The sequence below is a fragment of the Microtus pennsylvanicus genome, chromosome 6 (assembly GCF_037038515.1).
Source record: "Microtus pennsylvanicus isolate mMicPen1 chromosome 6, mMicPen1.hap1, whole genome shotgun sequence".
NCBI lineage: Eukaryota > Metazoa > Chordata > Mammalia > Rodentia > Cricetidae > Microtus > Microtus pennsylvanicus.
Genome location: NC_134584.1, coordinates 87,431,176 through 87,503,264, shown reverse-complemented (window position 1 = coordinate 87,503,264; position 72,089 = coordinate 87,431,176). Strand labels below are relative to the sequence as shown.

At 40.9% G+C, this 72,089-nt stretch overlaps 1 protein-coding gene across 3 annotated transcripts; it reads left to right on the top strand.

Annotated features, from left to right (window-relative positions):
* The first annotated feature begins 18,284 nt into the window (after window positions 1–18,284).
* Window positions 18,285–51,708, top strand: LOC142852217 (uncharacterized). Of its 3 annotated transcripts, XM_075976761.1 has the most exons (8): window positions 18,317–18,454; window positions 22,854–22,980; window positions 25,399–25,491; window positions 27,299–27,408; window positions 27,901–28,672; window positions 38,664–38,879; window positions 39,359–41,923; window positions 49,465–51,708. In XM_075976761.1, exons 1-6 carry the CDS (start codon window positions 18,434–18,436, stop codon window positions 38,738–38,740), a joined length of 1,200 nt encoding a protein of 399 aa, XP_075832876.1. In that variant the 5' UTR covers window positions 18,317–18,433; the 3' UTR covers window positions 38,741–38,879; window positions 39,359–41,923; window positions 49,465–51,708. The 3 variants fall into 3 exon arrangements, with proteins under 3 accessions (XP_075832877.1, XP_075832876.1, XP_075832878.1); XM_075976762.1 differs by lacking the exon at window positions 38,664–38,879 and having other exon boundaries at window positions 18,285–18,454; XM_075976763.1 differs by lacking the exons at window positions 18,317–18,454; window positions 49,465–51,708 and adding an exon at window positions 21,394–21,443 and having other exon boundaries at window positions 39,359–39,463.
* The last annotated feature ends 20,381 nt before the right edge of the window (window positions 51,709–72,089 follow it).

The following is a 72,089-nucleotide window of genomic DNA, read 5'->3' as shown; positions in this document are numbered from 1 at the left end:
ATAGGATAGGGTCATTTCAGGTTCCCTATCCTCAACTGCCCAAGGAACTAACTGGGGACATCACCTTGGGCTCTGGGAGCCACTCTAGGTTCAAGTCTCTTGCCAACCCTAAGGTGGCTCCCTTAACTAAGAATTGTGCTTCTGTGCTCCCCTATCCAACCTTCCTTTATCCCAATCATCCTGTTTCCCCAAGTTTCCCCCATCCTCCCCTTCTCACTTTTCTCTCCCCATCTCCCCTTAACCCCATCCCACCCCACCCCCAAGATCCCAATTTTCTCCCCGGCAATTTTGTCTACTTTCCACTGCCTAGAGGATAACTATATGTTTTTTTGGGGGGTTCACCTTCTTATTTAGCTTCTTTAGGTTCACCAATTATAGACTCCGTGACCTTTATTTATGGCTAGAAACCAATTATGAGTGAGTACATCCCATGTTCATCTTTTTGGGTCTGGGTTACCTCACTCAGGATAGTGTTTTCTATTTCCATCCATTTGCATGCAAAATTCGAGAAATCATTGTTTTTTTACCGCAGCGTAGTACTCTAATGTGTATATATTCTACACTTTCTTCATCCATTCTTCCATTGAAGGACATCTAGGTTGTTTCCAGGTTCTGGCTATTACAAATAATACTGCTATGAACATAATTGAACAAATGCTCTTGTCATATGGTAGGGCATCTCTTGGGTATATTCCCAAGAGTGGCATTGCTGGGTCCAGGGGTAGGGTGATCCTGAATTTCCTGAGAAACCGAAACACTGATTTCCAAAGTGGTTTCACAAGATTGTATTCCCACCAGCAATGGATGAGTGTACCCCTTCCTCCACAGCCTCTCCAGCAAAGGCTATCATTGGTGTTTTTTATTTTAGCCATTCTGACAGGTGTAAGATGATATCTCAGAGTTGTTTAGATTTGCATTTCCATGATCGCTAAGGAGGTTGAGCATGACCTTAAGTGTCTTTTGGCCATTTGAACTTCTTCTGTTGAGAATTCTCTGTTCAGTTCAGTGTCCCATTTTTTAATTGGGTCAATTAGCATTTTAAAGTCTAGTTTCCTGAGTTCTCTATATATTTTGGAGATCAGAACTTTGTCAGTTGCGGGGTTGGTGAAGATCTTCTCCCAATCAGTAGGTTGCCTTTTTGTCTTAGTGACAGTGTCCTTTGCTTTACAGAAGCTTCTCAGTTTTAGTAGGTCCCATTTATTCAATGTTGCCCTTAATGTCTGTGCTGCTGGGGTTATACATAGGAAGCGATCTCCTGTGCCCATCTGTTGTAGGGTACTTCCCACTTTCTCTTCTATCAGGTTCAGTGTGTTCGGACTGATATCGAGGTCTTTAATCCATTTGGACTTGAGTTTTGTGCATGGTGATAGGTATGGGTCTATTTTCATTCTTCTACAGGTTGACATCCAGTAGTGCCAGCACCATTTGTTGATGATGCTTTCTTTCTTCCATTGTATACTTTTAGCTCCTTTATCAAAAATGAGGTGATCGTAGGTTTGTGGGTTAAAATTCGGGTCTTCTATACGATTCCATTGGTCGACTTCTCTGTTTTTACGCCAGTACCACACTGTTTCATTACTGTAGCTCTGTAATAGAATTTAATGTCAGGGATGGTAATGCCTCCAGAAGATCCTTTATTGTATAGGATTAGCTTATCCTGGAAAGACCCACATAGAAATGGTATTGATTAAATTGCTGATGGCCGTTAACTCTAGCTTTTTATTGATTAACTCTGACATCATGGTTTAATGCATTTCTGCTAATCTGTGTATTGCCATGTGGCAGTGGCATACCAGGTAATATTTCCAGTATTTTCTTATTTACTGCACAGGTAACAAATCTTTCAACTGAGTTTCTCTAAGGACCAAACTCACCCATCACTGCATGTGTCTATTCGAAAGGCTCTCTGAAAACCCTGACGTTCCTGCCTCTACCACAGAGGACAAGGGCAGCATCTCTGCTGTTAAGGTAAAATTCTCCTTTGTGAAAGTCATTTTCTTATGAATTTTGTTATAATGCAGCAGTGCTCTACCTATCACAGTTTATATGGGAATTGGGTCAGAGAAAAGTGTTTAGTATTTGTGAACCATCCTTTTTATAAGTTCCCGTGAGCAGTAAGTCCTTGCAGATAGCAGTGGCCCAATACTAGAATGAGCTGGAGAATGAGCTGGAAACACAGGGAGTGGAAGATTGAGTGTAGTTCTCATATAATAGAAGGGGCCTGGTGCTTGACCAAGGATGGTTTGCAGAAATAAATAAACTTTAGACTGATTTTAAAAATAACTTTGTAAATACACCTTAATACATTTTAAAGGGTCCAGTTATTTCTGTGGTCCAGGCATCACCCAGGTGCCTGAAGGAAAACTTCAGGATAATTGCAGGAAGGTTTTCTCTTCTTTTGGATATTACTATTTCAGGATTACATATAAGAGCATCACCTCTGTCTGCCTCTTTGCTTCTGTATTAACTACTAGCAAGAAATTGTGGAAATGTAGCTATTTGTAATCTGTTCAAATAAGCTTTCATTGTGAAGAGATTACACCATGTTTTCTATTTGATTCCACCAGGAGGACATTGACAACTCTTACTCTAGTTACACAATATTTTCCCCCAATTAGCCAACAGTTGTAGATGTTAAGATTCAATTACCATGGGCTGGAGAGTTGGCTCAGTGGTTAAGAGCATTGCCTGCTCTTCCAAAGGTCCTGAGTTCAATTCCCGGCAACCACATGGTGGCTCACAACTATCTGGAAAGAGGTCTGGTGCCCTCTTCTGGCCTGCAGACATACATACAGACAGAATATTGTATACATACTAAATAAATATTTTAAAAAAGATTCAATTACCATATAGTAACACTTTGATTTCTGGATATTTGTTCTGTATTTGACAATAATATACACTCTGATTCTTTGTGTCACGTTCACACATTTACAATATTTTAGGGTTGTAATTAGATATTAATCTATTCATAGTAAAGCGACCTCATCACCGTGAGCTGCTGGAGGTTAGGAAACCTGTTTTAACCAGGAGCCCTAGAGTAAGGGTTGGTGTGAATCAGAAGTCGAATATTAATGACTTTTGAATGTGACTCTGTGGACAAATGGGTTTCTATAAAGCACTTTCACAGAGACTATGATATGGAGGACACTAGTAACTGAGAGTTTATTTATAAATGGAAAATAATATGCATTTTGCCTCCAAACCATAGAAGACAAACACTGATGAAAGGGGGCCCATAAAATTAAAAATCATTTCATATAATATTTTGGAATTTTAAAACATAGGGAGTTCAGTTTAGTCTCAGTCATAGGGAAAGGCCAAATTTATCAGTTCATGATTTTCTCAATCTAGATAGCAAAAATATTTTTTTTAACTCTTGATGATATCATAGTAATGTGTAGATAGGTAAGTATATTAGAAGATATTTTACTTTTAAGTAATAGTTTCTAATTTTCATGTTTCAACACTCTGTGTCTGGTAAGGAATGAAGTAGTTTTGAAATTGTGCACCCCAAAACAAAAGAGTTCATTTCATAATCAAACCAGGAAAGTTAATCCTCTGTCTTTTCATTGCAGAACATATGGAAACAATTTTTATACTCTAACAAAACCTCTTCAATAAGGAAGAGGGACCAAGCAGTTATTAGGATATCGGTGATAAACCTAAGTTCTCTGGGAGAGGCAATGCCTGAATACTCTGGAAAAAAATCATGCTTCATGGTAATTCCTTCTCCTTTGAAAAGTAACATATTTGCTTGTGAGGGGAGTGATGGCTTTGTGTTTCTGTATCTGTATAGTTGCAAATGGTGTCAGAGAAGAGGAATCCAGCCTCAAACATATCCTCCACCTCCTTCATACCCTCACTCCTGGAAATAGCCATGCTAGCTAGTCACCTTCTAAGGCAGTAGTTCCAAACTTCCTTATGCTGTGATCATTTAATACACTTCCTCATTTTGTGGAGACCCTAACCAGAAAATTATTTTTGCTGCTGGTCCATAACTGTAATTTTCATAACGTAATAAATTGTAAATTTAATATCTATATTTTCAGAAGGCCTTAGATTGCCAATGTGTGGGTGCTGGAATCAAGCCCAAATCTCTGCAAGAGCAGCAAGTGTTATAAACTACTGAGCCATCTTTCCTATTCCCAGAATGAATATGTTAGATACACAAATAATTAGAGTATATCATCACTGGAAATGAATAGTCACTCTCAGGAAGTGTGCTAACTGTCTACCCCTAGGCCACGTCAGTCTACCAGTTTGATGCATTGAAATCCAGAGAACACAAAGGCAGGAAAAACAGCAATAGGAGGCTGGGCATGTTGGTGCACACCTTTAACCCCTGCGCTCCTGAAGCATAGGCTGGCTGTTCTCTGTCAGTTCAAGGATGCCTTGGTCTCTATTCATCTGATGGATGGAGGGAAGCACAGAACACGTGCGCCATAGCAGAAGTGTGGAGGTCACAGGATAATTATGGGAGTCAGTTCTCTCCTCTCACCATTGCAGTCTCAGGGATCAAATCCAAGTGTCAGTGATGCTGGCAAGTGACCATTGCCATCACACGGGACCTCTGATTTACACTTTGATGGAAGTTTTTTTGGCATTAACACACACACACACACCTACACACTTACACACCACCACCACCACCAAGCAAGAGAAAGAGGGAGACAGAGAGAGAAGGAAGATCACGTTTTCAATATTTTGTTATCATTTAGAAGATTATTTAGCCTTTGGGATATGGTATAGCAGGCAAAAGGTTGTCTGTGGTGGGTCTTACTGGTCATCACTACTTCTGGAACCAGTTCTGAGTTGTCTGCTTCCCTGTCTATCGAGTGAGAAGCAATAGACCACTGCCACAACCAAAGCCTCCCTGATTGTTTTCCCTACTAATAGTGCTGCAGGGAAAGTCAGTCAGTTACAGCAGGGAAGGTGAACAGGAGTTCCCTGTAGCCATGGGCCTTCCTTTCTTGCTTAGATAATCTCTGCTAGATATTTTCAGCAACTATAAAAGTATTAGTCTTCTTTTGTGTTTTTATTTATTTATTTTACTTCTTTTTTCTTTTATTTTTTTAAGAGAAACTTTTATTTTACATACCAATCCCAGGTCACTCTCCCTCATTTCCTCCTGCTCCCCCTACCTTGCCCCTCTTCTTCTCCACATCCATTCCTCAGAGAGGGTGAGGACTCCCATGTGGAGTCAACAAAATCTGTCATATCCCTTGAGGTGGGACCAATGCCATCTGCCCAGTATGAAGGCTGAGCAAAGTATCCCTCCATAGGAAATGGTCTCCAAACAGCCAGTTCACACACTAGGGATGAATAAATCCTGGTCTCACTGCCAGTGGCCCCAAAAAGCTGCCCAAGCCATTTGAATGTCACCCACATTCAGAGGTCCTAGTTTGGTCCTACACAGGTTTCCCAGTTGTCATTCAAGAGCCAGTGAGCTCCCAGAACCTTGGGTCAGCTGTGGGTTTCTCTAAAATCAACCACATACTTAGTATAAAACAAATCTCAACAGATAATAAAATTGAAATAACCCCATGTCTTATTACATCACTTATGGGTTAAAGTTAGAATTCAACAACACCAATTGCAGAGATCCCACAAACTCGTGGAAACTAAACAATTCTCAACAGAAATAAAGGAAGACTTCCTAGAATTCAATGAAAATGAAGGCACAAGTTACCCAATCTTTTGTGATACTTTGAAAGCAGTTCTAACAGGAAAGTTCATAGCACTAAGTGCCTACATAAAGAACCTGGAGAAATTTCACACTAGTGACTGAACAGCACACTTGAAAGCTCTAGAACAAAATATGCAAACTCACCCAGGAGGAGTAGATGGCAGGAAATAATCAAATTGAGGACTAAAATCAATAAAATAGAAACAAGGAAAATAATACAAAGAGTCAATGAGACAAGGAGTGGTTTTTTTGAGAATATCAACAAGATTAACAAACCCTTATCCAAAGTACCAAAAAGAAAGAGAGAGAATATCCAAATTAACAAAATCAGAAATGAGAAGGGGGACATACCATCAGACACTGAGGAAATTCAGAGAATCATCAGTTTGTACTTTTACAACCTACTTACATCAAATGCCAATCTCCATTACAAATGGCTAATAGCTAATTACCTTGAAGTATCTAAGTTCAACATTAGGAAACATGGGCAGATTTGACATAATTATTACACCTAATGAAACCATCAGTAACTGTAATTACTGTCAGAACCAAACTCAAATGTTCTTTTAAGTCTAATCTAATTTGGTTTCTAAATTAATATTAGCTATTAAATATGATCAAATTGAGTAATTGGTCAAGGGAGAGTCTAGTATGGAGATAGATCTCAAGAGATTTAATGAGCAGACATTCACTTACCAGACATCTTCCAAGATTTCAGTGAAAATAATTAGCATATAAATTAAAATGATTGATACAGATATAATTTCTAGACTAAAGTAGAATTTTTAGGCTGATACAGAAAGTAAGTGGTAATGTGATGAGTGTGGTGACCATGGGTGTTCCCCTTGGCATGAAGGGACCAACATCTTGGATATACAAAGGATTAGAATATAAAACACAGTATCACTAACAGAAATGAGATATTAGCAAATTCTTGAGGCAAATAAAGCAAAAGGCAGTGGTTTCTATCCTTCAAAGATGTGTCTGAAATAAAACGAGAGATCACTTTTATGATGTTAGATTTACATAAAACTATATTAACACGTGAGTTTTTCAGAATCCATTATCTGGTAATGACTATAAAATCAGTGTAATGACTATAAAAATCACAAACCTGAGCTAGATAATGATGTGGGGCAATGGTCTGTATTCTGTCAATTATATTTTAAATAAATACTGATTGACCAGTAGCCAGGCAGGAAGTAGAGGCAGGGCAAGGAGAACAGGAGAATTCTGGGAAGAGGACACTTCCGTAGTCCTGTGCCAGCCACAGAAGAAGCAAGATGTGACTGCCCAGCCAAATAAGGTATTGAGCCATGTGGCTAAGGCAGATGAGAATAATGGGCTAATATAAGTTGTAAGAGTTAATAAGAAGCCTGAGATACTGGGCCAAACAGTTTATAACTAATGTAGACATCTGTGTGGTTTCTTTGGGACTTAACAAATGCGGGAACAGTGGCAGGACAGAAAACTCATTCAACAAGATAATGTCAGTTCCCCATGCTAACAGAATATTAAATAGAAGATTCATGAAGTGGTACAGCCAGACATGCTGTATACAAGCCCCAAAGGCACAAAGATGATGGTTAGCTTAGGAGAAAGAAAAGACTCACATTGCAATGAGTTTTCTCCATTGTCTTTCTGAACTGCTAAAAACCAATCTCTATCTCTGTCTCTCTCTTCTCTCCTGCACACACACACACACATACACACACACACACACACACACACACCTTTTCATTAAAAAGATAAAACACAGACACACACACAGAGAGAGAGAGAGAGAGAGACAGACAGACACACACACACACAGACACACACACAGAGGCCAGCAAAACAGCACTTACCTTGCAATCCTAATAACCTGAATTCTATCCCAGAGAACACAACAAACAGCAAGTGTGTCACATATGTAATCCCAACATCCCTAAATCCAGATTGGAGGCTGATTGTAGAGCAGCCCTGAAACCTACAAACCAGCCAGACTGGAACACACAGAGCAACTGTCTCTCCCAATGGAAGTAGATTTCCACCTTCTGAAGGTTATCCTCTGCCACATACAGACACACACAGACACACACACACACACACACACACACTAGTATCTAGCATAGCACAAATAAACATAGAAATGTGCACACATGAGCACACACACACCAATAATAATGTGTTGTCTGAGGTTTCTGTCCTTCCCGGTTCCCACAGTCTATTAAGCCCCAAAGAAATCACACAGAGGTCTTCATTAATCATAAACTGATTGGCCCATATGCTCAGGCTTCTTATTAGCTCTTATAACTTACATTAGCCCATTGTTTTTATCTGTGTTAGCAACATGGTTCAGTTCCTTTTTCAGCAACATAGTAACATCTTGCTTCTTCTGTGCCTGGACAGGACTACAAGGGAGCTTCCCTCTTCCAAGAATTCTCCTGTTCTCATTGACCCACCTCTACTTCCTGTCTGGTTGTCCCGCCTATATTTCCTGCCTGGCTACTGGCCAATCACCATTTATTTAAAACATAATTGACAGAATATAGACAATTGTCCCACACCAAAAAATTTTAGAATGATAAGAAATTATGTATCCTAATAAATAAATAAATGGTGTCTATATGTTAATTGGTGCTCCTGTTGTATAACTAACTGTTTAAAAAAATATCTTCAGGGTATTCTCACTCATCTTCAGTGTTTCTATTTTCTATGTGGCATGTGTCCTGGAAAACTATACCTGTACCATGTGTCCCTTTTATTCCCTTTTTATAAGTGGCTTAAGCATAATTAGTAAATGAAGAAATTAGTGAAACATCGGCAAGTGAAAATGTGTCTAACCCTCAAAAATATCCTGTGCTTTGATGTGTCCAAGTTGTCATTCTCAAACTGGACATCATCTCCGTGTTACATTGTTTGATGATGTTGGATAAGCTTTGGAATGTTGAGTTTTTTATATAAGTAGCACAAAGTGTCCTCAAACCTGATACAGAAAGGTAAACCTAGACTGCTAAATTAAGAGTCTCCCTGAGGTGTCATGAATGAAAATGACCAAAATTCATTATTTGTAATTGGAATAAAAGTTGATGAGGCACGCTTCTGACAAACAGCATCAAATGCCGTTTCAAAACTGACACTTCCTAAATGTATCTCATTAAATTAGTTGGTCTTCTATGTAACCTTTCTAAGCAAACATTATAGAATTGTCTCAACTCTTTTTGGCATAATCCACTATTGAACACCCCTTCAGCACATCAAGTGAGGCCTTCCAGCTTTGTCTATGTCACTCAGACTGTGATTGGATCATGGTTATATTATTTTCTATTGCTGTAATAAAACATCATTCCCAAGGCAACTTCTAGAAGGAAGGGTTTGTTTGGAGTGGGGCCTATGGTTCCAATGGATACATACAATTCCATCACCACCATGGTTCAGGCAGGCAGGCATGGTGCCCAGGTGAGAGCTACATTTAACTTATACAAGAAACCGAGCGCTCACTGGAAATGGCACCAGTCTTCTGAAACATCAAGGCCACACAACTCCTCCAACAAAACCACACCTCCTAACCCTCCCCAAGTAGTTCCACTACCTGCAGACCAAGCATTCAAATATATGAGCCCATGAGTCTGTTCTCATTCAAGCCACCACAGAGATGCTGGAACAGACCATTACATCCATCAGCTATGTATAAGAACAGTCATGGCCAGGGAGTAAGAATTTAGAAGGCATCTCCCAGAAACCTTACTTCAGCTCCACAGCTCCCCTCTGCTGTGGGTAGTGGCACAGTTTATTCATGCATTTCAAAAGTCACCCTCACTGTTCTGTTATCCCAGGAACCTAAATGGCAATTGTGAAAGCCATGGGAAAGCATTAGTGGGGTGCAGAAGAGAGAGGTTCTTTTTTTCCCAAAGCCCCTGATTGTCGCATTCAACTAATCTGGCTGGAATGTAAAATCCCAGTCATAAAGACAGGAGAGGACACATTGTATCCTTTTCTTTTTACATCTTCCCATTATAGAGAGGATGACAATGTCAGGTAGCAAAGAGCAGTCGAAAAGAAGGCATAGAGCTGAGCAGGTCCCCTTTTAAGATTCTCAAACTCAGGGCTTTGACTCAAACAGAAAGGAAGCAGAAGTTACAGGATATCAGTGGTTAGAGTGATAAAATTACCCTGAACGAACAAATATTTGGGGACTATAACTCAAGACCCTAACATTAACAGATAAGTTCTAAAATGAATAAATATCAGGAGATTTTTTTTAATGAAAACTAACATGTCAATTTTTAAAGGTTGAAGAAAAGACGGCAGAAGGTTTCCTTCATGCACCTGAGAAGCATGGCATTGTGCCCCAGCCTACTGCTACACTGACGTGACATCATCTTCACGTGCAGGCGACAGAGGTGACACTCTTCAGCATCTGAGGAAATGACAAATCACAACACCACTCTGGATCACAGATGTTTTTTAGGTACTTACACTGGACATGCAAGGGGGAGACCACATGGTGACCCTGAGTCTGCTCCTGGTAACCACAATGGTGACACCATGAACCCTTTGCAAAATGCTGACCCTGTTCTTGAAACTTGCTTAGAAAAGAACAGAGGTGTGGTAAATTCACTATTGATCAGGAATCTGTTCTTGTTTGTGTACCAGGTGATGCTTTGGACCCTCCTGAGAATGCCACAGAGAAAACCTGTCTCAAATAACAAAAACAAAAAAAAAAGAAAAAAGAAGAAAAAAAGAGTGTTTTCAACCTCTATGTTTGCTATTTTATACAAATGATACACATTTCTTCTGGATCAGGGGGCACAGAAGAGAATATAATTTAAGATTACAGTTAAGTATTAGTTCAGTTTGTAGAAGATGGCTATGTAGGAAGACCAATCACAGTAGTGATAATTGTTACACTGTTCTCTCAGAGTGAGCTAAACAATCAGTTTGAGTACACAGTAGGGCAGCAGCATTATGTCTTAGTGACATAGAGGTATGTTATGAATTCTGGCTGTGATATACAGCAAATGTTTCAATCTCTAGAATCAAAGAAATTTCCATATTACATCACCCCGACCTCAGTCACTGGGCTCTGAACCAGGTTTACAGAACCAGCCAAGAGTTCCCTACTATGTGGTAGTCCTTAAATCAAACCACAAAGTTCATTGTTCCTAAAATAGTCAACACACTATCACACAGAGAATATCTTGCCAGGCAAGTTGTAACATGCAGGGTCTACAAATGAGTAAAATTATTTCCAACTTTCCTCATCCAGTAGCTTGCATAGAAGCATCTAGTACTGCAGAAGCTAGCCAGCATGGATACAACATGACTTCTTTTTTTTCAAATCATGCAGTTTTAATAATATACTAACAAAGGGACTATTCATAAAAATGACATATGAAGATAGAGAAGTTTTTGTCCTGTACAGAGATTTACTTGACAAAGTTGGTCAATAAATTATGGCAATATATCGAGGACTCCTTTTGACATAAATCATGGCTTCATTAGGCTCATGCTTGGATGGCGTTACTGGATATATCAGGGTTCCTTATTTATGTATTTATTATTGCTTTATAAATACCATTCAAAATTTCCACTTCCTCTCCTCCTCCTATTTCCCTCCCGCTCCCCAATTCACCCTCCACCCACCCTTCCAGTCCTAAGAGAGGACAGGGTATGCTGGCCTGTGGGAAGTCCAAGGCCCTCCCCCCTCCATCCAGGATACAACATGACTTCTAAATGTCCTACATGCCAAGTGTATAGTGTGTTCAGAACAGTCCTACATTGGTAGCAGCCTATAATATTTGACTGGAGCCCCCCTTGCTTCACAGCTCAGAGGGATCTAATCTCACAGCATTGAGACCTTTATTTAGTCAACTTAGTCTTCTGGGAGGAACGTTACCCATGCATGCAGGGCTCCTTCATTCAGTTGTTTTACTTAGGCTTCCAAGGATGCAGCTCCATTCATTAGGTTTGGTGACAAACCACGGTCCATGTGGGGAGGTCAGAGCATCATTTTCTGGATCATTTTCTTACCTTCCACCATGTGGTTTCCCAGCATCAAACTCAACATCATATGGTTGGCATCAAGCATCTTTACATGCTAAACTATTTATCCAGCCCCTCAAATGACTTAAAATGTAATATTTTTCCAAAAGAATTTTTTTCCTCCAAGCTTAGTTTTAGTTATCCCTTTCCCCACCACCGCACTTCTCCTCTACAGGATTAAACCTTTCCATTTGCAAGATTTCCTTACCCCTTTCCACAATGCATTTCTTCTGCCTTCCCACTTCCCTCCATGCCCGTTCTCCTCTTCTCCACTAATGGTCCATTTTATGCTTTCTGGCTTTCACAGGCACTCTAAACTAAAAACATTAATCTGAGAATTCAAAGCTTGGAAACACATCTAAGACAGAAGGGGCACAGAAACATTCAGTCCATACAAAGAACCAGCTTTTCTTCTGACTCCTAGGCCCTAGCTCATTGGTCCTCTAATAGTTCCTAGAATGGAACAGAGGGTCTGATGCTCCAGAGTCTTTGCTGCTGAGTAGAGGATTCAGAGTGTCTTCCTGTGTAGTCCCCAATTGTTTCTTCCTTTTATTATTTTGAGACAAGGTCTACTGATATCCAGGCTGGCCTCAAATTCCCCATGGCGCCAAGGAGAGACCTTGAGCTCTGGAGCTTTGTGCCTCTCACTCCTCTAAGTTCTGGGATGACTGGAATGGACCATCAGTTTAATTTCAAGTCTGTGAACAACAATCTCTCTTCATAATTCTCATGAAAACCCTCTCTACAAGGGAGACAGAACCATCCATATCATGGTCCTAATGGAGCCAAGTACTCACATTAATGACCAAGTAAAATGACATACCTAAATATAAAGAAGAGTTTGATTGCACCTGGACTTATCTTCGGTCATTTTCCCCATGATAGACTCTGTTCAATATAAACCATGAAATCATACATGAGGCTTCCTAACCTGGCTTCTAAGTGATGACTATGAAAGGCTCGGTTGCTTCTTGACCACCAAGAAGATGGGGCCAACCTTAAAATGAATTTGGGGCACACCCTCTATTTATCCTCTCCAAGTCACAATTTTAATTTGATGAATCTAGAACCAAACCAAGGCCTTCACGGTGTCTGAACCACAAGTGACAATACCACAATATGGGCAGCCTTTGTGCTGAAGAAGATGTGAGGCCACCCTCTTGTCTTGTGTGATTATGTAGTATATTTACTTCGAGAGATGCAAGGCAAGATGAAGTTCATTACGAGTTTGTTGGCACCAAATCCTTTAACAAAGATGAACCAACTATACCAACAAAGTTTGGTGAGCCAATGAACTAATTTCAATACCTTATCTTCACGATTTGGGGGCTACATGTACCTTTCATCCTACATGGTTAACATTCTCAAATCAGGAGAGTCAAGACCACATCAGTCTACATGTATCCTTGGAATCAGGATGTGTAGGGTGCACCCAGGAATACCCCAAGCCTACGTATTTTCTGACCTGCCATGGATTAAGAACAATAACATAATTTCAAGTGTGATATAGACTATAGACACAGCTCCAAGATGATGGGATGCATTTTAACTCAAGAGAAGGTAGTCTGATGAGTAACATAAGTGAAGGTAAATTGGGCACATGGGGACTTTGGGGGAGGGTTGAAGGGTGGAGAGAAGAGGCAGGGAGAGGAACAGAGAAAAATGTAGAGCTCAATAAAAATCATTTTTATTTTTTTTATTTTTTTAAAGACCTCAACATAAAGCCAACCATACTGAACCTCACAGAATAAAAATCATTTTTAAAAACAGAGAAAAAGAAACATTATTGGCAGTGTGGCAGCTCCATAATTACCAAGGAGTCCGGGGCAAGCTTAACTTCAAGGGCGTATGAACCACTCTCATTTAATTTGACCCAGGAGAGTCCTAACCACAGAAGATCTATGATGTAGGAGTGTCTTCTATCTATGACTTTACCCTTTTGACTACTTATCAATACCCTTTTCATTTATTTATTATAAGCATAATGGAAATTTGCATTATAATATTAGTAAATCAGTCTCATTTGGGACATATTCTAAAAATAAGATTCCTTTTATATGAAGAGAGCAAAGCTGGAAAATATTAAAAATACTTTATAATTCCATAAAATGTGCAATCAGTTCCAAAATATAAGTTGCATTGGAACACTATTATTTGAACATGGCTTCTATTTCTCTTCTTTGCTCTCTTTTTTTTTTTGATAAAATGAGATTCTTTCTGTGGATGACCACTGGACTTTCCAAACTCATACAGACTGCACCCCCTTCCAATATTATGTCATATGACCAGTCTCTGTTTTTTTAACTCCATTCCCTTTGTAGAGGCCAGGTGTAATTTCATACTTTTGATTTTATTGATAAAAATGTAAAATTTACTTTTTAAAATACACATTAATACACATAATTACACCCTGAAAGGTAAAAGTACAACCCTTTAGCATATCTGAACAAAAGGTAAAAGTACAACCCTTTAGCATACCTGAACAAATACAATCTAAACTCTTGCTCTAATGTAATAAAGAAGACCTCTGATATTCGAGAATAAGAAAGAAAGCTTCTGTGTTTCAGTGAAATTGGGGTTATAGAGGTGAAGGGACAGAGAAATGTCTAGGCTTTGAGGCGTGTGTGTGTGTGTGTGTGTGTGTGTGTGTGTGTGTGTGTGTGTGTGTGCTATTGGTTGTTAGCTTTTCATGTTTTCAAGTTAGGAAAACTGTTTATACAAAATGCTGTTATTTTGTGTCAGTCATCCTTCCCAGTTAGAAGCACCTAGCAAAATGGAATGACAGAAATTGGGGAGAATGCTTAGGTTGCTCTTTCAGGAGCTTATTGTGCTTCTACTATTTGTTTTTACAGAAGTTGATGTTGTTCAGCTACATAAAATAAGTATGATGAAAAACATCTAGAGTCACATAATGCTCAGATGTTAATTTACATACCCAGGATTTTGTTGAACATTTTATCATCACATTCTTTATTAATTATATCACAAATTACTTAAAATAATTATTTTTAGAAAACTAATCAGACAAGAGAGATATCTTGCCTTGCAAGTAGGAAGATCTGAATTTGATTTCCCAGAATCCACATTAAAAATAAATCGTATTTGGTAGTATATGTTTGCAATTCCAGTGCAAGGGAAGAAAATCTTTGGGGCTTATTTAACTGACAACATATATTAATTGCCAAGTTCCAACCAAAGAAAAAATTTATTGTATAAAAACAGGGTCAATAGCACCCATAATTTTTATCTAATTTAGTCTAGTCAAAAGGTCTTCACATAGAACCCTGGGCTGCAGATTTGTGGTATCAGGTCCCCAAATTTTGCAATCTAGAGTTTGTGAAATTTCCTAATGGAGACCAGCTACACTTACTGGCTTTCTATCAATATGCATTTTTAAAATTCCTTGTTATAATTTTCAAATATTTGTTTGTAACTAGCACTCTCTAGTCATGCAACAAGACAAAAACATAGGGAAAAGCAAAAGGACTTGAGACTTCTCAAGATCAAATTCTTGGTGAGGGCGCTTATGCTGACCCAAAGGCTCAAGCACTTTATGATGAACAAATCTTGTCCTTATGCCACAAAACAGCCTTAAATGCTTGGGACAGGATTCAAGAACTAGAAAAATGAAGTGAATCATATATCAGGGTTAAACAGGGCCATAGAAAATCTATAAGTGACTTTTACAAAGATTAATTAAGGCTGTTCAAAAAGGAATAACAGACCCAGATGCTAGGTGACTACTTATTGAATCTCTGCTTTAGAAAATGCCAATTTAGAAAACAAAAAGATACTTGGTCCTTTAAAGGTTAGATCAGGACTTATGGGTAAATGGATCCTGCACACAATGAATTTTGAGACATTTAACTATAATACTGGATCTTGGGTAGGAAAAGCAATTTCCAAAGGAATGAGGAAACGTCAAAATGCCAAATGTTTTAATTGTGGTAGAATAGGACGTCTGAGAAGGAATTGTAGACAAGGAATTCCCAGGAATAATATCTCCTCTGTAAATGGCAAGAATAGGAGGACTCAGCCTTTAGGTATATATAGAAGGTATGGCAAAAGCCGACATTAGACCAATGAATGCAGATCAACAAAAGACAGACAAGGCAACCTGATACCATTGGGAAACTCCTTGTGAGGCCTTTCACGGGCCCCCAAGTCAAAAGTGGTCCACTCATTCCCAGTCACTGTGGAGGATATGTCTCACCACACACACACACAAAAAAATACTGTTCTAGATGATGGAATAAATATGGAGGATAAATCAAAAATTCCAATGGGAAATAGGAAACATATATTCTGGCAGACTTCTATAAATAATCAAAGACCAAACTAAGAGTGCCTATAAGTGGCATTGTAATTGTGGGTTTTATAGACACAGGTGCGTATGTGAGTATCATTACTCCAGAATTTTGACATCCAAATCAGCCTCTTCAAGAGGCAGATGTTCAATTACTATGAATTGGAACCCTATCTTAAGTGCAGAGAGACAGAGTTGCATAAGGATTGAACTTTTATATGTATTTGCTAGTTTTACAATTAATATTTATTATTTTTTCATTTTATATAAAATTAGAGTATATAGATTATTATTTATATTTCCCAGTTTGTGCAATATTTGTCCATTTTTAAAAGAAATTTATTTTTTAACAATTTTAGGTTTGTAGGTAGTTCGATGACTTTTTCTTAAACCAACCTAACTGGAATTTCATCAACTCACTCAACTTCCTATATCTATATAGGTCACTGCTAAACAATTGATGTTACATTTTTAGCACGTGCTGAATTGTAGATTTCATTCAGGCTTCTTTAGTTAGTACCTCAATTTTTTGCTCTCTTCATGCATAACAGCCACAATGTCAAGGAAAGTGTTGTATTTAATCATTGGATTCCCTAGGTTTAACTTTGTTGTCTTATTTCCTTAGAATTTTCTTACTGCTTTGATGACTGTGACTATGGATTTGGGGAAGAAAGTTCATAGAGTAAAGAAGCAACATGACACATTGATAGAACATAAAGCAATTTATGTATGTTTTCCATAAATAGTCACATATTTTTCCAGGGGTAACTTTATTTGACTACAGAAAGTACTTAGATATCCATCGATCTGTGTACTTTCAAGACTCAGTAGTTTATTTCTCTTTTTCATGGAATAACACTTTTCCTTTGCTTAGTTTACTAACCAATACTGATGTGTTGAATATCTTCTTAATTTCTTATAGTTTTTGATAAAAGCTTTGTTCATAGGTAACCATGAAAGCACATATTGGCTGTCAATTCAGAAAATATTTATGAGGATTATATTCTGTGGAAACCTATCATCTTAAAGATCTGTCCACAACAATTGTCAACAAAACAGGCTTAGAAAGTTACATAACCGCTGGAAGTGGTTGATTTCTCTTATTGAACATCTCGCACCTCTGATCTTGGCTAATCTTACAACATTTATCACAGATATGTATTGGTATCTTCTTACTGTTGTGTTAGTATCACACTAGTGATAAATATTATTGCAAGTGCCCTGTAACAGGCCTCCCAGACCTTGGCTCAGCTGATGCCCTGGTGGAAGTACCATTCAGGCCTTGAAAGCACATAGGCAGCAACTCCTGCCAAAACGATAGCAAAGACCAAATCCATCAAATCTTTCTGGGAAAGTCCCAAATGCACCAACCTTGACCTTTTGCGTTTGTAGCTCTGTTTCTGGCTAATTGTTCTTGCTAACTGCTGTGTCAACCCACTGTATGACTTTTGTGTCTATAAGCCCAGCCCAGGAAAGGTTCGAGGCTGCACTGGGCTCTCAGATACACAGTGTAGTCACCATCCAATAAAGACTTCCGATTGGCTTGAGCCACTGTCTGAGTAGTCTTCCCAGCTGGACATCTCACAGCACCCCTAACCGCCTTGCCATGCTGCCTGTCCCTATGAACACTTGTTGGGATATGAATGCTAAGGGCTTGCCAACAGGGGGAAATACAACCAACCAGAGAGATGTAGGAGGCACAGGCAGAGAGCATACGAAGAGAGACTGAATGAGGACAAAGACTAGAGAAAAAAGTGCGTGGGAGTGTTACGTGAAACACATCATTCTGTATACTATTCTAAAATTTAATTTAAAAGCTTTAAAATTCTCACAGTTTATTATAACTTCGTGCTTTAGGAAATTGCTTCCATCAAGGTTCAAGTTGTCTCCTCGAAAGAGTAGAATTTTACAGAAATATTATTAAATTGGTCAGACCATTGTTGGATAAGATTCTCTCTCTCTCTCTCTCTCTCTCTCTCTCTCTCTCTCTCTCTCTCTCTCTCTCTCTCTCACACACACACACACATCTATCCATCTATCTATCATCTATCTCTCTAATATATATCATAAGCTAATGTGTACGAAGTTAAATGTAACTCTTCCACTGGGGCTAGATTCTACAAAAATTCTAGAAAAATCCAAGACAACCTGTTATTGTTCACCGCTTGGATCCAGCCACTGTCACTCTGGCTCTAGGCGTGAGGTTCTGTCCAATCAGAGACATTAGTGTGAGGCTTGTCCAATCAGGAGCAAAGACCCAGTCTGCTGGGCCCGTTATTGTCTCTGACCAGCCATCTTGGGACCTGTCGTCAGGTACTGCCCCCTATCAGGAGGCCCTTCCCAGACACTTTGTGCTGACCACCAGGCCTGGTGCCTGAGTGGTGCAGGGAGAAACGGAGTGAGGACTCGGGATGCTCGGGAAGCTGCAGATGGTGAGTGAGGCGCGTGCTGAGCGGGAGGGCAGCTGTGCCTGCGGCTGTGCAGTCGGGGTTGAACCGGCTCCGGACAGCCGGACTCCCTGTAGGCTCTCAGTCCCGGGACTGGGGTCCTGTTGCGACCCTCTCTTTGAGCGCTGCCTTGGAGTGCAGCGGTCTTGCCTGGAGGGCACCTGTAACTGGTCGGAAAACGCCGCTGTTCAGGACAGGACCACAGTGGAACGAGCGGCCGGTGAAACCGCCGCGCGGGAGTTGGGACCGGGGGAACTCACGGGGAGCTCTGTGCCACGAAACCAGGTCTTCTGTCTCAGCTGGGTACTCAGGTCAGGGCCCCTAGTTCTTAAACATCCTTTGCAGCATAGGGCTGTGGTTTCCATCCCCTGCAGCTCTGGGAACCTAAGGGACTGTTATCTTCTGAGTGCTGACAGTCACCCGGCTCGCCGCCTCCTACAACTGCCCCAGTGTTCCAGCCTTTCCCAGACCCCTCCTACCGCCAGGTCCCACCTGCTGCTGTAGCTCTGCTCTGCCTGGGTTTGTGTTTCTGACTGTTCCTCTGAATCTCCAGGATCTCTCATCTCTGGGCTGCTGTGACTGCCTCTCTGACTGTTTGAATCTAGTCCTGTATGTCACGTATCCCGTTGGCTCGATTGTCTAGTTCATCTTTCCCTGGGTCTCTCACCACCTCTTCTGCAAGACTCACTTCCTTGAAAAACTGGGTCACTAGGACGAGGTTGGAATCCAGAGGACCACGAGAACCACGTTCTTACTGTTTGAAGCAGATGGTCCCCTCTATCAGCTCTCTCGCGCTCTCTCTCTCTCTCTCTCTCTCTCTCTCTCTCTCTCTCTCTCTCTCTCTCTCTCTCTGTGTGTGTGTGTGTGTGTGTGTGTGTGTGTGTGTGTGTGTGTGTGCGTGTGTGCGTGTGCTTTTTTTACTGAAGCTCAACCTAGGGATTGCTAGGCAAACGGCAAACATTTTGCCAAGAGTCACCTGCCCAGTGTTGTTTTGTTTTCTTTGTTGTTATTGTTGTTGGTTTTTTGGTTTGGGTTTTGGTTTTTTGTTTGTTTGGTTTTTGGGAGAGGATCTTATAGGGAATGTAGGGTGGCCTTGAACTTGGACCTTCCTGCACTGGTCTCCAGAGTAGTTGAGAGCAAAAGCTGGGGCCCTCAGGAGTCTATCCTTCTTTTGTGGAAACAACCAACGGAGCCCCGGTCAAGAATTGGCATTTTTCAGGCCTCCAGGTACTAACTACCCTTCTCCTCCCCTTCCCCCAGTTGCACACTGGCTTCCTGTACATATGACTAGAGGCAGATCTGGAGCCAGTTGGAGATGCACAGAATCCATGAACGGGTCTGCCCTTCATGACCCCTGAACTTTGCCAAGAGTCCTCTGCATATAAGAGGATGCCTAAGGAATCCCCAAAGAGGTAGCAAAAGATGTGTAGACAGGTACATAGATGATGACCCTGATCGCTCCCTCCCCTCCCAATACAAAAAGCACTGATAAATCTGTTGGCTACCGTTAGAGCCCCAGGACCAACCTCTGGGGGGTGAGGGTGGGGTTCTTCAGTTCTACTTCTCACACCTGGGAGGTCATGGCAGTGGTGAGCAGACACTGTTGGTGGGGAATGACTCAGAAGCACTGGAGTTGTCAAGTCTAGAACAGGCACATTCCTCCACTCCGAAAAAGGCCACTGCTAAGGTCTTGAGTTCTGGTGTGTCAGTCATAGGAGGCAGGGGAAAAAGATAAAAGAGGCTCCCTAAGGAAAACAGGGACTGCACTCAAAACCTGGCCAGGGTCTGCACGACTTCTCTGTCTGGACCTGTATGTCTGCAAATGCGTTCCTACAAACCTTTCCCTTCCCTTTTTAATTGTGTTGTTACTCTTTGAGGGTATTATTTCTTTTCTGCCCACACTCTGAGGCTTAATATTGTTTAGAAACAGTCTATTAGCTCAGGCTTCTTATTAACTAGCTCTTATAATTTAAACTAACCCATTTCTATTATTTTATATTTTACCATGAGACTTGGGACTTGTTACCTTATATCTTGCTTCTCTGGTGGCTGGTGTGGGAAGTCCTTCTGTATATTGTTGCTTTTATTGGTTAATGAATAAAGGAGTTTCTTAGGCCTATGGCAGGATAGAATAGAACAAGACAGGAATTGCGAGCAGAGATAGAAAAGAAGGCAGAGTCGAAGAGATACCATGTAGCTGCCGAAAGAGACGGATGCTCTGGAACCTTACCGGTAAACCATGAGCCTTGTGGTAAGATATAAAATAATAGGAATGGGTTAATTTAAGGTATAAGAGTTAGTTAATAAGAATTCTAAGCTAATAGGCCAAACAGTGTTTTAATTAATATAGTTTCAGTGTGATTATTTCAGGTCTGAGCGGCTGGAAAACAAACGAGCAGCCTGTCTACAGACGGCTGCTGGCATCTCTGACTCTGTCTTCTTTTCCCTTGTGTCTTTGCTTGGGTTTCCTGCCTGGCTCTATTCTGCCTGGCTATTGACCAATTAATCTTTTTTTTTTTTTTTTTGGTTTTTCGAGACAGGGTTTCTCTTGTGGTTTTGGAGCCTGTCCTGGAACTAGCTCTTGTAGACCAGGCTGGTCTCGAACTCACAGAGATCCGCCTGTCTCTGCCTCCCGAGTGCTGGGATTAAAGGCGTGCGCCACCACCGCCCGGCCCAAATAACCTTCTTTATTAACCATTGGCCATAAAACATACTCACAGGAAGATTTTAACTTTAACATAGTAAATTTACATATAACAAAACAGTTATCATACAAGAATTACAGTATAATATTTAGTTTATTTTTTTGGCAAAATTAAAGGAAATATTTTATTATCTATCCTATCTTTGTAAGCCTAACATTTTATATCTAATTTCTTTTGTCATAACTAGGAGAATTGTAACTAACTAGTCTTAAACTCCATTAATGACCCCAGAAGGATATAATAATACCTCTGTAAACTAGAAGTACATTGTAAGTAACTTCCAAAATTCTAGAAGTGGTAGATATATCTGGCTTCCTGGACAGTCTCCCAAAGTTCTTCTGTAACATTGGGTCATCCATGTTCAGCCTATAGGCCTAGAGGGTCTGGCAGACGTCTCAGTGAAACAAGACGTTTGAAATTGTCCTTTCTATATTGGCAGTATGTCAATCATTTTCTTTTGTGTCCTGCAGAATGTCTGGCAGACTCCTCCATGAAACAGGAACCCTGAAGAACTATCCCATCTTGTTTTGCCAATTTCAGCAGTCACTTTTCTGTGTTATACAGCATGCTGTCAAACAGTCCAGTTGAGAGCACTTTCTTGCCCAAATGGCTACCTTGCCACAATGAAAACAAACTCCATAGGGAACTTCCTTGATGCCCATCATCCTCTTGAAGTAATTGATGCTGCCAGGAACAGATGTGTCTCACTGTCAAGAAAAGTCTAAATTCTTAGAACATTTTATATGCCATATTCTGTAGGTGTTTGAAGATTACCTATCCATCTGAAATATATCTCTGTAAATCTAGAAAACCTAACTAATATGACTATAAGTTTGACTATTATAGATGACTACTAATTTGTTTTTTATCTGTTTTTTTTATTTTATTTATTCTTTGGCAATTTCATACATAGATACAATGTATCTTGGTCATAGACACTTCCAATCCCTCTTCCCATTCCCCAACACATACCCCTCCCATCTTCATGTCTTTTTTTTTGTCTTTTTTAATTGTTTTTTTTTTGAGCTATACTTTTTTCTCTGCTCCTGTCCCTTCCTCCTCCTCCCCTCCTCTCCTTCCCATGACTCCCATGTGACTACTAATTTGTATTTCTTAGCTATATATTACATTTTAAATGAGCTGTATAAATATAATACCTTAACCAAGGGTAGAAATATACACAAAGTATAACAAAATTGACCTTAAATTTGTATCAATAAACCAAAATCCATACCAATGTAAAGTATTTGAGATTAACAGGTTTTTTTTGGATTAAAATAAATTTAATAATCTACCTTTCTAATTATTTTTATATCATAGTCCCATTTTTTAAGAAAGAGATTAAATATGACCATTAATCATTTATAATCGCTCTCCTTTAAATGAAAACAAACATTTATAAATAGTATTTTGGGAATTTGGTAGTAGTTTTCTATGTTAGCTCCTGCTTATTGGGAGCATTGGTAATGTTATGGGGATCCTGAGAAAGTTTGGGATTATGGGTAAATCTTAGCTGTACTAGTCTGTGAGGCTATATTGTCTCAGCCAGTTGCCTTGAAGCTGTTCTGGATGTTGGGTCACCTGGGCTATGATTCCCATTGGAGACTTCTCAGGGGTCTTACTTGATCAAACCATAGTCCTACCCCTCAGCCCCTTTGGTTCCTCGTCTGTCATTGCAGGGATCAGTGTCATTTGAGGACGTAGCTGTGGACTTCACGTGGCAGGAGTGGAAGAAGCTGGATGCCGCTCAGAGGACGCTCTACAGGGATGTGATGCTGGAGACCTACAGCAGCCTGGTGTTCGTGGGTGAGGCTAACCTCTGTAAACCTACTAGCTTTCTGCTTGGTGATAAGTGAGAGAACATGGCTCACTGCTCATAGTAAGTTGATAGGCATGTTAGGAGACACACTCCCATGCGTATTCATGTAGGACAGTGTGTCTTTGCGATACACTTGCTGGTGTGTAATAATCAGATGATGGTAGCTGGTGAGTCTGTCGGCTCAGATATCCTTTGCATGAGGATCATCTAAAACTTCCTGACGGCTGTTATGAAATACTCAGGTAGTTTGGCAGGTATACATTCACCAATGTACTACTGAGCACTCCAGGTTTCTCGTTCCTTCCAAAGGCACCCCAGTGGCTACACACATCTTTTTATCTGTGGCTTTCTCCTGCATCTTTTCCATACTCTAGCGACCAGTACTTGATAGCGTTGAGGTAAATTATAGCTTGTAAGCCTGACGGGAACATGACAGGTTCTGTTTCTGTGCCTGTCGCATTTTACTTATGTCCTCTGCCATTGTTGGGGAGACAGAATAAAAGCTCCGTGCATTTTTATCTATTTTGATAAATAAACGAGTTTCATCCAGCAGACAGCAAAGATGAATCTCAAGCAGCTCCTACTGAAAACTCTGAACCTCGAGGATGAGCAGACACATTCCCTCACGGAATCTGTTGCGTGATTGTGTGAGTCTTGTGAGGGGGTGTTACCAGCCCCTTCTCCTTCATAGGAGACCTAGGTATCTGCTCTCGGGTTCTCCTTACCTCATTACCACTGCTGTGGCTAAGCCTCCTGCAGCTCAGAGCACAGCTGCAGCTCTTTTCAGGCTATTCTGTCAATCACAAAACTCCCCTCCAGCTGTGTCCATGCCACCGTGCCCATGCAGGTGTGTGTACGCCACATTCTCTACCACTTCTTTTGTTGAGCATCCCCGACTTGACTATGTATCGTGGGTTATGTGAACAGTGCTACAGCAATGAGGATGGTGCAAGTTTCTCTGCAAAAATGTGTATGCTTATTCACACACATACTTAACAATGGGAGACTATTGCTATGTAGTATTTCCATATTTTGTTTCGTTTGTTTGACACAGGTCTCGTGTATGTCACACTGGATTTGTATTTCTTATATAGCACAGTTTGAATTTCTGATCTAGGAATCAAGTATGTGAGACCAGCGCTGGTTTATTCGGTACTTAGACTGAAATCAGGACTTCTTGACTACTGGACAAGTGCCCTGATGATGAGCTACTTCTCCAGTCCCTGTATTTTATTTTAAGGAAACATAAAAATGTATTTTTCTTCTTTCTTTTTTTTGGGGGGAGGGGGGTTCAAGGCAGGTTTTCTCTGTGTAGTCCTGGCTGCCCTGGAACTCACTTTGTATACCGGGCTGGGCTTGAACTCACAGGCATCCACCTGCCTCTGCCTTTCATGCATTTCTTATTATCGATATTAATTTATATTCCTGGCATCAGATTCTGAAACTTCCAATTGATTTTGTGTTTTGTTGGGAACTTGAAACCTTTGTTCACTGCATTATCACTGTCCAGGTTCAATTTTGCAGTTATTCTAATGGCCAAGTGCAAGGTCACAGTTAAGAACTCCGGGAAAATTTATGGCTGGTTCTTTTTAAAACCACTATCTCTGTCTAGGATGTCCTAAGTAGCATTTAAGTTAGATTTTTTTTTAAACTCTTTTAGAGACCAGCCACCCACCTCCCAAATAATCAGAAACTTATTCTAGTTGTGAATGTCCAGACTTAGCTTGGCTTATTTGTAGTTAGCTTTTCTTAACTCATATTATCCCACCTACCTTTTCTCTCGGGGCTTTTACCTTTCCCCATTCTATTCCATTCTTTCCTTCTTACTCCATGGCTGGTTGTGTGGCTGGGAGTCTGGGCCCCTGGAATCTTGCTCTCCTTCTCCTCTCTTGTTCCTTTCTCATCTGTGTCTTCCTCAGCCTAGATTTCTCCTTTTTATTCTCTCTACAGACCAGTCCCACCTATCCTTTCTCCTGCCTAGCTATTAGCCAGACAGCTCTTCATTAGACCAATCTGGTGTTTTAGGTAGGCAAAGTGACACAGAGTTAAACAAATGCAACATAAAAGAATGCAACTCATCTTTGCATCACCAAACAAATGTTCCACAGCACAGATGAGTATAGCACAGTTTAAATAATATTCTGCATCAAAGCTGGAAAGACAGCTTCATCTTTTTGTTTCCTCTTGTCATCTGCTTATTGAAATTTTAAAAATTATGTTACATAATTTACTGTGTATTGTGTTACTTGGGAGTAATATTCCAAAGACTAAAGAACATGAGTGTAAAACTAGCAAATTTGAATGCATTAACCATAATGCAAATCAAAAAATGGGGTTGTTGTCTTCTTTCTTCAGTGGACTTGACAGTACTCTGACGCCATGTCTGTATGGTTCCCTGTTTGCAGGGCACTGCACAGCCAAACCTGAGTTGATCATTAAGTTGGAGCATGGATTTGGGCCTTGGAGTAAAGCAGAAGCCGCAGTCTGGAACTTTCCAGGTCTGTGCATGAATACTGGATAAAGGAGATGAGCCGGAAGAGAGCTAACTGGCTGCTGGTCTTAGTGTGCTGTTTTCACCATTGCCGAGGACAGCTGAGCCTGGGAACCAGACCCATGACTTTTGCAGTCCTTAGAGAGTTCTCCCTTTCGAGCCACTTCACTGGTTTTGTTGAAGGGAAAATTTATATCTATGTATTTATATTTTCAACAAATATGTATGTGTATGTATGTGTGTGTATGTATGTGTGTGTATGTATGTATGTGTATGTATGTGTGTATGTATGTATGTGTGTGTATGTATGTGTGTATGTATGTGTGTGTATGTATGTGTGTGTATGTATGTGTGTATGTATGTGTGTATGTATGTGTGTATGTGTGTATGTATGTGTGTATATATGTATGTGTGTATGTATGTATGTGAGTATGTATGTGTGTGTGTATATATGTATGTATGTATGTGTGTATGTATGTGTGTATATAAATGTATTTATGTGTGTGTGTATGTATGTATGTATGTGGGGTTTTGTTTAATTGGTTGGTTGATTGCTTTTTCGTCTTCATGACAGGGTTTCACTGTGTAACAACACTACCTGTCCTGGATCTCACTCTGTAGGCCACGATGACTTTGAACTCACAGAGATCTTCCTGCCTCTGTCCCCTGAGTGCTGGGAATAAAGGCATTCACCACCACTGTCCAATGGAAAACAAAATACACATACACACACACACACACACACACAGAGAGAGAGAGAGAGAGAGAGAGAGAGAGAGAGAGAGAGAGAGAGAGAGAGAGAAGAGAGAGAGAGAGAGAGACTGACTTAAAAATAAGACTGAATAACAACAATAATAACAACAAGATCCTGAAAAACTTGAGAGGCTAGCTACGTTGGTGAGTTCTCCTCTTGGGTAGGAGAACCAAAGTCATAGACCTAAAAACTGCAGACGAGCATTCCTCAGTGGAGGAGGTAACAGTGTTCTGACCATTGAGTCAAGCAATGTGAATCAAGCATTGTGGCTTACTCTATAGCAGCAGCCTGGCCTTGGAGAAGAAACTGGTTACGTTTAAATCACATCTCTTGGAATTCTAAAACCAGACATCCTGTGCTCTAAGAACCTGGAAAGAAATCATCACCAGTCAGAGATGCTGTGGACACCGACAGTTCCTATGTAGAGGGTTTGTTATTTGTTTGTTTGGGTTTCCTTTGTCCAAGAGCAGCCATGGAAACTGAAAGTGCAGATGCACTGAGAGAAATGCTCACGATGCCTGAGGTGTGTAAGGTTTAACGTGTCTGACTGTGGAGGCCCGAGTCTGATACCCGAAATCATCCTTAATCGCTCTTCTTCGTCATCCGTTAAGGTCTCTTGCCAGCTCCCCCTAAGGTTCTTTTGTTGCTTTCTGATCCTATAAATCCAATGTTTAATCTAGTCTGCCTGAATTATGGAAATCTGAACTCCAGTTCTCATGCATGCATGGCCAGCACTTGCGCCGCTGCGCCATCTCTCCAGCCAGAGCTATACTCATTTATTTAAGAATTACATTGTCAGCCGGGTGGTGGTAGCGCACATCTTTAAGCCCAGCACTTGGATGGAAGGCAGAAGCAGGCAGATCTCTCTGAGTTCCGGGAGTTTCAGGACAGCCAGGGATACATAAAAAGACCCCGTCTCAAAACAAACAAACAAAAGAAAAAATAGATTGTCATATCCAATGTTGCTATAAAATTTACATGAGGGAACCAAGGGACTATATGTTTCAGTTCATAAATAATATGGTTATTCATGGATACTGATATTTTTATGTTATTTTAGATGTTCGAAAAGCACGTGTTCCAATTGAGACCATCCAGGAAAAGGAAGAGAGGCATTTGTGTGAAGAGAAAACCACCAGTAGCAATATATCTAATGAAGAAGGGGCTGAAGTAAGTAAAATTTTTATTGTGGACACAGACTACTTGTAATCTGAACATTAAGAGTGGAAATGTTTGGGGAGGTTTCCTGTACATCTTTCTCCTGTTGAAATGTACTACTTCTCCATACTAAGCCCTATACCATATAGGCTCGAAACGAGCCCAGGGATGGTAACAGAGAAACTCCTACCATATGTTGTATATCTTAGTCTCTGTAGCAAGGGGGAAAGAGCATCCTGCCATATTTGACCAGGAATATCTTTCTATACAAAGGAAATATTCAATGGAGGAACTTTATATTCAAGAGACCCCTGGCTTTTTCAGGGAATTTTTCAAATCTTTTGTTAAATAGCACTTATTGTTCAAGACACAGTTTGTTTAGGATGAAACATATCCGATGAAAAATTGAGGTTTCATGTTAAAAATAATCACACCTCACAAAACATTAGGAAGCCAAGTTAGGACAATGTGTACAATGAATAAAGCAAATTCTTCTGCCTTAAGGCACAACTAAAGGTTCAACAGAAAATACACCAAGGAGAAAAGCCAGATTCTTGTGTGGAAACATCCTGCCAAAGGCCACAGCACAAGAAGAGTCACACGTGTGGGAAACACTGTGACTGTGGGGACTGTCATGAAGCTGTCCATGGTAAGTCACCACCCACAGAACACCAGAGAACACAGACTAAAGAGAAGACCTATGAGTGCAAAGAGTGCCGGAAAGAGTTCTACCACAAGTCACATCTCTTTCGACATCAGAAAACTCATACGGGCAAGAAGCCCTTTGAATGTGACGAATGCCAAAAAGCTTTCTACCACAAGTGCCACCTCGTCCAACACCAGAGAATTCATACCGGGGAGAGGCCCTATGAGTGTAAAGAGTGTAAGAAAGCCTTCCGCCGCAAGTGGCTTCTGACTCTACATCAGAGGACTCACACAGGAGAGAAGCCTTATGGGTGTAAAGAATGCAGGAAAGCTTTCTTCTACAAGTCCCACCTCACTCGACACCAGAGAACCCATACAGGCGAGAAGCCCTACGAATGTAATGAGTGCAAGAAAGCTTTCTGGCAGAAATCAAACCTTACTGCACACCAGAGAATCCATACTGGTGAGAAGCCCTACGAATGTAAAGTGTGCAAGAACGCTTTCTACAACAAGTCAAACCTCACTCTGCATCAGCGAACTCACACGGGTGAGAAGCCCTATCAGTGTAAAGAGTGCTGGAAAGCTTTCTACAGCAAATCAAAACTCAGCCGCCATCAGGCAACTCACACAGGTAAGGAACCTTACTAATGTAAACAATGCAGAAAGCTTTTCCATGGGACTCATTTCTCTCTCAGAATCAGATTGCGTTCAAGTGAGAAGCACTGAGAGTTTAAGGGGAAGTTTGTAGTTTAAATCTGCCCTCTTTGCACCTCACTGAACTCAAGTAGGCAAGCTCTGGGAACATAAAGAATGTGTTAAATGTTTCTACTGTATCTCTGGTCTCTCTTCCTGAGTGACTCATATGAGAAACCCTAGGCCCTAGGTATTGCATAAAACCTGTTGTGTACTGTTGGTCCTCACTTGAAGTCAGAGATTGCATGCAGGTGAGACTGGTGAATGTAAAGAATGTTTGAAAATGTTCTTCCACAAGCCAGGTCTTAACTCTAGGGAACACATACTGGTGCAACTTCCTAGGACTGTAAATGGCGTCTTTCTGCATATTCAATGCATACATGTGAAATACCATTTGAATTGAAGGACTGTAAGAACGGTTGTATAATTAATGGAGCCTCAGTTGATTTGACTTCAAGATATACAAGGAGGTTAGTAGCCCTGTGAATTTAATGATTACAAGGTTTTCTAATATGAAACATTGTCGCAGTTATTAAAAGCTCACACAGATGGGGGATTCTCTAAGTAAAAACCAGAAAACACCCAGAAGAATTCAGACCTCAAACTATGTGAGTATACATCGAGTATATACAGACGTGAGAGTAAGTGTACAGCAGATCATTTACCCGGTTCATACTGGGTCACTTGCTTTTCACCTTGCCCATTTTGGGTGCTGGCGCACAAGTTCAGGGCAGTGTCGGTCTCTAAAGCTTGTGGGAGGGAGCATTAGAGCACAGGGCTGTGAGAATTCCATAGAAAGTGGTTGATGAGGGGCCTCCGAGTCCCAGGTGGTGGTGGAGGGACCTTGCATTCCAGAAAATGGATGTGTGAACTTTAGAACTTGCGTGAGGTGGGGACGAGAGGCCCTTTTAGTTAACTTTTATGCACCATACTAGTATTAGCTTGGAGACCATAGCCTTGGTCCTGTTTGTAGAATCAGCTATGAGGATGGAGAAAAATACAGCTGCAAGTGGGAATGACCTGTTTGGTGTCTGTCTAGATTCTAACAAATGTGTATCGTCGGTTACTCATCTGTCAGCATAAAAACTACAAAAATGATAAAGTATTTATGATGTGGAAAACTATGCTTCATCGTTACCTCACTGCATCAGAATTTATATTATTCTATAAATATAAGGATTTTAGAGTAGGCATCTAGCCACTCATATGTTAGCAAGCATCAAATCACCTATTAAAGTGAAGAATCATGGCCACCGAGTTGGCTCAGGTAAACAAGCTTACTGTCTGTCATGCAAATTCTAGTTGGTCGCCGGGCAGTGGTGGCGCACGCCTTTAATCTCAGCACTCGGGAGGCAGAGGCAAGCGGATCTCCTAGAGTTCTAGGCCAGCCTGGTCTACAAGAGCTAGTGCCAGGACAGGCTCCAAAGCTACAGAGAAACCCTGTCTCGAAAAAAAAAAAAGATTCTAGTTGGTCTTAATAAAAACCCAGAGTCAGCTATCAGGGGTGAAAGCTGGAAGATCAGAGGAGCAGAGCAGCCAGTCACTAGTTCTTACCTCTGCTGAATCCTCAGATCAAAGGGTAATCCTGTCCCTAAGAATCCTCAGACTGAATGCTGGCTCTATAAAATCTCAAACTGAATGCTCAGACTGATTGCACTGAGCTCCTGTCTCCTTCCACTTTACATTCCTCTCTCTGCCCAGCCCTATATCACTCCTGTCTCCACCTCCTTAGTGCTGGGATTAATGGCGTGTGATCCCAAGTGTTGGGATCACCTTTGTGTGAGCTCTCGCAGCATGAATAATAAAAACCCAGAGAAAGAAATTGGGACTCAACCAGAAAGTCTGAAAACCAGGGCAGCCAAGCCACTGGAGAAGTCTTACCTCCACCAAGACTGGGTGACTGCAAACTAACCAGCTAAGCCTCTCTGGCTCCTCCCATTTTATATTCCCTTTAGTGCTAGGATTAAAGGCATAGGTCACCACCACCTGGGTTTGTTTCTGCATTGCAAATCAGTAACTATGTTGAGAGGTTCTTTAAAATCCCTTAGTACCATAAGAATAGCATATAATTCTGAGTTGGACAGAATCATAAGGGTTTTGTTCCACTTTACTTAAATTTTCTGGTTTTTAATCTGCCTTTCCTGATTTGCTTGCATTAATATAGAATGTAGTATAGTTATCAGTGTGTCCCATACAATGTGAGCAAGGATCCAATTCATTCTCTTTATAAGTCGAATTCTCTTGTTTTTGGAATAGTTATTGTTAATCTCTCCCCGCCCCCAAAAAAAGAGCTTGCTACAAGCTCTTTGCCAGGGTTCACTTTCTTCCCATAATTTGTTAATTTCATCATTATTAAACAGTACTCTAATTTCTGCTAATTAATGAAGTCTCAATTTTTCTTTTAGAATTAACTCAGAGACTTTTTCCACATAAGTTTTTAATTTTTTGCTCAGTTTGTAGTGAAAAGATACATTCTAAAATAATATCTTCCCTCTGCATTAAAATTCCTCTAGGGACCGGGTAGTGGTGGTGCATGCCTTTAATCCTAGCACTTGGGAGACAGAGGCAGGTGGATCTATGTAAATTCAAGCCCAGCCTGGTCTATGAAGTGAGTTCCTGGACAACCAGAGCTGTTACAGAGAGATCCTGAAATTACCTGGTGCTAGTGAGAAGGAAACATGGAAAACGCAAGTGCACAGGTCTGGGGAAGTCGGTGTGCAGAGAGAGAGAGGAAGATGGCGCGTTCAGCTTTTAAAAGCTTCCTAGCGTATGCATATAGGGGCTTGATGTGGCTATGTCATACACAGATGACGAGCTCACATATATGCACAAGGTCTTAGCTGAGTCATGCGTAGATGATGTAATCCATGCAGCACGTGGGTCACGCGAGGCTCTTAGCATCCCCAGGAGCCACTAGGCACTTCTGCTTGAGGGCTTGTCGGCACATACATGGCCCCTAGAACCCAGAAGTATCAGCCTTATGTGGCTGAAATCTATCTCAAAAAACAACAAAACACAACAAAACAAAAAATTCCTGTAGGGGAATATTTGGAGAGTACTATGACCAGAATGCAGTTAAGATTTGAATCTACATGATCCACATCTGTCTTCTGTAATTTCTCTTCAATCAAAGTCAATTCTCTTTCAGTTTCAGCTGATAATTCCCTGGGACTTTTAGGCCCTTGTTGCCATCTAAGGTTTTGTTTAAATGAATTAGTTCATCAGGTTTTATCCCAATAGTGAGCTGTAACTGGGAAATGTCTTCTAGCAATCTTTGGAAGTCATTAAGAGTTTGCAGTCAATCTCTCCTAATTTGCACCTTTTGGGTCTAATTTTCTGTAATCCAAATTTATAGCAGGAGTCCAGTTAGCTATAACAGAGCCTCTGCCATTTGGCAATTTCTGTAAGGGTATATCAAGGTTGGCTATCTGAAAATCCTATACTGTTCCCCTCTATATAATGCAATCCTGAAACTGGCTCTCCATTAACTTCTTCTGTCTGGGTTTGAACCTCTCTGTGATCTGTTTTATTAGATTTTTCCAAGTCCTGCATCTTAGCACTCAGATTAATCAACTTTTTGGTGATATGACAAAAACTATAACGCTGACAATATTTACAATTGATGTTCCATAAATCCCATCTAAATTAGATGTCCTCTCCTTTAATTGATCCGTTTTTAAACTGTCTAACATATTATCATACAGAGACCCAAACTCCTCTATTATAACATATTATCATACAGAGACCCAAACTCCTCTATTATAACATATTTTCATACAGAGACCCAAACTCCTCTATTATAACATATTATCATACAGAGACCCAAACTCCTCTATTATAACATATTATCATACAGAGACCCAAACTCCTCTATTATAACATATTATCATACAGAGACCCAAACTCCTCTATTATAATAGTTTTTCTCATTTTTTAATGTGTTGGGGGATACTCTCTGTTTTAACTAATTCCTCCCTTTAAGAATTCCCAATTATCTTACCAAATTTACCAACAATGTTGATGAAGATATGAGGCTGATTTCAAGGCAGCGACCGAGTTTATCAGCAGACCAAGAAGGGGGTTCAGGAGAGCCTGCAACCCACAGTGGAGAGGTGGCGCTGGAGCCCACGTGCAGCCCCAGTCTGTTGGTGGTGCCTCAGGCAAATGGCTTTTTCATGAATTCATACCCCAAATGTTGGGTGCCAATTGTAACACAAATAATAAAAACCCAGAGACAGAAATTGGGGTTCAACCTAAAAACCAGAAAAACAAGGCAGCCAAGCTACTGGAGAAGTCTCACCTCTACCAAGACTGGGTGCAAACTAACCAGCTAAGCCCCTCTCTCCTCCCATCTTATATTCCTTCTAGTGCTGGGATTAAAGATGTAGGTCACCAACGCCTGGGTTTGTTTCTGCATTGATCTTGTGTAGCCCAGGGTAGCCTTGAACTCACAGAGCTCTATCTGCCTCTCTCTCACAAATCCTGGGATTAAAGGTGTGTCACCATTACCTGACCTCTACTGGCTTTACCTTTGCCTCTGATATCCAGGCAAGATTTGTTTATGAAAATACAGATAATATACCATTATAAGCTCTGTTTCTCTTTTAGACAGATTCAATCTCAGGTAGCACAAGGTGGCCTTGAACTCACTGAGATCTGTCTGCCTCTGTCTCCCACGTGCTGGGATTAAAAGTATGTGACACCATTGCTTGGCATCTATGACTAATTAGTGGCTTAGCTCCACGTTCTGATATCCAGTCAAGTTTTATCTGTTAGATCCCAAACAAAATATCAGTATAGCTGTCAAGATTGACAACATAAATGAATCTCCTGGGCCTCTGTGTCAGAAGATAGGCAGCCCACATAAGTTGCCGTTTAGCCTCTATGTGCACACTGTGGTACATGCACGCTCACATACCTGTGCATCTACTACATAAATCAAAATGAAGAAGAGAAAGAAAGGAAATGCATTTGAAGCGATAGTGTTTATTTTTCTGGACATTTACCCAGTTAAAGTTTACTTACCAAATTTGTGTTGCTTGTCTCTTTTATATTAAAATTTCCATACCAGTGATGACCAATGGGGTGACCACCTGAGTTCAATCCTCAGGACCCATGTGTAAGGAGAAAACTACTTCTTCACATGTACATCATAGTATGGGCATCCATGCATTTAACACACTTATTCAACATAATGATATTCTATTATTTGTAGAGCAATCATGTAAGAAATTGCACCGAATTTAGAATATGTCATTAGGCAATTTTAGCTTGCCCCCCTCCCAAGTCAACCAGTGGTGGTTGTGTTTGCCTTTAGTCCCAGCTCTTGGGAGGCAGAGGCAGGTGGAGCTCTTATTTTAAGGCCAGCCTGGTCTACAAAGGGACTTCCAGGACAACCAGGGCTACACAGAGAAACTGCTGCCATTGCTAGTGATTCATTTTTAAGTACAGTATCTATCTAAAGCCCCATTGTTTGGTACTAAACATTGTAGTCAGAGCTATTCTAGTATTCATGTTCCTCCTGATGAGACCTGCCAGCGACCAGTGCCCATACAATTCAAGATGAAACAGACCAGGGGACTCAAAGCTGAGCTGCTCAGAAGTGCCTTTACTGACATTCTGTGACACTTATTCTGGATAGCAGGCAGACGTGGTGCTGAAGCCGGTAGCTGAGAGCTTACATTCTTATCTGCAAGCAAGAGGCACAGAGAGAACACTAACTGGGAATAATGTGAGCTTTTGAAACTTCAAAGCCCACCCCCAGTGACACACCTTCTCCAACAAGGTCACACCTCTTAATCCTTCCCAAATAGTTCAATTGAGCAGAGACCACATATTCAAACATAGAAGCCTATTGGGGCCATTCTTATTCAAACCAACACAAATATTTTTTGTATACACAGCTGTGGCTATTTTAAGCAGGCATAGCTGGATTTTCATTGTTTTTATTTCTTGAGGCAGTGTTTCCTCTGTGTAGCCCTGACTGTCGTAGAACTTGCTCTGTAGACCAGACAGGCCTTGAACTCACAGAGATCCGCCTGATTCTGCCTTCTGAGTGCTGGGATTAAAGGAATGCACCACCACTGCTAGGCTACAGCTGAAGTTATTAATGAGAGATTTTTAAGCAGGATTTTTTTTCTTGACTATGAACATATATCATTAACTGTTGTTTTAAGCACACAGCATCTTCCTTAGGTTTTTGTTTGTTTGTTTCTCCCTGTCACAGAATCAGGGGTCAGCCTGACCCAGGACAGGGACTAGGAAGTCCACTTTGAGATAATCATGCTTGGGTCTTGAGTGTGCAGACCAGATCCTGTCTCAGATGCAGCTTTTCAGTGAGCTGATAATACCAGACACCTAAAGAATTTAGGAAGCAGTACCACCGGTGTCTTTATGAATGAAAGAAGGAACAGAAGCAGATGTATCCAGGCTTGGTAAGGCATAAACTAAGGTGTGGTAAGCTTTCTCATCGTCCTTTATTTGGACCCTCAGCCCCCAAATAATGACACTGAGACCTAGCATTGGCTATGAATGCTTGGCCTTAGCCTTGACTTGCACAGAACTAGCTCTTCTAACTTAAATTAACCTGTTTCTATTGATCTGCTGATTGCCATGTGGCTCTTTATCTCTTCTCCATTGCATACATTCAACTACCTCCATGTCTCACTGGTGAAAAACACATGCCTAGATTCATTCCTTCAGTTCCTCTCTCTGCCTGAAAGTCCTGCCTAACCCCTCCTGCCTAGCTGTTGACTGTTCAGCTTTTTATTAAACCAATCACAACAACACATCTTTACACAGCGTAAAAATATCCCACAGCACAAAGGCAAAGCACAGGCGTAATGCAAAGAGTCCCAAGAACACAAATAACCGATCTTAGTGGAAACAGGCTTGGAGACAAATGTCATCATGGGCACAGGCTCCTGTGTAAGCTTCTCAATTGCCCTTAGCTGTTGGAACTGTGGATACAGTCTGTTGACATTCTCTGCTAGTATTGTCAAAGGCCAGCATTTCTAATAATATCTCTCTAAGATCAGGTTGAGAAACAGTCTCTTCATGCTGCCAAGTCCTGAAATGAAGGGATTCAGCACGTTCAAACAAGTCCTACTGTAGTAATTAGTTCTATTGCTCTGAAGAAACACCACGATTATGGCAGCTCTTATAAAGGAAAGCATTTAAAACTTTAATTGAGGAGGTGGCTTACAGTTCAGTGTTTCAGTCCATTATCATCATGGCAGGGAGCATAGCCGCTTGCAGGCAGACGTGGTGCTGGCTACATCTTGATCCAAAGGCAACAGGAGATGGACTGAGACAGTAGGGGGTGTCCTGAGCATAGAAAACCTCAAATCCTGTCCCCACAGTGACACACTTCCTTCTACAAGGCCATACAAACATACACACTCCAACAAAGCCACACCTTCTAATAGTGCCACTTCCTATGACATTTAGGGGACCAGTTACATTCAAACTACTATACCTGGCCAGCTTGCCCCAGTCATGGGAGATCCATTGCTCTGTTTCAGCTATCCCTCTCAGCAATCCCATCATACTTGAATATGTAAGTCTGTAATAAAAGGATGTGGCTTGTTTAAAATTCCTAAGTATTTTATAGGGTATAGGCTTCTATTCTGCATGTATTCCTCCTGAGGAAAATTATCAACTCTCAGTTTAAAGGGCTAGAAGTCACCAGGGCCACAGGAGAGGAGGTTAGGTGTGCCTCCAAACCCCCCTTACCTTTGAGTTTACCAATTCCCTGGGCTGATGCAGGAGCACAGGGATGCAAAGGAGCAGCTAGCAGGGAACTTTTCATCTCTGAATCATCAAAAGAGGCAGAAGACTGGAAAGTAGGAAGAGCCAAGGGATTAGGATGGGGCTCATGTGTGCATCTTTTCTCTCTCTATCTGAAGGGGTTAGCTGTCCCATTTTGTCTCCTTGTACAAGGATCACTTGCAGTGGCTGAATACTTCCATCCAAACATTAGAAGGAGACCAGACATTTAAGGGGCTCACTACGCCCTGCCGATTAGCCTGAAACAGCACAAATACCTTCCTAATGCTTTCTGGACAATGTTCCCTGTGCTGGACGCCAATCACAGTATTTGTCTATATAACGAAGGTCACAGAAATCTTGTTTTTGTACTTTTGATGAAAAAGAAACTTGCCTGGTGGTGGTGTACACCTTTAGTCCCAGCACTCAGGAGATAGAGGCAGGCAGATCTCTGAGTTCTGAGTTCTTCAAGTTCAGCCTGGTCTGCAGAGTAAGTTCTAGGACAGCCAGCCAGGGCTATACAGAGAAACTCTGTCTTGAAAAACAAAACAAAACAAAAAAAGAAAGAAAAAAGTCAAAGAAAGAGGAAGAAAAAATAGTAAAATTGATGCTAGAAATGACGTGTTAATAGACATGCTTAGGAGACAGTAAGTCATACAAGTAGAATTTAGCTAGAGGAAAACTGCCCCCCAAATACTCCGAAGGTTAGTTTGCCAACCAAGCCTGTCAGAAATAAGGGAACTATAGGATGCTAGGGGGTGGATGTTTGTTTAGCAGGGCTGAGCAGCCATTGTACTCTATTCCCAAGACTAAAGAAACAGCTCTGTCTTAAATTCAGCCATTAGACCCTGATTACCATTCCCAAAGATTCTGAAGGGCATCTCTGGGAGGCAGCATAGGCTCACAACTGTGCCATTAAGTCTCCTGTTCTCTTATCAGAAAAGCATAATTCTTCCAGGTAGACAAGATGACCCTTGGTAACAACTATTTCAGAAAAAAAAAATTAAGCCAGGCCATGGTGGTGCAAACCTTTAATCCAAGCACTCGAGAGGCAGGGGCAGGTGGAGCTATGTGAGTTCGAGACCAGCCTGGTCTACAAGAGCTAGTTCCAGGACAGGCTCCAAAGCTACAAAGAAACCCTGTCTTGAAAAAACAAACAAAAAAATCCATAAAGGACAACACTGGCATGCTTAAAACAATCCTGGGAAATACAGAAGATCCATGCTGTGTAAATGTCCTGTCTGCCTAAGTGGTCAAGCTTGCAGTCTCCTGTCTCTGTTTATTTTGAAGTTTGGCCTGGGACCAAAACAGACTTATGGGTGACAGTGTTCGTGGAATACATAATCCTGAAGTATATGTACACTAGTAAATTCTTTTGTTCGTGTCCAACTCTCCTTAGGCATTAGCCCAGCTAAACAAACACTATCATAGAGCTTTTCCTTAAATAAATTGTTCCTCACTGGCTTAATGAGTTAACAGAAGTGGTTGCTGACGTCTGTGCTGCTGTACCCGCCGTGGCTCTTATGATGGAACAATTGATGGAAGCAGTGAGGGCTTTCCATTACAGTTGACTTTGCCTGAGATCAAATGCCTTTGTTTGGAATGGATGATGGTGAGCCCTCAGGGATCCTGTCTACACCTTTGCATGTCCTAACCCAGAAGCACAATTAAGATAAAAGTTAAAGTATTTAGTTAAAAGGCACACCTTTTAAGACTTAATGTGGCTGGCTAAAGTGTCCACTGTCAGAGCTCTGATCAGGAAGGTCCCAGAGTCCCCCAAACAGTAAGGGCTACTGTCACTGCTATGACATGTACACCAGAACTATGTGGTGAAACCCAGTTGCTGAAGATGACACACGCTTTGGTTGCAGAACTCAGGAAAATAAAAGTGTGATGGAACTGGGTAGTGCCCGCAGGCTCCATGCTGGCTGCGTGGCTGTGTGCTAGGCAAGGTGCCTGCTAGTGCCCAGGTGGCGTGACAGCTTTCTGATTGGATTTTAGGGCTACCCCGCAGGCAGGAACTCTTGTCCGCTACTGTAAGCCGGGGGTAAAGCCCATGGGTAAGGAGTCACAGGTCTCTGTGGGCAAACGACTGCTATTGTTTTGTTGAGTGGGTGTGACCTTATCAAACTGTCTCCTGCATATTTGTGCTTTGCCCATAGGTCACTGCTTCTGTCAACTCCAATCCGCCATGGGAGGAAACTTCCTCTTTACAGTGGTGTACCACAAAGCCTCATAACCACCTGAACTCCTGAGACTAAGTGACTATTGTGACATTCTGATCCAATGCTCAATCTCAGATGGAGGAAAATAATCAAACATCTATGTCATCCATCTAAGCCTCAGGGAATGTTCTGGAAGAGGTGGCTTGAAAGAATGTAAGAGCTGTAGGAAGGTTGGAGGTTTTTTTGTTTTTTTTTTTTTTTATCAATATCCTCTAAATTGAAACATTTCCATCCTGGAGGGAGGCTCCTTAGTACTCAGGAAATAAACTCACAATTGTCAAGAAGTCCCTGAAACTTATTAGATTCACCAGGTCCAATTCTCCCAAGGTGTTATAGGCAGTATCAAACACTAAGGCTAGGAGGTTGAGCAGTTGAGCTGTCTGGAGGAAACTGATCTGATAAGCTGGTTGCGGGTTACTCAGAAAAATCTGGGGCTGTAGCTTTTGTGAGTTATCCCCTATGCTGGTACGGTCTTGCCAGGGGCACATCTGCCTTTGAGTTGCCCATGCTTATGTAAGTCACTCGTTGCTCAGGCTTCTGTAAGTTACCCTCATTTATTCATCAAGCTGGACTTTGGTCTGTTGTTAGTGCACTGCCTAGGGTGAATGGATGTTTGTTTTGTGTCTTCCCAGGAAAAATCAAAAACAGCGTGTGAAGATGAACCCGCTGAACCTGAACCTGAACCTGAACCTGAACTGCATCAGAATCTGCCCACAGTCTGGAGAAGGTGTCAACACCCTACTGATCACATCATTGCTAGAGAGATGTCAGTATATGTCTTAGGGTTTCTCTTGCTGTGAAGAGACACCATGACCAGAGGAAGACATTTGATGGGGTGGCTTACAGTTTCAAAGGTTTAGTCCATTATCTCCATGGTGGGACATGATGGCGAGCAAGTAGGCATGGTGCTGTAGTTGAGAATCCTGCATCTTGATTGGCAGGGAAGAGGAAGTGAACTGAAGCACTGGATGAGGCTTGAGCACATATGAGACCTCAAAACCTACCACACTGTGATGCACGTCCTCCAACAAAGCCACACCTACTCCAACAATGACACACCTCCTGATAATGCCTCTCCCTCTGAGCTTATGGGAACAAATTACATTCCAACTACCACAGTATATAACATATACTCATTCCAAATTAGTTTATTAAATAGTCAGCACCATGTTTTACCAGTAAATAATTAGTAGCAGCTCATGTTTTGTTTAAAGTTCCTTCATTTTCTCCTAACACAGTAGCCATGTTTTAAAGTATTAACTCTTCTCATTAGTTCTTTTTATGCTCACCTCTCTATCTATCTATCTATCTATCTCTCCATCTGTTCCTGTCACTGAGTCAGAGGGACAGCCTGAGTCATGGAGCTTGGAAAGAAACCTGAGACAAGCGTGCTTGGCTCTGAAGTAGTTGGTCCAATCCCATCTGAGAGTCAGCCTTTCAGAGAACTGAGACAGCATGTGCCTGTATACTTTTTAAATATTATCTGTGCCCAAAGGGCATTTAAAAGAAACATCTAAGAACCCAGAAAGTGATGACATCTGTATCTTTACAATTAAAAGGTATAAACAAAAGCAAGAATGTTCATGCTTGGTAAGGCAGAATCCAAGGCAGACAACAGGCATAAGGCAAGGAGGCCCAAGAACATGAAGGCTGTCCTATATCAGAGCCAGCAGGCTTGTAGACTCAATGCTGCTGCAGGCTCCTATGAGTGGGCCGGTATCTCAATGGCTATTGCCTGAAGGAGCTCCCGCATAATCTTCTCAAATGCCTTTAGCTGTTTGAACTGTGGGCAGGGTCTGTTGACATTCTCTGCTAACGTTGTCAAAGGCCAACATTTCTATAATATCTGAGATCAGATTGAAAACCCACCTTTTCATATCACCAAATCCTGAAATGAAGGAATTCAGCAGGTTTAAACAAGTTCTGGCCAACTAGCCCCAGTCATGGGGGATCAGTTGCTGCATTTCAGCTATCCCTCTTAACAATCCCATCATACATGAAGCTGTAGCTCTGTAAGTGGAGATGGCTTGTTTAAAATCACTAAGGACCTAAGACACAATAGGCTTCTATTCTGCCCACATTCCCCTCTTAGAAAAATTACCACCAACTCTGAGTCTAAAGGGTTAGAAATGTACCGGTATTTCAAAGTGCCACAGATAGGTATGGCTCAAGATCCTCTTGCTTTTGAGCTAACTGAGTCCTAGGGTTAGTGCAGAAACACCAACTGTAGGGATGCAGAGGAATGGATGGTTAGCAGAGAACTTTTTACCTTTTGAATGATCAACAGAGTCAGAAGACTGATCAAGGGAGCCAAAGGAGGAAGGCAGGGCTCCACTCATTGTCTCATTTCCTTCTGAAGGAGCTATCCGCCCTGTGGTGTCTCCTTGTGCCAATAGGGCAGTAGCCATTCGCAATGGCCAGATAGTAAGGTGAAAAAAACCACAAGGACAAGACATTGAATGGGATCCCCTAGATTTGCTGAGGAGCCTGTCTGCAAACATAAACACCTTCCCATTGCTTCCTGGGCAATGCTCCTGTAACAGAAGTAACAGTATTTGTCTCTATATTCTGACAGGTCATAGAAATCTCGTTTTTGTACTTTCTCCTGAAATGCTTTTACCATTGCTTACCATATGCACATATGGCCTGCCCTTTGCTCTGGCATCCAGGAGTGGGACCCTAGCATGCTTTATAATTTTGTTTATACTTTCTTGTTGAATTTTTTAAAAGTTCCCATGTTTTAGTTTCATTCCTTTAACCAAGAAATTCAAACTCTTAAACTATTACACTTACTATTTTGCTATTTGCTTTACCATGAATTTTCTATTTTAAAATTATTAAGAATTTGTGTATAAAAATCAGATCTAAATCAATAAGGATAATATAACCCATTTATGGGAGGCTACTATGTCAAAACTTAAATTCAAATTATGTCCAAATTAGTTAAAATTCTGGAGCTTGGGTATGTCACGAGCAATGCCCATGCGTCAAAATAACTTCCTCACAAAGCATCGTATTTGATGTCATCGAGTATATTAAAGAATTTGAGCTATGATAGAGCTGAGGGATTTGTGCATTTCACAGAGACTGACCTAGCACGCCAGAGGTCCTGGATCTGATCCCCTTGGCTATACACCCATAGCATGGGTGGGGTTGGAGGCATACCTCTAGTCAGCATTTCAGAGGCTGAAGCAGGAGTGTTGCGGGAGGTCCTCCCACTCCTCCAGCCTATCGTCGCTGAGATACCAGCCCCTTGGGGCGTGGTCTCTCTCCCTTTAAAAAAGCAGCCACTTCCCTCTCCTCTCTCTCTTCACTTCCTGCTCCGCCGGTGACTTGACTTCCTTCCTGGTTACGCAGAGGGCTGAAAGTGATCTGTAAGTTTTTTCCCCTTTAAATAAATATCACCCTATTAATCATAATCCCAAATTGGCATTGTTTGTGACTTACGCCTTCATTTGGCGCCCAACGTTTGGTTTTAGAACCTCTCCCGGCTCGCAGCCGCGAGTTCGGCTTGGCGGCCGGAAGTTCGGCTTGGCGGCTGCAAGTTCGGCTTGGCGGGCGCTTGTTCGGCTTGGCGGGAGCCCTTGCTTCCTCAGCTGCTGCCTGTGGATTTAAACTCCACAGGCCCGCGTAGTCTCTGCCCGCCTGGTTTGCTCTTTTCTGAGTCGTTTTCAAATCTCCCTTGCAAGCACAGCTCTTAAGTGGCGCGAACCAGAGCACGCGGTTGCTGAAAGCTGCAACCCCTCAGGGTGACTCTGTCACGTGGAGGCATAAGTAGCTTCCAGATTGCTCTTCTCTACCCCTGGATTCTAGGTTTCTGGTTCCATCTCTGGAATTGATTTAATTACATTTACTTTGTTGAGCAACTTACATTTTCCAGTTTTTAACAAATACTAGGCGGACTCTGAAACAGGACCGTGTTTTCGTCGAGACTTGGCAACAGCGCCACCTGCTGGATAATAGGTAATATGGCAGTTCCCGTTTCCAACGCGAATTTTACTGTTCTGGTTACCAATACAATGGGTTATATCATGCAAGGTTTATATGACTATGGGGATAACTTAATTTACTGGTTACTAGGTTTCAGTATTCTTTTGAATATTCTATCATTTAGGAAGATCATGGCACTCCTAAGAACCATACAATCTTTACTAGAAACTCATGCAGGTCAGGAGATTCAGGATTCAAAAGAGACAATAATAAAGACAATAATAAGAAGACTTGAAATGATTGAAGAAATGATTGGAGCTGGTGAACAGAGTAATAAGGCACAAGGACAGGATACAATGCCAACACCAGCTATTAGAACTGGCTTACCAAAGGTTTTAGCAGCATACCCTATACTTAATTCTGACAAAGCGTCAACTTCTAAAGGCTCAAAGGGAGTCAGAGAAGCTAGATGGACGCCAATAGCAATGAATGATCTAAAAGAAATTAAGCAAGCTATTGTTAATTTTGGCTTGCACTCTGCATACGTAAAGGAAATGATAAGGACTTGGGCTTCTAATGCTAGAGCTACCCCCCATGATTTCCATCAGTTAGTGTCTGCAGTTTTAGATAATGGACCTTCCTTGATGTTTGGAATTTATTTTAGAGAAGAATCCAAACATATGGAACAGCAAGGAAGAGCAAAAGGTATTGAGGTTTCCCAAGATCAAATTCTTGGTGCAGGAGAATATGCTGATCCACAGGTCCAAGCTCTTTATGATGATGAAGTACTGTGTCTATGTCACCAAGCAGCTTTAAATGCTTGGAATAGGATACAAGATCCAGCAAAAAGGGTTGAATCATATACCAGAATTAGGCAGGGACAGAGAGAACCCTTTATTGACTTTTTGCAAAGATTAATTAAGGCTCTGGACATAGGGGTAACAGACCCAGAAGCTAGACGAATACTTCTTGAATCTCTAGCTTTTGAGAATGCAAACATAGAATGCAAAAAGATAATTGGGCCTTTAAAGTCTAGATCAGCACCTATGGATGAATGGATTCAGCATACGATGAATGTTGAGACGTTTAGCTATAACGATGAATCTTGGGTAGGAGAAGCGATTTCCACAGCAATGAGGAGACATCAAACTGCCAGGTGTTTTAATTGTGGTAAATTAGGACATCTGAAAAGGGATTGCAGGCACAGAATTTCTAGGAATATTATCTCCTCTGGGAATGACAAAGATAGGAGACCTAGGCCTTCAGGTATATGTAGGAGATGCGGTAAAGGCCGACATTGGTCCAATGAATGCAGGTCAACAACAAACAAACAAGGCAACCCGATACCGTCGGGAAACTCCTTGAGGGGCCTCTCGCAGGCACCCAAGCCAACAGTGGCCCAGTCATTCCCAGTCACAGTGGAGAACGTGCCTCACCAAGAAAATTAAAAGCTCCAATTTCTGCTGTAAAAAGTAATACTGGTCTAAATGATGAAATCCATGTGGAGGATGAGTCAAAAAACCCAGTTGGACAGAGTAAACGTATATTTTGGCAGACTTCTATTAATGATCAAAGACCAAAGCTAAGAGTCTGTATAAATGGCACTTTTATTGAAGGCTTATTAGACACAGGTGCGGATGTAAGTATCATTACCCCAGAATCTTGGCATCCGAATTGGCCTCTTCAAGAGGTAGATGTTCAGTTCCTGGGAATTGGAACCCTATCTCGTGTAAAACAAAGCACAAGATGGGTTGAATGCATAGGGCCCGAAGGGCAAATAGGAAGACTAAGGCCATATATAGCCAATATTGCCATAAATTTATGGGGCCGTGACCTGCTACAGCAATGGAATACCCAGATTAACATTCCTGTAGTTCCAGGAACTCATAATTCTGGGAAGTATATGATGAGGTATTATGGAAAAAGGTCACTAGCCATTCAGGCTGTACAAGAACATACAGCAAATACCAAACCTTTAGAGGTACCAACAGCCCTACCTTTAAAATGGCTAACTGAGAAGCCAATATGGATCAAACAGTGGCCTCTAGCTGAAGATAAACTACAGGCATTGGAACAGCTGGTGCAGGAGCAACTAGATGCTCACCACATTGAAGAATCAACCAGCCCTTGGAATTCTCCTGTGTTTGTTGTAAAAAAGAAATCTGGTAAATGGAGAATGGTGACAGATCTAAGAGCTATCAACAAAGTAATTCAACCTATGGGCTCACTACAATCTGGAATTCCTTTGCCTTCTCTGTTACCAAAAGGATGGCCTCTTATAGTTATTGATTTGAAAGATTGTTTTTTCACTATACCGTTACAAGAAAAGGATAGAGAAAAATTTGCCTTCACAGTGCCTACTTATAATAATTCTCAGCCCAATAGGAGATATCAATGGACTGTCCTCCCACAGGGTATGCTCAATAGTCCTACACTGTGCCAATATTTTGTAAGTAAGCCATTGGAAATAATTCGTAAACAATTCCCCAAGTCCATTATTTATCATTACATGGATGATATCTTGTTATCTGATCCAAATAAAGATACTTTAGAAAGGATGTTTGAAGAAGTAAAGAAAGTCTTGCCTAGGTGGGGATTACAAATTGCCCCTGAAAAGATTCAAAGAGGAAATTCTATTAATTACCTAGGTTACAGAATAGGGTTAGAGAAAATTAAAACGCAAAAGGCACAAATTAGGAGAGACCGGTTAAAGACTCTTAATGACTTCCAAAGATTGTTAGGAGACATTTCCAGTCTACGACCAGCTGTTGGGATAACACCTGATCTAATAGTTCATTTAAACAAAACCTTAGATGGTGATAAAGATTTGAATAGTCCAAGAGAACTGACAGCTGAAGCAGAAAAGGAACTGACAATGATTGAGGAAAAATTACAGGAGGCACATGTGGATAGGGTGAACCCAAATCTTAGCTGCATCCTAGTCATATTGCCTTCCAGAATTTCTCCTACAGGGATTCTAATGCAGAGGGAAGATATTATTTTAGAGTGGATATTTATACCTAATAAACCAAGTAAAAAATTAAAAACTTATGTGGAAAAAGTCTCTGAATTAATTATAAAAGGTAAGCTGAGACTTCGTCAACTAGCAGGTATAGACCCAGCAGAAATTATAGTGCCTTTTACTACTGAAGAAATAAAAAAGTTATGGGAAGACAATGAACCGTGGCAAAGAGCTTGTGCTAATTTTTTGGGAGAAATTAATAGCAACTATCCCAAAAGTGGTAGACTTAACCTCATAAAAAGAACTTCTTGGATTCTTCCTAGAATTGTACGTGATGCTCCAATAACTGGAGCCCGTACGTTCTATACTGATGCAAATAAATCAGGGAAAGCAGGTTACAAGTCAGATGAATTGAGTAAGGTGGAACAAAGCCCTTATAATTCTGTCCAGAAGGCAGAATTATATGCCATTCTTATGGTGCTAAGGGATTTTAAAGAACCTCTTAATATAGTTACAGATTCACAATATGCAGAAAGAGTTATCTTGCATATTGAAACCGCTGAATTTATACCAGATGACACAGAGTTGACTTCATTGTTTATCCAGGTACAAGACATAATCAGGAACAGGCTTTGTCCGATGTACATAACACACATCCGGTCCCATACAGGTCTGCCTGGTCCTCTAGCCCAAGGCAACGCTGAGATTGATCAATTATTGATTGGAAGTGTGTTGCAGGCCTCAGAATTTCATAAGAAGCATCATGTCAATAGTAAAGGCCTAAAGAAAGAATTTTCCATTACTTGGCAACAAGCTAAGGACATTATAAAGAGATGTCCTACTTGTTCTTTCTATAATCAAACACCGTTGCCTGCAGGGAGTAACCCAAAGGGCACTAAGAGAAATGAAATCTGGCAGATGGATGTGTTCCACTTTATAGAATTTGGTAAATTAAAATATGTACACCACACCATAGACACGTATTCAGGTTTTCAATGGGCTACTGCCCTGAGCTCAGAAAAGGCTGATTCAGTAATCACACATTTATTGGAAGTTATGGCCATCATGGGTATACCTGCGCAAATAAAGACAGATAATGGTCCAGCATATGTATCTAAGAAAATGAAACGCTTTTTTGATTATTATAATATAAAACATATTACAGGTATACCAAATAATCCTACAGGTCAGGCAGTTATAGAAAGATCAAATCGTACTATAAAGGATATGCTGAACAAACAGAAAGGGACCGAAAATACCCCCAGAAATAGATTACATAATGCTTTATTAACCTTGAATTTTCTTAACGCTAATGAGAAAGGAACGACAGCAGCAGAGAGACATTGGATAATGGAAAAGTCTGCTGAACTAAATCAACCGATTTATTTCAAAGATGTGCTGACCTCTCAATGGAAGCCAGGAGATGTGCTACGTTGGGGAAGGGGTTTTGCTCTTGTTTCCACAGGAGAAGAAAAATTGTGGATACCATCAAAATTAATAAAGTTTCGATTTGAAGAGGAAAAACCTCTTGGAAAGGAGAAATGACAACTTATCTACAATATGATATTCATACAGATGGTAAGAAAAACATATAGAATGGGGGCAGGGTTCTGTTCTTATCTCCACAGGAAAACACTCATCTTTGAAAAATTCAAGGGACCCTGGATGTTTGGATACTGACAGATGGAAAAGTACCTGCCCGATAGGAAATATCAAGAAAACTGAATGGGTTGTGTAAGTAATATTAAACCATATTTCTAAATTTATAAAGCTGGTTTTGAAGTTGGACTCTGGCTCAGTCCCTCTCCAATTCCAAGCCTGTTAGTAAGAGAAAAACCCAGAGTTTCTGGAGTTTCTGTCTCATGTCAAGAGCCATGATGTGGGACAGAAAGAAATATGAGTTTAGAAAACATCTTTGCTTTTCTTCATATCTATCATACTTTTCATTGAATATATCTATCATGTCTTTCATTGAATATATATATATATATATATATGTCTATATGATTAATGCTTAAGTTTTTCATAATGAACAATGAGTTTTTCCTGAAGTGACATTTGAAGTTTCCAGGAAGAAGATGGGGCCCCATAACAACAACTCCACCTGGTTGATATGACGTCATGATACTGATAGCGCTACAACAAGACCTGCTTTGGATACCAGCTGCACAAGACAGTTCCAACTTGGTTAGCTGAAATGGTGCACATCTTATACAACATTTTGGCCAGACCTGCACAAAATACTCAGAGACTATTGGCAATTTTAAAAGACATTGATCTTGAAATTTAACCATCATTTTACTTTCACAGGATCCCCCAGAAAGAACGTCGCCCCCATGACAGCTGGAAGTAATTCTAGAGGACGACGTCCCCTCTCCCAGTAAAGTTTGCCCTTGGGTTTAGGGACATCATTTAGGGGTTGATTATAATTAGTATACGATTGAGGGTTGGGGGAGGAATTTTATAAGCTCAGGGATCATTTTGAAAAAAAAAAAAAAAAAAAAAAGAGGGATGATGGGATAATAGATTTGTAATTGTGAGTTACTGTTGTTAGACAAATATATTGATATAGATTCTTGTATATTGATACAAAGTTAAATTGTATTGACTATTGTATGCATTCATGTTTCTACCTCTGTTTAAAACATTTTTATGTATTGACATATATTGTATTGTATATATTTACCATATTGCTGTGTACATTTCTACCTCTGATTAAGATACTTATATAATGTTTGTGTATTGATATATATTTACCTACTGCAATGTATATTTGTACATTGTTTATATTTGGAGGTCATTGTCCTCATTTGTTTCACAGTTGTTTATTGTCTTAATCTTTAAGTTAGATAGATATTGAGAATTATATAGACTAATAGTCATCTAAGTTTGTCATTTATAATTAGACTAATCAGGTTCTTTAGATATATAGAGATTATACTCAGTATAGATAGTTAGTCTTCAACTTCTTCAAAGAGCTGTAGAAAATGGCCTTTAATCTAACTCAGAGTTTTGTGGTAGTGAGACACAATTGCTCCTGGCAACACCACTCTATTCCCGAGAGAATGTTGAGCACCAAAGACACTCCACCTGGAGCCTTTCCTTTTGGCAGAACTGGCCTTGGGGCAAAGAAATGCCCATACCTCAACCACTGACAAAGATACAGAGCGTGCATCAATGGATAAAACAGGGCTGTCTTATCCTGCCAAGACAGGGTAAGATAGTTTTGAAAAGTTGCTTGCCTTTGAAAATGGTGTGTCAGTTATGTTAGGCCTTAGCCAAAGTTGGTTGCTTCAACGCTGCTAATGTGACTTTGGGTGATTGCCTAGGTAGCTAGTTGTCTCTGTGATTTGTTGCATGTTTTGGAAGTTGTTTTACTGAACTTCCTAATTAACCAGGTAACATTATTTCCCTTCTCAGATCTTCGATGGGGTTGAAGACTATATAGATGTAGTTACTTTTCTCTCATGACTTGGCCAAGTTATTTATTATACAAGACCTAAGCTAGTTAGAATAGCATATTTGTACTTATTGTATATAATTTCATAGTAGGTTTAGAACTCTCTTATTTAAACAGAAGGGGGAGGTGTTGCGGGAGGTCCTCCCACTCCTCCAGCCTATCGTCGCTGAGATACCAGCCCCTTGGGGCGTGGTCTCTCTCCCTTTAAAAAAGCAGCCACTTCCCTCTCCTCTCTCTCTTCACTTCCTGCTCCGCCGGTGACTTGACTTCCTTCCTGGTTACGCAGAGGGCTGAAAGTGATCTGTAAGTTTTTTCCCCTTTAAATAAATATCACCCTATTAATCATAATCCCAAATTGGCATTGTTTGTGACTTACGCCTTCACAGGAGGACACAGAGATGTTGCTCTAACCATCTCCTCAGCCTTCCTGGAAACTACAGCTCATAAAAAAAATAAAGGTACATGTTTGTTCTTTTAAATCGTTTATTTGTCTTGTTTCGTTTGACATACGGTCTTTCACCATAGCTCCTGTAATTCACTATGTGGACCAGACTGGCCTCACACTCACAGACATCAGTCTGCTTTGGCATCCCCAGTGCTGGGAATAAAGGTGTGGCCACCATGCCTGACTCTACAAGCTTTATTCATTTGTCCTTCAATTTCTTTTTTAATTTAATTTTTTTGCTTTTTATGTCTATGAGTTTTTTGTGTGTATTTGTGGACCATGTGCCTGCCTGGTACCTTCAAGGACAAGAAGAATGTGATGATGAAGATTATGTTTAGAGGATAATTTGAGGCATCCTGGGCAATATAGCCAGCCCTTGTCTCAAACACAGAAAGAAACCTACACCCAGGCTGGGGTTGTCCAGTTCAAATGTCAGAGCAGAGTAGGGAATTGATGGGGGAGAGTCTTCTAGCTTGTGTTAATTTCATTAGTTAAATAAAGAGACTGCCTTGGCCCTTTAATAGGACATAAAATTAGGTAGGCGGAGTAAAGAGAACAGAATGCTGGGAGAAAGAAAGAAGCTGAGTCAAGGAGTCGCCATGATTCTCCCACTCCAGACAGATGCAGGTTAAATCTTCCCTGGTAAGCCACCTCGTGGGCTACACATATTATTAGAAATGGGTTAGATTAATATGTAAGAGCTAGCCAATAAGAGGCTGGAACTAATGGGCCAGGCAGTGTTTAAAAGAATACAGTTTCTGTGTAATTATTTTCGGGGTAAAGCTAGCCAGGTGGCGGGAAGCAGCCCACTGCTCCTAACACAACAGGGGATAACTTTCCTAAACCAGGATAGGTGAGAATGGGGAAACTGGGAGGCAAACCCTGATCATACACAACAGGGACACTTGTTTGCGGGAATGAGGTGGCTTCACAGTGGGTAAGCACTTACTTTGGACTGAGGGTCTCATGCAGCCTAAACTGGCCTTGGACTGTTTAAAAGGCCTTGAGCTCCTGTTCCTCCTGCTGTAGCCTCCCAAGTTCTAGGAAGACACGGTGCACAGCTATGCCCAGCTTCAGAGTTACCTCCCACAGTGTCTGCAAACAATCAAGATTCCAGGAAAAAGCGCATAGCATTAAACCAAGCCTCCATCCCTGGGGGTCTTGAGGTCCTCTCATAAGCAGGAAGAGCTACTCGGGATGATGAAAGCTGTGCCACGGATTACTCTAGGGAGGAAAGTCTCATTGAATTTACCTCAACTTCCAAAGTTCTTGGACCAAGACTGCTCTTTACATCCATTTTCCCCCATTAATAGTAATGTTTATAACTAGTATGTCATGATTTTATGATGTATAGATGTATAAAGGGAGTGTTTGATAATGTTCTTTGGTCACTAAGAGTCTTACTGGACCAAGAAAAGTATGAAAACATTCAAACCCGCCAATATATCAAATTGAGAACAAGAATGGGAATGTGGAGACATAACCACCAAATACCCCAATTCTGCTAGACCTGCATGTATGCAAATCCAGGTCTAGGCCCTTGATCTTAGTACAGTGATAATCCAAGAATGGGCACTTGCATGTGAGTATGAATGAGCTCATGAGATGTCAGCCAAGCGTTGCACGGTTTGTTCCTCTCCCATGTGATATCGTCTATGCCCTGTATTGTATATATGTACTTCTTGTGTTCATTAGCTAAATGAAGATGCTTCTCATTCACTGCATATTTGTAGCCATCATGGACCTTGAGCAAAATGAGTATCTCTAGGAGAAAGAGACCCTCATGATAAAGCAAAAGTGTTTCCTTGGACAATCGATGTCTTTCTTTTTTAGTGCCCAAGATTGAGCCCAGATCTTTGCACACACTAGCATTACAATACACCCCAGCTGGTGATTATATTTGATCAACTATTTACTGTATCCCCTCGTTGCACACTCACAGTGAACAGTAGCATAGTAAAAACTCTGAGAACGACCTGTAGTGAAGAAACTTGCTTAGCACTTCTGTGTTCAACATTTCCCAAACATATTTGGAAATTAAGTGTAGTAGGAGCCGCCTGGCTAGCTTATGCCCAGAAATAACAACACACAAATTGTATTCTTTTAAACACTGCCTGGCCCATTATATCTAGCCTCTTCTTGGCTAACTCTCACATCTTGCTTAACCCATTTCTAATAATCTGTGTTGCACCGTGAGGTGGTGGCTTACCGGGAAAGATTCAGCATGTCTGACCTGGTGGGTAGCTCCATTGCATCTGACCTCGAGAGGAGAGGCATGGCATCTGGCTCACTTCCCTTCTTCCCAGCATTCTGTTCTGTCTACTCCACCCACCTAAGGGCTGGCCTATCAAATGGACCAAGGCAGTTTCTTTATTAACCAATGAAATCAACACAAAAAGTAGACCCTCCCACATCAATTAAAGACAGTGGGCACATATTGCCCTTGAGCATCAAGTGTTGATTACACAGACTGAAGAAAAGCCAGGCGACACATGTGTTTGAGTAATATAATGAGGCTTTCGCAGCATACCTGATATTTACCAATGAATCACATGATTAACCAAAGAGGATATTTTGTACAGAGGTTATCTATTGGAAATAAAAAGTAAAATACTAACAAAAGATAAAAAATGTATTATGATATTATCAATAAACAATTGTAAATATGCAAGAGAAAACTTAATACTAGTCAGTACATTTTACATTTCTTTTGCATGCTTTTCCTCTTTACACTGACTTACACTGACAGCTTTGCCCAAGTTTTGTGAAATTGGGCAGTCTGTGGTTTCCCAACATGGTAAGAAGAGGCCAGGGACCTGAGCTAGGGTTGGGTAAGGAGGCTGATGGAAAAACATTTCATCATGTGATGCTGAATTGAGTCATGCCTTAGCTTTGAGCCCCACTGCTGGCCAGCTTCCAGGCACAGAGCATCACTCAGGTCCAGCCTGCCCCTCCAGTCTTACCCAGGCACAGCTTCAAAAGCCCCTGCAATCAGACACCTTCCCTCAGGCCAGGATCTAGCCCCACACTTTTTCTTTTCCCAGTTCCCACCCCATTCCCTCACTCATGTCTATTGCTACTGTTAAACTTGATGCCATGACTTTGATCTCCACAGACCTAAGTAAAAGCAGAGAATCCACTCTTGTGAGTCTCCATCTGATCTCCATTTGTGGGCTATTATATGTACACTTTAACACACACGTGCGCGCGCACAGACACACACAGAGGGGGGGCACACAATAAATGAGTATACACAAATTAAACTTATATGTGAGCCTAGGTCCATTATTAGAATGACTAAATGAGGGAATATCTTGTGTGCTAAAATAAATTTGATAAAATAATAAGAAACAGCCAACCCAGTCCCAGGACACTGGCAGATCAGGATTGAGCCAGCAACCAGATCCAGAGTCAGCGATCTCCACCAGAACAAGTACAGGGGAGTAACCGCTGAGTCAGTAAGCCAGAGCCAGAGACCACAGAGGGCCTGTATGTGAATATGGGACCTTCAAGGGAGTAGGCCGAAGCTGGGACCCCAGTGGGTCTGGGCATGGGTCTAGGACATCCCAGGAACTAGGTCTGAGCCAGAACCTCTGCCAGAACCTCGGCCAATCTGGGTGTCAGTCAACCTGGGATCTCGGAACGGATAGGCAGGAACCAGAGATCTCAGCAGGGCCAGGCATGAGTCTGGGTCCTCAGAGGGAGTAAGCCTGAGCCAGGACCTCTGTGGGTTCAGGCATTGGTCTGGGACATCAAAGGGAATAGGGAGGAACCTGGAACCTCTGAAGGTCAGAGCGTGAGTCTGGGACCTCGGAGGGAGTAAGCAGGTTCTCTGCGATTCCAGGGACAGCCAAGCCTGGACCTCCGAGGCAGTAAACCAGAGCCAGAGGCCTTTCCAGGTCCAACTCCAACCCAGGGACTTCTGCAGGAGGGATTCCAGACCAGGATTTAGAGAAACAAGGCAAATCCGGCCACCTAGGCCAAAGTAGGCCTGAGACAGCAAACTGCAAGAAAGCAGAGCAAAGCACAGGAGCACTGAGCTATCTCCAGGAACATGGAGTAACCAACAGGGTAACTAGAACTGTGGCACTGACTGTACCATGAAGAACAGCCATCTGAGCTTTGGATTCACTGGCACCTAAAAGATTATTCAACAGAATCTCAGCCCCAACCACACCTATTAGAGGAAAAGATGAGTAGAAAAGGTAAGATCACACACTACACCACAAAGAGCAACACAACACCAGTAAAACCTACAGACCCTACAACAGCAAGACCTGAACAACCAAACATGGATGAAGCAGAAGAAAATGACCTAAAAATAACTTCAAGAGAATGTTTGAAACTCTAAAAGAGGAAATGAGAAATTCCCTTAAAGAAATGGAGGAAAAGGGAAACAAAAAAATTGAAAGACATTGGCAAATCACTTAAAGAAAACCAATAAAGAGAAATCAAACCTATGAAGGAAATGATTCAGGACTTGAAAACGGAAATAGAGGCAATAAAGAAAACATATACTGGGGGAATTATAGAAACAGAAATCATGAGAAAACAATCAGGAACCACAAACGCAAGCATGAACAGCAGAATACAAGAAATGGAAGAGAGAATCTCAAGCACTGAAGATACAATAGAGGTAATAGACTCATCAGTTAAAGAAAACATTAAATCTAACAAGTGCTTTGACCAAAATATTCAGGAAATATGGGACACCATGAAAAGGCCAAACCTAAAAATAATAGGTATAGAAGAAGGAGAAGTTCAACTCAAAAGCACAGAAAAAATATTTAACAAAATCATAGAAGAAAGCTTCCCCAAAATATGCCTATGAAGATTCAAGTCTTCCTGTTGTGTGTTTGCTGGATTCTGGTGTTATCATGTTGCTTTTCAGGTTGTTGGAGGAATTCTTACATTGGCACCTGCCCATCTCTTCCTTCAGATGCGGACAGGAGAGTCTTGGTGTCTTGGTCCAATCTTTGCTGTGGCTGACTGTGTACTTGGGGGTCTTTCTTGGTCTGCCCTCTCTAGGGACCCCTCCCTCAGCACTGGAGTTTTTCCTCAGATCCTCTCCATCCTGGAGTAGGTTGTAGTGGTGGATCTAAGGACCTGGCCGATGAACAGGAGTGCTTGATGGCAAGATGGAATGGAGTAAATAGAGAAAGCCAGTAGCCACGGGGAAGCCAGTAGCCACGCTGAATGGCCAGAAAGTTGAAGAAATTGGAGGGGGCCTGTACTCTGTTCCGGGACCATCTGGGCAGGTGGGCACACACTCAACCCTCTCGATGGATCTCCTCAGTACAGGAGCAGAGCCTCTTGCTGGGCCAAGGACCTCACAGACAAAAGGGTAAGCTTTGGGGGAAGAGCACTCACCACTAGCTCCCCAGCCCCTCGGCTGAGACCTCTGATTTTAAGAGCCTCACTGGGACTTCTTTTTGTTATCCTACTGTTGCTCTGTGCTGTAGGAATTTGCATGGACTGTTCCCCACTGCGTCCTTAATGTCAGATTCCCAACCTAATCCCCTGTGCAGAGAAAGGGAATCAAATCCTTTTGGGCTGGAGTTTAGAAGGAGAGTGCTTAGCTGGAATGCACTAAGCCCTGGGTCTGTCTCCAGCACTATGGAAAAAGAGTTTTGGGTGCATCCACACATAATATCATCATTCAGGGGTTAGAAACAGGCATCAAGGGTTCAAGGTCATCATTATCTACATAGCATAATTTAGGGCAGCTTGGGCTACATTGTCTCAAATTAAAGAAAATAGTAAACAGAAGTTAAAGCCAATCTGGTCTAAATGAAACTCACTGTCCAAAATAAAAGAAACTCTCTCTACTATTCAATTCCATTATAGAACAGATCACTGCTAAAAATTAAATGGAAGCAAGAAGTGATTTTTAAAAATGATGATCCATTGTATAGATATGACACCTGCATATTTTTTAATTTTTTGAAATATTTTTCACCTTATACCTACCTGACATTTGAGTGGATCTGTGGAACCCTTATGTGTAGTTACTCAGACTAAGATAATTTTCTCTGGAGTAGATCTTTTTCTTCTAAAGAAGATCCCCAGTTTATGACAGGAACCACAGGTGTAGCTGAGGACAAAATTGTACCTAACAGACCATATGTTAATTGCCCATCGCTGCAAACTAGCAATCAATTGTTGAAATCCTATTCTTCTGTAATTTATCACTCACCAAACTGACTCATGCACTTAGTCCATTTTTCCTTCCCTCCACCTCCCCAATCCCTATACTTGCATGAGCAAATTTTCTCTACAGAATTACTACACTGCCTCTAACTACTTATGTAAGCAATATATGGTGAGATCCCTTGAGATAGTTTCCTAATGCTGATTCCCTTGCCCTCATCCTGTTTTCTGTCAGCACTAAGAACTAATATTCATCACTGACCATGGGCATGAATGCTCAGAGTTAAAAATCTTTACAGTCTTCAGATATTGCAATATAAATACTTTGGCATCATATATGGCCTAGACTTATTATTTTGATAAATCAAGATCAAAGCATTTGAGAAATTATCTGCTATTTGAGTTTTATAAAGTACATTTCAGTACCAGACAGACTGTGAGGGAACACCAATTTAAGATGATATGACTCCACATCATGCCGTGGATTTAAAGCATAGTTAAAAGCTGATTGTGTTCCTAGCATGGTCATGGAATCTGCTTTACTCTTTCCATGTAGCCTGGAATGGAAAAGGACAACTGTTTCCATTAGGAGACAAAAGTTTATGGTTGGTAGGGACAACAAACATTTGTTTCTGACCAACACAGTCCTTTGTATGATGTAGGGAGGCCTCGTGACAGATACATAATTATATAACTAACTAAAAATCATTGAGACTAGAAGAAGGGTCCATCTCCTTTGATGAGTGATGGTGCTTGCAGGTGCCTCACAAAGTAGATGGGGGCAGAATGCTCACCACTGAGAATTCACTCCATGATGGACTCAGCAGAACAAAAAAAAAAAGAAAACTTCAAGTCATCAAATTATCTATACTGGAGTTTTTATTCTTTTCTTTCTTGTCAAGATATTTCAAGGGACCTCAGAACCCAGAACACCAGCTTCACAGGGTGACCTTTAATATCAAGAAAAACAGTGTTGTGCATGTGTGCGTACATTTCTCTTGTCTTTTTTTTTTTTTTTTTTGGTTTTTCAAGACATGTTGCGCACATCTTGTCATTTTTGTGAGAGTAATTGTAGTCACTGCAATGGGCCCATATTTCTGACAAACTTTCCTGACTACAAATACATTGAGAAAGAGTTCTGGCGATGGTTTTGAGTAGATAATGTCTTTCTGAAAGACAGAGACATTCAGGGGTCATTGAAGGCTGGGAAACCCCAACTCCAAACATCTACATTGCTTTGCTCCCTCCAGGGTTAACCAGGAAGAGACACACTGCTTCATACCCTAGGGTGGATTGTGAGGTGGTTTTATCAGACCCCTGGTTTTTTTTCTTTTCATCTTTTCCTTTCCTTCCTCCTCTTCCTTCTTTTCTTTCTCCTCCCATTGGTCTTGGAGACTGGCAGGTCTGGAATTTTCTGTAGCTCAGGATCAGTCTCAACTCCTGACCTTCCTTCCTTCACCTCCCAGGTACTAAGATTACAGGTGTGCAGTATCACGTGTGACATTATACCTACCTCGTCTAATGTGGCTCATGCTGCCTAGTTTATAAATAAAAAATAGCATTTCTTGTCTGTTATTCTTAATAGATAATTAGGTGACAACATTGTTATTTCCGTATCTGCCGCGCCAGCACGGCAATGTCATTCTTCTGAGCGAGGGATGTAGGGATTAACACACAACACGACTTCAGGTTCTGCAGACAAGCCTTTATTCCACTTTCTCACACAGTATATATAACCCTCAGCAGGGGAGGCCAAACCAGCAAAAGCAGGAAGCTCATCACTGTAACTCAATGGCTTAGGGGCAAACATCCTTAGAAACATTGCTGAAAACAACAGATTGTTCCTGTTTATGTTCCTGTTTTCAACCAACCTCAAGAGTGCAAAACAGATCAAGTGGAGGTGCGAAGGCTTGTCCTCTAGGGACCCAACAATTCCCCCCTTTTTATTTTAAAACCATGAGAGCCCCTGTCTTAGAACTCTTACCCGTCTTCGTGAGGCCTTAATCCCTGTCTTAGGCAAGCTCTCTATACCAGGAGAGTTGTATCCATGCTGGCTTCTATGCAAGCTACTGGATGAGGAAAGTTGGCAATGATTTTACCCATCTGTAGACTCTGCCCAGACCATAGAAGAAGATACTGAGCCATTTGGCTAACGCAGATAAGAACAATGAGTTAATATAAGCTATAAGAGTTAACAAGAGGCCTGAGCTAATGGGCCAATCAGCTGATAACCTAATGTAGACTCTCCGTGTGATATTCTTTGGGACCTGCCAGCTGTGGGGTAACGGGTAGGAAGAAACCCCAATGAGCAGGAACTCACGTTACATCTGTGTGATTGTGTGTTGACTATTATAGGAACAATGAATGTTGTGATTTCATTTTAGGTCTACCACACAGTAGGAAACTCTTGGGTGGTTCTGTAAACCTGGTTCAAAGCCCAGTGACTGAGGCCAGGGTGATGTACGGAAATCTCTCTGATTCTAGAGACTGAAACCTTTGCTGTATATCACAGACAGAATTCATAACATACCTCTATGTCACTAAGACATACGGCTGCTCTCTTACTGTGTACTCAAACTGATTGTTTAGCCCACTTTTAAGAGAACAATGTAACAATTACCACTACTATGATTGATCTTCCTACATAGCCACCTTTTACAAACTAAACTAATACTTAACTGTAGTCTTAAATTATGTTCTCTTCTGTGCTCCCTGATCCAGAACAAATGTGTATCATTGGTATAAAATGGCAAACATAAGTGTTGAAAACACTCTTAAATGAATATCCACAAAAACAGTTGAACACAGAAACATTACTGGGCAAACATGGTGTTTGTAATGTTTTGTTGTTGTTGTTGTTGTTGTTGTTGTTGTTTTCTGGGTGAGTTGGGGTCAGTTGCAGTCATTATCTTAATCTCTTATACGATTCCATGAATGGTTTCTATAAAATATTCCACTCCTTCCACCACGTGATTCTTACAGTGAAATTCAACAAAAAGAGAGAACAAAAAAGGGGCTGATATAAACATTCACACACAGGGACAGATGTAGAGACAGACAGACATAGGGGACAGACACAGACTCAGACAAGAAAAGAGACAGACAGATTTCTTCAGAAAGGTGCAGATTGAGATTCATGCAACAGACTGAGAAGGGAAGACAGGGAACATGTAGAAAATTCATTCCTGGAAATGACTCCCAGTGGAAGTGCTTTTATTTCTCCTTAATGCCACTCTTTAAACATGTCACCAAAAGGTTATGTCATCAGTTTGTACAATACCAAGAAACAGTTTAAAATATTTTCATAACACATTTTAGTGAAAACTATTATAAACTTACATAAAGAATTCAATGTATTCTGTGTCAACTTCCAGAGAAATATTTAACATTAAAATTTCTATATTTTGTAAAATATTTCTGATATTGTCACTTCATGTGAGTAGTTCCTCATAGGTGCTTCAGCAGCAACTAAACAGAAGAGAAAGAATTATCAGTAGTATCAAGACATCATTGGGGGCATCGTCAGGATGAGCAGTAACAGAGGCATCATCAGTAGACTCTTATGTAGTGTCATGTCACAATGAATATCTTTGTCTTTGAGAAGTGGTATCTTATTTCTTATTACATTGGTTTTATTCTCAGCTATTGCTTCTTTGGGGGTGATTGTATAAAAATGATGCTACCCATATAAGTCACAGTGTAATGACACAGGAAAATAGAAATTAATACTTAACAGTTACACTTCTCTGCTTAACCATTTAGAAAACATAAGTTGTACATTAGGAGTGAAAATTATTCCCTCATTCCAGCATAGGAGACAACTGTGAACCTACCAACTTTACTTGATCAGTTTGATTGGACTAAACTGATTTTATTACTTTTATGTGATGTATTTTCAATATGATTGGAAAACATGAGCATTCTTTCTAGTTTTAGGTAATGCCTAAATAGTCCTATACACAGCACAAGTTTATTTAACATACTTATTAGTACCAAAGAGAATTGGATTTCTAGTGCAAAAATCTTCATCTATTTTAAACCATTGCTACTGTCTAACTTACCTTCTTAAGCTCATGGTACTTTTAATTGCACAGCACTTGCCAAATTACATTAAATACCCATATCATCACCAATGCCAAGAATTTCAGAAACCATATTGAAGATGTTAGCAGTACCATTGACATGGTTTCTGCCCAAAGTGGAAAAAAACTTGTATTCATTGTATAGCAGGTGTAATCAGCTGGATTTGCATCATGAAAACTTATATTAGCATTCTGAGGAGGATCCAAAGTGGCACCTAGGACACAAACAAGAGCAGATTCATAATCAATAGTGAATCTACCACACTTGTGTTCTCTTCTAAGCAAGTTTCAAGAACAGGGTCAGCATTGTGCAGAAGGTTCATGGTATCACCATTGTGGTTACCAGGAGCAGACTCAGGGTCACCATGTGGTCTCCCCCTTGCATGCCCAGTGTAAGTACCTAAAGAACGTCTGTGATCCAGAGTGGTGTTGTGAATTGTAATTTTCTCAGATGCCTGAAGAGTGTCACCTCTGTCACCACACGTGAATATGATGTCAAGTCAGTGTAGGCAGTAGGCTGGGAAACAATGCCATGCTTATCAGGTACATGAAGAAAACATTCTGCCGTCTTTTCTTCAGCCTTTAAGAAAGTTTTGAGATGTTAGTTTTCATTAAAAATTTTCCTGATTTTTATTCATTTTAGAACTTATCTGTTAATGTGAGGGTCTTGAGTTATAGTCCCCAAATATTTGTTCGTTCAAGGTAATTTTATCACTCTAACCACTGATATCCTGTAACTTCTGCTTCCTTTCTGTTTGAGTCAAAGCCCTGAGTTTGAAAATCTTAAAAGGGGACCTGCTCAGCCCTTTGCCTTCTTTTCGACTGCTCTTTGCTACCTGACATTGTCATCCTCTCTATAATGGGAAGATATAAAAAGAAAAGGATACAATGTGTCCTCTCCTGTTTTTATGACCGGGATTTTACATTCCAGCCAGATTAGTTGAATGCGACAATCAGGGGCTTTGGGAAAAAAAGAACCTCTCTCTTCTGCACCCCACTAATGCTTTCCCATGGCTTTCACAATTGCCCATTAGGTTCCCGGGATAACAGAACAGTGAGGGTGACTTTTGAAATGCATGAATAAACTGTGCCACTACCCACAGCAGAGGGGAACTGTGGAGCTGAAGTAAGGGTTCTGGGAGATGCCTTCCAAATTCTTACTCCCTAGCAGTGACTGTTCTTATACATGGCTGATGGATGTAATGGTCTGTTCCAGCATCTCTGTGGCTGATGGATGCTTGCTAATCACCTGTTCCAGCATCTCTGTGGCAGGTTAAATGAGAGCAGACTCATGGGCTCATGTATTTGAATGCTTGGTCTCCAGGTAGTGGAACTACTTGGGGAGGGTTAGGAGGTGTGGTTTTGTTGTAGGAGTTGTGTGGCCTTGATGTTTCAGAAGACTGGTGCCATTTCCAGTGAGCTCTCAATTTCTTGTATAAGTTTAATGTAGCTCTCAGCTCGGGCTACAGCACCATGACTGCTTGCCTGAACCATGGTGGTGATGAAATTGTATGTATCCCATTGGAACCATAGGCCTGACTCTGAACAAACCCTCCCTCCTAGAAGTTGGCTTGGCCATGGTGTTTTATTACAGCAATAGAAAATAATATAACCATCATCCAATCACAGTCTGAGTAATCTGGAAGGCCTCACTTGATGTGCTGAAGGGTGTTCAATAGTGGATTATGCCAAAAGAGTTGAAACAATTCCATAACGTTTGCTTAGATAGGATACATAGACCACCAACTGATTTAATGAGATACATTTAGGAAGTGTCAGCTTTGAAAATGCATTTGATGCTGTTTGTCAGGAAGGGAGCCTCATCAACTTTTATTCCAATTACAAATAATGACTTTAGGCCGTTGTCATTCATGACACCTCAGGGAGCCTCCTAACTTAGCAGTCTATGTTTACCTTTCTGTACCAGGTTTGAGGAGACTTTGTGCTACTTATGTGAAAAACTCAAACATTCTAAAGCTTACCCAACATCATCAAACAATGTAACGTGGAGATAGTAAACAAAATAACTTGAGAAGCATTGTTTGTAAAGGAAACAGATGAGGAAGTGCACATCCTACATGTGTGTCCAAACAGCTCAAGCGCATCATGTGAAAATGGTCAGTTCAATGGTTTCCTTGAGAGTGATGAACTTGAACACATCAGAGCAAGAGATATTTGTGAGGGTTAGACACATTTTCACATGCTGTATGTTTCACTAATTTCTTCAGTTACTAAGTATGCTTAAGCCACTTATAAAAAGGGAATAAAAGGGACACATGGGACAAATATAGTTTTACAGGACACATGACACATAGAAAATAGAGACACTGAAGATGAGTGAAAAGACCCTGGAGATATATTTTGAACAGTTAATTATACAACAGGAGCACCAATTAATATATAGACACCATTTATTTATCAGCATTCATAATTTCATATCATTCTAAAAATATTGGTGTGGGACAATTGTCTATATTCTGTCAGTTATATTTTAAATAAATGCTGATTGGCCAGTAGCCAGGCAGAAGTATAGATGGGACAACCAGAAAGGAAGTAGAGGCAAGGCAATGAGAACAGGAGAATTCTTGGAAGAGGGAAGCTCCCTCTGCAGTCCTGTCCAGACACAGAAGAAGCAAGATGTGACTACACCACTGGAAAAGGTACCAAGCATGTGGCTAAAACAGATAAGAATAATGGGCTAATGTAAGTTTTAAGAGTTAGTAAGAAGCCTGAGCTATTGGGCCAATCAGTTTATGATTAATGAAGATATCTGTGTGATTTCTTTGGGACTTAACGGGCAGGACAGAAACCTCAAACAGCACATTATTATTGGAGTTTGTCTGCTTATGTGTTCGCATTTCTATGTTGTTTGTGCTATGCTAGAGTGTGTATGTCTGTGTGTGAGCATTGTGTGTCCGTATGTGTGCATTGTGTGTCTGTGTGTGTGCATTGTGTGTGTGTCTGTGTGTGTGTGCATTGTGTGTGTCTGTGTGTGTGTCTGTGTGCATGTGTGTCTGTGTGCATGTGTCTGTGTGTGTGCCTGTGTGTGTGTCTGTGTGTGTGCATTGTGTATGTCTCTGTGTGTGTGCATTGTGTGTGTGTCTGTGTGTGTCTGTGTGTGTGCATTGTGTGTGTGTCTGTGTGTGTCTGTGTGTGTGTGCATTGTGTGTGTCTGTGTGTGTGTGCATGTGTGTCTGTGTGTGTGTCTGTGTGTGTGTGCATTGTGTGTGTGTCTGTGTGTGTGCATTGTGTGTGTGTCTGTGTGTGTGTGTCTGTGTGTAGCAAAGGATAACCTTCAGGAGGTGGCTCTCTACTTCCACTGGGTGAGATAGGGTCTCTCACTGTTTCTGCTGCTCTGTGTGTTCCAGTCTGGCTGGTTTGTAGGTTTCAGGGCTGCTCTACTCTCAGCCTCCAATCTGGATTTAGGGATGTTGGGATTACATATGTGACACACTTGCTGTTTGTTGTGTTCCTGGTATACAATTCAGGTCATTAGGATTGCAAGGTAAGTGCTCTGTTCTGCTGGCCTGTGTGTGTGTGTATCTGTCTGTCTGTGTGTGTGTGTGTGTGTGTGTTCTATCTTTTTAATGAAAAGGTGTGTGTGCAGGAGAGAAGAGAGAGACAGAGATAGAGATTGGTTTTTAGCATTCAGAAAGACAATGGAGAAAACTCATTGCAATGTGAGCTTTTTCTTTCTCCTAAGCTAACCATCATCTTTGTGCCTTTGGGGCCTGTGTACAGCATGTCCGGCTGTACCTTTTCATGAAGACTTCTAATTACTATTCTGTTAGCCTGGAGAACTGACATTATCTTGTTGAATGAGTTTTCTGTCCTGCCCAGTTCCCGCATTTGTTAAGTCCCAAAGAAACCACACAGATGTCTACATTAGTTATAAACTGTTTGGCCCAGTATCTCAGGCTTCTTATTAACTCTTACAACTTATATTAGCCCATTATTCTCATCTGCCTTAGCCACATGGCTCAATACCTTATTTGGCTGGGCAGTCACATCTTGCTTCTTCTGTGGCTGGCACAGGACTATGGAAGTGTCCTCTTCCCAGAATTCTCCTGTTCTCCTTGCCCTGCCTCTACTTCCTGCCTGGCTACTGGTCAATCAGTATTTATTTAAAATATAATTGACAGAATACAGACCATTGTCCCACACCATTATCTAGCTCAGGTTTGTGATTTTTATAGTCATTACACTGATTTTATAGTCATTATCAGATAATGGATTCTGAAAAACTCACGTGTTAATATAGTTTTATGTAAATCTAACATCATAAAAGTGATCTCTAGTTTTATTTCAGACACATCTTTGAAGGATAGAAACCACTGCCTTTTGCTTTATTTGCCTCAAGAATTTGCTAATATCTCATTTCTGTTAGTGATACTGTGTTTTATATTCTAATCCTTTGCATATCAAAGATGTTGGTCCCTTCGTGCCAAGGGGAACACCCATGGTCACCACACTCATCACATTACCACTTACTTTCTGTATCAGCCTAAAAATTCTACTTTAGTCTAGAAATTATATCTGTATCAATCATTTTAATTTATATGCTAATTATTTTCACTGAAATCTTGGAAGATGTCTGGTAAGTGAATGTCTGCTCATTAAATCTCTTGAGATCTATCTCCATACTAGACTCTCCCTTGACCAATTACTCAATTTGATCATATTTAATAGCTAATATTAATTTAGAAACCAAATTAGATTAGACTTAAAAGAACATTTGAGTTTGGTTCTGACAATAATTACAGTTACCAATGGTTTCATTAGGTGTAATAATTATGTCAAATCTGCCCATGTCTCCTAATGTTGAACTTAGATACTTCAAGGTAATTAGCTATTAGCCATTTGTAATGGAGATTGGCATTTGGTGTAAGTAGGTTGTAAAAGTACAAACTGATGATTCTCTGAATTTCCTCAGTGTCTGATGGTATGTCCCCCTTCTCATTTCTAATTTTGTTAATTTGGATATTCTCTCTCTTTCTTTTTGGTACTTTGGATAAGGGTTTGTTAATCTTGTTGATATTCTCAAAAAAAACCACTCCTTGTCTCATTGACTCTTTGTATTATTTTCCTTGTTTCTATTTTATTGATTTTAGTCCTCAATTTGATTATATCCTGCCATCTACTCCTCCTGGGTGAGTTTGCATATTTTCTTCTAGAGCTTTCAAGTGTGCTGTTCAGTCACTAGTGTGAAATTTCTCCAGGTTCTTTATGTAGGCACTTAGTGCTATGAACTTTCCTGTTAGAATTGCTTTCAAAGTATCACAAAAGATTGGGCATTTTCATTGAATTCTAGGAAGTCTTCCTTTATTTCTGTTGAGAATTGTTCAGTTTCCACGAGTTTGTGGGATCTCTGCAATTGGTGTTGTTGAATTCTAACTTTAACCCATAAGTGATGTAATAAGACATGGGGTTATTTCAATTTTATTATCTGTTGAGATTTGTTTTATACTGAGTATGTGGTTGATTTTAGAGAAACCCACAGCTGACCCAAGGTTCTGGGAGCTCACTGGCTCTTGAATGACAACTGGGAAACCTGTGTAGGACCAAACTAGGACCTCTGAATGTGGGTGACATTCAAATGGCTTGGGCAGCTTTTTGGGGCCACTGGCAGTGAGACCAGGATTTATTCATCCCTAGTGTGTGAACTGGCTGTTTGGACACCATTCCCTATGGAGGGATACTTTGCTCAGCCTTCATACTGGGCAGATGGCATTGGTCCCACCTCAAGGGACATGACTGATTTTGTTGACTCCCCATGGGAGTCCTCACCCTCTCTGAGGAATGGATGTGGAGAAGGAGAGGGGCAAGGTAGGGGGAGCAGGAGGAAATGAGGGAGAGGGAACTGGGATTGATATGTAAAATTAAAAAGTTTGTCTTAAGGGGCTGGAGAGATGGCTCAGCGGTAAAGAGCACTGATTGCTCTTCCAGAAGACCCGGGTTCGATTCCCAGCACCCACATGGCAGCTCACAACTGTCTGAAAATGCAGTTCCATGAGATCTGACACCTTCACACCAACAAACATAATAAAGTTAAATAAATAAAAGTTAAAAAAAAGTTTGTCTTAAAAAATAAAAGAAAAAAGAAGTAAAATAAATAAAAACACAAAAGAAGGCTAATACTTTTACAGTTGCTGTGATAAAATACCTACCAGAGATTATCTAAGCAAGAAAGGAAGGCCCATGGCTACAGGGAACTCCTGTTCGCCTTCCCTGCTGTAACTGACTGACCTTCCCTGCAGCACTATTAGTAGGGAAAGCAATCAGGGAGGCTTTGGTTGTGGCAGTGGTCTATTGCTTCTCACTCGCTGATTGACAGGGAAGCAGACAACTCAGAACTGGTTCCAGAAGTAGTGATGACCAATAAGACCCACCACAGACAACCTTTTGCTAGCTATACCATATCCCAAAGGCTAAATAATCTTCTAAATGATAACAAAATATTGAAAACGTGATCTTCCTTCTCTCTCTGTCTCCCTCTTTCTCTTGCTTGGTGGTGGTGGTGGTGTGTAAGTGTGTAGGTGTGTGTGTGTGTGTTAATGCCAAAAAAACTTCCATCAAAGTGTAAATCAGAGGTCCCGTGTGATGGCAATGGTCACTTGCCAGCATCACTGACACTTGGATTTGATCCCTGAGACCGCAATGGTGAGAGGAGAGAACTGACTCCCATAATTATCCTGTGACCGCCACACTTCTGCTATGGCGCACGTGTTCTTGGCTTCCCTCCATCCATCAGATGAATAGAGACCAGGGTGTCCTTGACCTGACAGAGAACAGCCAGCCTCTGCTTCAGGAGCGCAGGGATTAAAGGTGTGCTCCAACATGCCCAGCCTCCTATTGCTGTTTTTCCTGCCTTTGTGTTCTCTGAATTTCAATGCGTCAAACTGGTAGACTGACGTGGCCTAGGGGTAGAAAGTTAGCACACTTCCTGAGAGTGACTATTCATTTCCAGTGATGATATACTCTAATTATTTGTGTATCTAACATATTCATTCTGGGAATAGGAAAGATGGCTCAGTAGTTTATAACACTTGTTGCTCTTGCAGAGATTTGGGCTTGATTCCAGCACCCACACATTGGCAATCTAAGGCCTTCTGAAAATATAGATATTAAATTTACAATTTATTACGTTATGAAAATTACAGTTATGTAACAGCAGCAAAAATAATTTTCTGGTTAGGGTCTCCACAAAATGAGGAAGTGTATTAAATGATCACAGCATAAGGAAGTTTGGAACTACTGCCTTAGAAGGTGACTAGCTAGCATGGCTATCCCAGGAGTGAGGGTATGAAGGAGGTGGAGGATATGTTTGAGGCTGGCTTCCTCTTCTCTGACACTATTTGCAACTATACAGATACAGAAACACAAAGCCATCACTCCCCTCACAAGCAAATATGTTACTTTTCAAAGGAGAAGGAATTACCATGAAGCATGATTTTTTTCCAGAGTATTCAGGCATTGCCTCTCCCAGAGAACTTGGGTTTATCACCGATTTCCTAATAACTGCTTGGTTCCTCTTCCTTATTGAAGAGGTTTTGTTAGAGTATAAAAATTGTTTCTATATGTTCTGCAATAAAAAGACAGAGGATTAACTTTCCTGGTTTGATTATGAAATGAACTCTTTTGTTTTGGGATGCACAATTTCAAAACTACTTCATTCCTTACCAGGCACAGTGTATTGAAACATGAAAAGTAGAAACTATTACTTAAAAGTAAAATATCTTCTAATATACTTACCTATTACACATTACTATGATATCATCAAGAATTAAAAAAAAATATTTTTGCTATCTAGATTGAGAAAATCATGAACTGATAAATTTGGCCTTTCCCTATGACTGAGACTAAACTGAACTCCCTATATTTTAAAATTCCAAAATATTATATGAAATGATTTTTAATTTTATGGGCCCCCTTTCACCAGTGTTTGTCTTCTATGGTTGGGAGGCAAAATGCATATTATTTTCCATTTATAAATAAACTCTCAGTTACTAGTGTCCTCCATATCATAGTCTCTGTGGAACTGCTTTATAGAAACCCATTTGTCCACTGAGTCACATTCAAAAGTCATTAATATTTAACTTCTGATTCACACCAACCCTTACTCTAGGGCTCCAGGTTACAAACAGGTTTCCTAACCTCCAGCAGCTCACGGTGATGAGGTCGCTTTACTATGAATAGATTAATATCTAATTACAACCCTAAAATATTGTAAATGTGTGAACGTGACACAAAGAATCAGAGTGTATAATATTGTCAAATACAGAACAAATGTCCAGAAATCAAAGTGTTACTATATGGTAATTGAATCTTAACATCTACAACTGTTGGCTAATTGGGGGAAAATACTGTGTAACTGGAGGAAGAGTTGTCAATGTCCTCCTGGTGGAATCAAATAGAAAACATGGTGTAATCTCTTCACAATGAAAACTTATTTGAACAGATTACAAATAGCTACATTTCCACAATTTCTTGCTAGTAGTTAATACAGAAGCAAAGAGGCAGACAGAGCAGATGCTCTTATATGTGATCCTGAAATAGTAATATCCAAAAGAAGAGAAAACCTTCCTGCAATTATCCTGAAGTTTTCCTTCAGGCACCTGGATGATGCCTGGACCACGGAAATAACTGGACCCTTTAAAATGTATTAAGGTGTATTTACAAAGTTATTTTTAAAATCAGTCTAAAGTTTATTTATTTCTGCAAACCATCCTTGGTCAAGCACAAGGCCCCTTCTATTATATGAGAACTACACTCAATCTTCCACTCCCTGTGTTTCCAGCTCATTCTCATATTGGGACACTGCTATCTGCAAGGACTTACTGCTCACGGGAACTTATAAAAAGGATGGTTCACAAATACTAAACACTTTTCCTGACCCAATTCCCATACAAACTGTGATAGGTAGAGCACTGCTGCATTATAACAAAATTCATAAGAAAATGACTTTCACAAAGGAGAATTTTACCTTAACAGCAGAGATGCTGCCCTTGTCCTCTGTGGTAGAGGCAGGAACGTCAGGGTTTTCAGAGAGCCTTTAGAATAGACACATGCAGTGATGGGTGAGTTTGGTCCTTAGAGAAACTCAGTTGAAAGATTTGTTACCTGTGCAGTAAATAAGAAAATACTGGAAATATTACCTGGTATGCCACTGTCACATGACAATACACAGATTAGCAGAAATGCATTAAACCATGATGTCAGAGTTAGTCAATAAAAAGCTAGAGCTAACGGCCATCAGCGATTTAATCAATACCATTTCTATATGGGTCTTTCCAGGCTAAGTTAATCCTATACAATAAAGGATCTTCTGGAGGCATTACCATCCCTGACTTTAAATTCTATTACAGAGCTACAGTAATGAAAACAGTGTGGTACTGGCGTAAAAGCAGAGAAGTCGACCAATGGAATCGTATAGAAGACCCGAATTTTAACCCACAAACCTACGATCACCTCATTTTCGATAAAGGAGCTAAAAGTATACAATGGAAGAAAGAAAGCATCATCAACAAATGGTGCTGGCACTACTGGATGTCAACCTGTAGAAGAATGAAAATAGACCCATATCTATCACCATGCACAAATCTCAAGTCCAAATGGATTAAAGACCTCACTATCAATCTGAACACACTGAACCTGATAGAAGAGAAAGTGGGAAGTACCCTACAACAGATGGGCACAGGAGATCGCTTCCTATGTATAACCCCAGCAGCACAGACATTAAGGGCAACACTGAATAAATGGGACCTACTAAAGCTGAGAAGCTTCTGTAAAGCAAAGGACACTGTCACTAAGACAAAAAGGCAACCTACTGACTGGGAGAAGATCTTCACCAACCCCACAACTGACAAAGTTCTGATCTCCAAAATATATAGAGAACTCAGGAAACTAGACTTTAAAATGCTAATTGACCCAATTAAAACATGGGGCACTGAACTGAACAGAGAATTCTCAACAGAAGAAGTTCAAATGGCCAAAAGACACTTAAGGTCATGCTCAACCTCCTTAGCGATCATGGAAATGCAAATCTAAACAACTTTGAGATATCATCTTACACCTGTCAGAATGGCTAAAATAAAAAACACCAATGATAGCCTTTGCTGGAGAGGCTGTGGAGGAAGGGGTACCCTCATCCATTGCTGGTGGGAATACAATCTTGTGAAACCACTTTGGAAATCAGTGTTTCGGTTTCTCAGGAAATTCGGGATCAACCTAACCCTGGAACTAGCAATGCCACTCTTGGGAATATACCCAAGAGATGCCCTATCATATGACAAGAGCATTTGTTCAATTATGTTCATAGCAGTATTATTTGTAATAGCCAGAACCTGGAAACAACCTAGATGCCCTTCAATGGAAGAATGGATGAAGAAAGTGTAGAATATATACACATTAGAGTACTACGCTGCGGTAAAAAAAACAATGACTTCTCGAATTTTGCATGCAAATGGATGGAAATAGAAAACACTATCCTGAGTGAGGTAACCCAGACCCCAAAAGATGAACATGGGATGTACTCACTCATAATTGGTTTCTAGCCATAAATAAAGGTCACGGAGTCTATAATTGGTGAACCTAAAGAAGCTAAATAAGAAGGTGAACCCCTCCCCCAAAAAAACATATAGTTATCCTCTAGGCTATGGAAAGTAGACAAAATTCCCAGGGAGAAAATTGGGATCTTGGGGGTGGGGTGGGATGGGGGTAAGGGGAGATGGGGAGAGAAAAGTGAGAAGGGGAGGATGGGGGAAAGTTGGGGAAACAGGATAATTGGGATAAAGGAAGGTTGGATAGGGGAGCACAGAAGCACAATTCTTAGTTAAGGGAGCCACCTTAGGGTTGGCAAGAGACTTGAACCTAGAGTGGCTCCCAGGAGCCCAAAGTGATGTCCCCAGTTAGTTCCTTGGACAGTTGAGGATAGGGAACCTGAAATGACCCTATCCTATAGTAATACTGACGAATATCTTGCATATCACCTTAGAACCTTCATCTGGTGATGGATGGAGATAGAGACAGAGACCCACACTGGAGAACTGGACTGAGCTCCCAAGGTCCCAATGTGGAGCGGAAGGAGGGAGAAGTCAGGACCACGAGGGGTGCACCCACCCAATCTATTGGGAGCTCACCAAGGCCAGCTGGACTGTGACTGAAAAAGCATGGGATAAAACCAGATTCTCTGAACATGGCGACCAATGAGGGCTGATGAGAAGCCAAGGACAATGGCACGGGGTTTTGATCCTACTTCATGTTCTGGCTTTGTGGGAGCCTAGCCAGCCTGGATGTTCACCTTCCTAGACATGGACGGAGAGGGGAGGACCTTGGACTTTCCACAGGGCAGGGAACCCTGACTGCTCTTTGGACAGGAGAGGGAGGGAGAGAGGAGTGGGGGAGGGGGAGAAAGGTCCGAAGAGGGGGAGGGAAATGGGAGGCTGGGAGGAGGCGAAAACTTTTTTAAAAAAAAAAAGAAATTACATTTCTATATTATTTCCTTTTTTGAAAGAACCAAGCTGTTATTGTAATTTAAGATGTAGCAGCAAAGTATCGACCACTACCCTTACCTCCACTATCTGGAAAGACCTCTTCAGTATTCAGGATTTCAGTGGTCTGGGTCATCTTACTGCACTATGTCATATTTCTAAAAGTAATATATTAATATTCATGTAAAAACATTTATCAAACACTTTTTATTATTTGTTGTTTGATTTCCTAGAATATATTAGAGATTTAACTTGTCTTTCAATCAGTTGATTAGTTTTGGTGACTCCTTCCTTAAAACTTTTCTCATGTGAAAGAAAGGAAAGAATTTAGTTCACAAAAATTAGTCCATCCAAAGCATAGAAAGACACACACACACAGCACACACACACACGTAAAGACACTGGTTCCTCCCCAGCACATGTTTTACTGTAGGAACTGAAGTTCACTCTTGTGCTCAATGTAATTAGTGCCCTGATTCCACCTGTCATGTCATGCTCTGCTCCTGGAGCACCACAGAACCCGTCTCTGCATGTTATTTTGTGAGTTCTACCTGAATGTGATGTTGTCTCCCATGAGATTTGTTTGTGAACCATAGAATAGATTCCCGGTTCTGCCAGCACTCTTACAAACTACCGTGGCCTGGGATATGCTCAAGCTGTTTTTTAGTAGTCCATTCATGAATGAAGTTCTAGTTCACTAGCTGATTTCAGAAAGGTTTTCAAAAGGCAAGGAGTGTCAGATGGACGTAGTGTGTGTGGTTAACATCAGCAGGCTCATGTTTCAAAACAGAATTGTTCCTGGGGAAATGATGGTTGAGTATAAACCTCATGTCCATGATCTACAA

What these genes read in the sequence shown, in the direction of transcription:
- LOC142852217 (XM_075976761.1), top strand. Translation starts at nt 18,434, where the DNA reads ATGCTCGGGAAGCTGCAGATG. An exon ending in TGCTCGGGAAGCTGCAGATG is followed by an intron (nt 18,455 to 22,853) that starts GTGAGTGAGGCG and finishes CTGTCATTGCAG; the next exon opens with GGATCAGTGTCATTTGAGGA. An exon ending in CAGCAGCCTGGTGTTCGTGG is followed by an intron (nt 22,981 to 25,398) that starts GTGAGGCTAACC and finishes CCCTGTTTGCAG; the next exon opens with GGCACTGCACAGCCAAACCT.